Source organism: Lactuca sativa, chromosome 4, assembly GCF_002870075.4.
Source record: "Lactuca sativa cultivar Salinas chromosome 4, Lsat_Salinas_v11, whole genome shotgun sequence".
Lineage (NCBI taxonomy): Eukaryota > Viridiplantae > Streptophyta > Magnoliopsida > Asterales > Asteraceae > Lactuca > Lactuca sativa.
In genome coordinates this window covers 92,832,201-92,904,289 of record NC_056626.2, presented here as the reverse complement: position 1 = coordinate 92,904,289, position 72,089 = coordinate 92,832,201, and positions in this window count along the sequence as shown.

Here is a 72,089-nt window from a genome sequence, read left to right as displayed (position 1 = left end):
ATTTTGGACAAATATAGCGTGATCAACTATATTTGCCCGAGATTGGACCAACGTATATTGAGGAATGATCGTAGTAAGCAACAAGTCAAAACTTACCAAACCGTTACTAGAATCAAACACAAGAATTTAAATACTATAGGAGTATTTGCTACCTAAACTAGTCTAACTTAAATGTTTTGCAAGTTTCAACTTTATTCAACTCTTTTAACCCTATTTCTCGTACAGTCAAATGGATGGATTTCACCACCCCGACGACCCCTACTTTCCCAACCTAGGCAACGGAGGATGGGTCGAAGATGATCCCGAAGAGGACGAGGAACCCATAGAAGTGGATGATGACTCCGGTACCGACTCAAAACCGGAAGTGATCGATCCACCACCCGTTCAACCTCCCGTCTTCGTATGGAACTTTCAAGGACCGACTCCCGTCTGGGGAAGTCACCTCCATCATTGGAGCCAACAACAGAACTTACGCCCTCCCTACGGCATGTGCCGGGACTTCTATGATGTCCGCGGCGGAGGTTCGGCTAATCGGGCACTCCCGGTAATGGTGGGTAAGCTAGCCAATCAGTCCTATCAGTCCGGAGTTCAAGCTAGCCGACTCCGGGATGTCAACGTGGAAGTGCAGGTTCACACTTCTGACATCCGTAGGCTGGACAAGATACAAGACAATGCTCAACTCCAAACCGAAGCATTCCAAGCACAAATGATTGCAGCCCTCGCTGAACTGAGGGAACAACAAGCCACTTTTGATAGGCGTCTAATGGAGTCGAAGCAATCAGATGCAGAGTCAAGCTCCAAGCGCGACCTACGTCGCAAGTAGTGCTTGTCAAAGACTCAAATTTTGTTATAGCTTAGGACCTCGGCTAAAAGTCTTTAAATTTCTCGAACTTTGTAATCGGAGACCCTTATAGGGGTCAAATTTTCATGATCTTTGTATCAACTTTTATATTAATATAAGTGACACTATTATTACTACGTTGAGTATTTCGTTCAACCTTGAAAAGTCTTTGAGAAACCAAATACTTGTTTCATACTTTCAGTCTTACAAATAACTTTCATTCTTCTATTTTAAGACTCATACTAGCATCTGTTGTTGAACTATAGCAATTTAGTTCATGAGACACATTAATTTTCTATTCTATGGAATTCTTATCTTTACCTTTTCAACCTATAGTTGAAGGATGCCTCCGCGTAGGAATCCAAGGCGAAGCAACGGTGGGGAAGCACCTGTACCACCACCACCTCCACCACCTCAATTTGATGCTGTTATGTTCCAAGCAGCAGTCACCGCAGCGGTAGCAGCTGCCATGTCACAGATCAATAACTCGAGTACTAATGGCTCGGGATCTGGCACACACCCATCCAACCATGGCGAGAGTCATGGACCACCCCGAGAATGCACCTATAAGGACTTTACTAATGCCAAGCCCCGGATGTTTTATGGATCTGGTGGTGTGATAGCCCTGAGACAGTGGATTGAAAGGACAGAGTCAGTCTTTGAAATCTGCTCCTGTCCCGAGCACAACAAAGTCAAATTTGCAACTTTCACCCTTATTGATAGAGCTTTAACTTGGTGGAATGGCCACGTTAAAGTACTTACCCTGATAGTGGCAAACTCAATAAGCTGGGAGAGCCTAAAAGCCATGATGATGAGAGAATATTGCCCACGGGGAGAGATTCAAAAGCTCGAACACGAACTATGGACTCTCGGAATGCTTGGTACCGACATCGCAACTTATACCAACAGATTCTGCGATCTGGCAATCCTTTGCCCAGATATGATTGCTCCCGAGAGCAAGAAAATAGAAAGGTACATCTGGGGACTGACGCCCCAAATACGATCAAGCGTGTTAGCTTCCAAACCTGACACCTTTGAAAGTGCTAAGGAACTGGCACAATCTTTGATTGACTGCGGAGGTCATCAGAACTCAATCGTTTCTGCACCAGAACCACAGAAAGGAAACAACAACACAACAACAACAACAACAACAACAACAGGAAGAGAGTATGGAATAAAGGGAAGGGTGGGTCTTCCCAAGAATCCACAAAGAAACAACTGGTTTCAGTGAATGCTGCCACTGTACCTACTACAGTCCCTACAAATCCCTACCCCACAAAGCCTTATGTAGGTAACCTTCCAAAGTGCACCAAATGCACTTACCACCACCATGGACCTTGTCGGGAAATGCAGTGCGCCAACTGCAACAGAAAGGGACACACAACCCGTTTCTGCAAGGACCCTGCAAAACCGATCACTCAAGTTCCCAGTGCGGGTGGAGGCCAGACTTGCTACGGTTGTGGCGAGGTGGGCCACTACAAGAGGAACTGCCCTATGGCAGCAGGCACCGGCGGTGTGGGACGAGTTTTGGCGATAGGCCACGACGAAGTTGTAGCTGACCCAACTGTAGTTGCTGGTACGTTCCTTCTCGATAATTCATATGCATGCATATTATTCGATAGTGGAGCGGTGAGAAGCTTCGTGAGTCAAAACTTTATTCATTCACTTAAACCTAAACCTAGCAAGTTAGAAAAATCATTCACTGTAGAGATGGCTAATGGAAAAACCGAAAACACTAACTGCATATACATGGGCTGTACGTTAACTTTAGACGGCCATTCTTTTCCAATCAATCTCATGCCGGTCCAAATTAAAAGTTTCGACGTCATAGTCGGCATGGATTGGTTGAGTCTTCTTCGCGCCGACATCATGTGCTTTGAGAAAGCAGTCCGTCTAAATCTCCCTAACAACGAAACATTAGTTATCTACGGCGACAAATCAAGTACAAACCTTCGCATCATTTCGTGCATCCAAGCTCGAAAGTGCTTGCGGAAGGATTGTCGAGCATTCCCAGCGCACATCGTTGATACAAGTCAAGAACTGAAGGACATCAAGAACATTTCAGTAGTACGCGACTTTCCCAATATATTTCCAGAAGAACTACCAGGATTACCACCACAACGCCAAGTCGAATTCAGAATCGACTTAGTTCCAGGGGCTACCCCAGTAGCGAAGTCGCCTTATCGTCTCGCACCAGCAGAGATGCAGGAACTTTCCAGTCAACTTAATGAACTCCTTCAAAAAGGATTCATAAGACCAAGTTTCTCACCATGGGGAGCACCGGTCCTGTTTGTAAAGAAGAAAGACGGATCGTTCCGTATGTGCATCGACTACAGAGAGCTGAACAAACTTACTGTCAAGAACCGTTATCCTCTACCCCGTATTGACGACCTATTCGATCAACTTCAAGGAGAAAACTACTTCTCAAAGATAGATCTACGATCCGGATATCACCAATTACGAGTTCTAGAGGGGGATATTCCAAAGACAGCTTTCCGAACTCGTTATGGACACTAAGAATTTGTAGTGATGCCGTTCGGATTAACCAATGCACCGGCAGTATTTATGGACCTAATGAATAGGGTATGCCATCCTTACTTGGATCAGTTCGTCATCGTCTTTATCGATGATATACTTGTCTACTCCCGAAGTGAGGAAGAGCATAGTCAGCACCTATGAAAAGTCCTAGAAACACTGCGAATAGAGAAACTCTATGCGAAGTTCTCTAAATGCGAATTTTGGATTCGAAGAGTCGAATTTTTAGGCCACGTTGTTAGCGAGAAAGGGATACACGTGGACCCCTCCAAAATTAAGGCCATCGAGAACTGGTCGGCACCAAAGACACCTACAGAAATTCGTCAATTTCTAGGTCTCGCTGGCTACTATCGCAGATTCATAAAGAACTTCTCTAGCATTGCGAAACCTCTTACTACATTAACCCAGAAAGGCGTGGCCTTTGGCTGGGAAGCGAAACAAGAAAAGGCATTCCAGACGCTAAAACAGGCCTTGTGCATTGCACCGATACTATCCCTCCCCGAAGGGATAGAAGACTTCGTAGTGTATTGGGATGCGTCAAATCAAGGACTTGGTTGTGTTCTTATGCAGCGAGGGAAGGTTATTGCTTATGCCTCCCGACAGCTTAAGACACACGAAGTGAACTATACGACACACGACCTTGAGTTAGGAGCAGTGGTATTTGCTCTGAAGATCTGGAGACACTACTTATACGGAACAAAGAGTACTATTTTCACCGATCACAAGAGCCTTCAACACATTTTCGATCAGAAGGAACTCAACATGCGGCAACGACGATGGGTTGAGTTACTAAATGACTACGAATGCGAAATTCGTTATCATCCTGGCAAGGCCAACGTGGTAGCTGACGCCCTCAGTCGAAAGGAATACACTGGTCGGAGGGTCAAATCTCTGACTATGACTATCCATTCCCACTTATCCACACAAATTAAGGAGGCACAAATGGAAGCTTTGCAACCTGAAAATGTGGCGGGTGAATCCCTGCGAGGAATGGAAAAGAATCTAGAAGTCAAGGGTGGCGGAGCCTACTATCTCATGGACCGAATCTGGACCCCGAAACATGGTGGTTTCAGAAACGTAGTCATGACTGAAGCACACAACTCAAGATATTCCGTTCACCCAGGTTCAGATAAAATGTATCTGGATCTTAAGAAACTGTACTGGTGGCCTAACATGAAAGCAGAAATTGCTACCTTCGTATGTAAATGCCTTACTTGCGCTAAGGTTAAGGTCGAGTATCAGAAACCGTCAGGATTACTACAACAACCGGAGATACCAGAATGGAAATGGGAGCGGATTACTATGGACTTCATAACCAAGTTACCCAAGACGACGAGTGGACTCGATACCATATGGGTCATCGTCGACAGATTAACCAAATCCGCACATTTCCTACCCATCAAGGAGACTGACAAAATGGAAAAGCTTACAAGAACTTACTTAAGGGAAGTAGTGCGACTGCATGGTGTTCCGATATCCATTATCTCTGATAGAGATAGTAGATTCACTTCAAGATTTTGGCAGTCACTACAAAGTTCCCTGGGGACTAGGCTAGACATGAGTACAACCTACCACCCACAAACAGACGGGCAAAGTGAGAGAACGATACAAACTTTAGAAGATATGCTAAGAGCCTGTGTGATTGACTTTGGAAAGGCATGGGATATCCATTTACCCCTTGTCGAATTTTCATACAACAATAGTTATCATACAAGCATAAAGGCTGCTCCGTTTGAAGCCGTCTATGGTTGAAAGTGTAGATCCCCTCTGTGCTGGACTGAAGTTGGCGATACCTAGTTAGCTAGAGAAAGAGTTCTTGAAATCACTCTCACCGGTCCGGAAATCATATGAGAAACGACAGAGAAGATCATTCAGATTCGTGAACGATTGAAAGCCTATAGAGACCGACAGAAAAGCTACGCTGACCAAAGGAGGAAACCTTTGGAATTCCAGGTAGGAGACCACGTTTTATTAAAGGTCTCACCGTGGAAGGGTTTAATACGCTTTGGAAAGCGTGGGAAGCTAAATCCAAGATACATAGGGCCTTTCGAGATTCTTGCCAGAATCGGCCCTGTGGCTTACAAGCTTAACCTACCGCGTGAACTTAGTAACATACATCCAACCTTTCACGTCTCGAACTTGAAAAAGTGTCTGTCCGATGAGACTCTTGTTATTCCACTCGACGAGATCGAGATCAACGAGAGCCTCAACTTTGTGGAAGAACCGGAAGAAATCATGGACCGAGAGGTCAAACAAACAAAAGAAAGTCGCATACCCATCGCGAAGGTTCGCTGGAACGCCAAGCGGGGACCTGAATTCACATGGGAACGCGAAGATCAGATGAAACAAAAGTACCCTCATCTCTTTCATGTTCACTAGTATCTTTACTACTTTAAATTTCGGGACGAAATTCCCTCTAACGGGGGGATGATGTGACAACCCGATATTTCAACTCTTTGTAATGGCCTAATAAGTCAAGTATTGTAACCACTTTTGAGTTAAAGAAATTAACTTTGATAATATAATGTCCAAAAAGTTCTATTTAACTGCCTACTATGTTTAATATCATTAAACCGGGATCGTACGTAAAAAGAATGCCCAAATCCGGCTTCGTATATTGAAGTTAAGATTTTTCCAAGTTCGGCTTAGCAGCAGACAGCTAAAAACTCGAATCGGAGATCGAGCGACTTTTGGCCGGAATGACCTAAACGAGAATCGAAGGTCTCGACAATGGTATTTCGGCGGTGAAAAGTCTGGCAAAAACCGACGTCAGATAAAGAAGTTATGAATTTTTAAAGAAATTCCTTAATCACGTCATTTTATAAATAAATAATAAAAATAATTTCGGAATTTTCCAACGGAGTCTAAACGAAAGTTGTAGAGCGTAGTCTCACCTACGCGTGGATATAAAGACCATCGAAAACGGAGTTCGTATGAAGAAGATATGATTTTTTGAAGTTTATTAAATAAATTATATATAAATTTAATTCAAAATCCGGTAATATCCGAAAGAGGAGTCAGCGTCCTCATCCGAGTTACGCGCCGCGTAACCTCGTACGCCCCGCATACGTGATGGCCTTGGTCTCGGTCCGTCCACGTCGCCCCTATGCGAAGCTACTCCCTTTCCGTCCCATCCGAAGCCGAGGCAGTCGAGGACTCGGTCATGCATGACGTACGAGTACGCGCTGCGTACGAGCGTACGCCCCGCGTACCGAGGCAGTTCAGCCCTCTATAAATAGAAATGCGAGGGTTCCCGGAAATTTTGCTCATTCTCTCTCTATTTTCTTGCGTTTTGCCTCGTTTTCCGTGCCCGCACTACCCCGAAGCTCTGGTCTTTTTGCTCAAGTCCCGAGGGTCGATTTTACTCCCGAAATTCCTGAGAATCCCGAGAAAAATCCGTTTCCCGAGACGAAACTCTGCCCGGTTTTCCATCTCGCTATCTTCAAACTTTCAAGTGAGTTCATACCCCTTAATTAACCTTTTTTAAATATTCTAAATGCTTTTATATGCTTTCTAAGGGGGGGGGGGGGGGGGGATTACAAGTAAAACACACGACTACTATCGGGTGTTATATATAAAGATTTTTATACACTTTTATTAAGTAGAATCATATGTGATTTATAAACTTTATAGGGAACTCTCGTATACAAAATATATTACAATAGAATCCTATCTTTATAAATATAAATTGTTGTAATGCATGTATAAACTAAACATTTTCTTAGATTATATGTATACTTGCCTACCTTAGGCTCTGCAAAAATCTATACAGTTATAAAATGTGATTCCTTTTCTAGGCATTTTTCTAAACAAACAAGTCACACTTTTAGAAAACTATAATAGGTATAGTTTTACGAGGATATTGCTAACTTTTACATACTAGAAACATGATTTTCAAGAAGTCACTTTCATGTACAAGAACAAACGAACATTTTAACACGTAAATCTGTTTTTATACCACGGTTTTGTGAGACATAAACTTCACGTACGTTCGAGTACACATTTCATGTCCTATATTATATACCAGAATCCCTTGGAGGGGGAGCATGGTGTTTGTGTATAGATTTATACGGGCTTGACAACCCGCGCCCTGACTGTTAGCTACAGTCCACCATTTGGGGTGACAAACGTCATAACATTCCAACGCCTGAATAACGTTGTGTATAGGCATTCCGAGTCAATAGTATGGTTATAAAACTCACATGGGGTATTAAAAATGCATTGATTTACAAGGTTTTCAAACACATTGGTTATTTTACACTTACATACATTTTAGAAACAAACATGGGTCTTGAGAGAAGGCTACTTTTATGCTAGTAGAAAATATAGGATTTTCTAAACACAACACAACCAAGGACAAAACATTTTATTTCATACAAACATTGTCATTTAAATACTTATGAAATTCACCAGCTTAAATGCTGATCTACTCTTTCAAAATTACTTGTATGTCCCAGGAAATCAGTAATTTCAGGTATCATTATGCTTTTGATGAAGGGATGCTGCGGTGCCAGTTTAATCTCATATTTTGACATCATATTGTAATTGGTTTTGAACATGTAACTCTGGACAAATGTAAACTTTCAATTATATATATGATGGTTGTATTGCTTTCTTTACTATGTATTCAATTGTTACGCTACCACATGAAGTCATCCGCCTCCAAACGTTTCCGTCGTTCAGGTTTGGGGGTGTGACAGATTGGTATCAGAGCAATGTTTATAGTGAACTAAGTATATCGAACCACATAAGATATACAAACTATAAATGCTTAAGGGACTAACACTCTCTGACAAAACATTTTTTTTTCTTTTTACGCTTAAGCAACGTTACGTTTAACTTAAATTGATAGTTCATTTAAGTACAATTACATGCATACAACAAATTATTTTCATGATATCTAACTATACAACAAGTATTTAGACAAGTTGACACTACGATTAAGCCTCGATATATGTAATCAGATTTTGGACAAATATAGCGTGATCAACTATATTTGCCCGAGATTGGACCAACGTATATCGAGGAATGATCGTAGCAAGCAACAAGTCAAAACTTACCAAACCGTTACTAGAATCAAACACAAGAATTTAAATACTATAGGAGTATTTGCTACCTAAACTAGTCTAACTTACATGTTTTGCAAGTTTCAACTTTATTCAACTCTTTTAACCCTATTTCATCTGCCGATTGATTAAGGGAAGTGTTCTTTTATACAACACATAAATTTTGCATAGTAGCGACCAAGCGAAACCATGTCGGATGATGATGTCGGAACTTCTTGAAGAATTAGTTATTATGCTGATTGGAAGAAAAAATGATTACTACGAACCCCATTTTACCAAAATTACCAAATACAACTAAACGAGAGTTCTGATAATTTGAAATAAGGAACAGGAAGTGAGGCGAAATGAATCACTCAACGTCTACAAATCTTATTTATAAATGAACCTAACTCATACAGTAAGCCATCATGGCTTTACCTGTTAGGGTTCCGAGTTTTATACGAGTGCTGTGATTTGGTTCGAACGAGAGAGTAATTATAATTATAATTAATTAATGGGGTTTGGAAGCGTACCAAAATTATAGCAGGGTTCTTTGATGCTTTCCCATACTCTGGGGTTAAACTCCTCCTGCTCCCTTGCCATTCTTCTCTTTTGGACAGTCCCTCTTGAAATGTCCTATTTCACCACAAAGGTGACATATTGGACTGGTTCCAACATTGGTGGTTGAAGTGATGTGCTGGATCGGAATTCAGCAGAAACATTTAGTGTGCCCGTTCTTGTTGCAGTTCATGCAATGTATCACTCGGCAGACTCCCAAGTGATGGAAGCTGCACTCTCTGCACTTGGGTAGATTTCCTGCATACTACCTTGCTGGGATAGGGGAAACGGAGATACCAGTAGAAATGGTAGTAGGAGCAACAAACGTCGTGGCCGCAGAGGCTGCCACTGGTTGTTGTCTCTTGGCTAACTTTTGAGGTGATTTGCCTTTCTTTTTATCCCAGAACATCCGTTTTTGGTCCTTAGATTTGAGGTTCGGAGTGTCTTTACGAGTAGACACTTGTTGTTGTACTTGGTTATCACCTTGATTAGGATAGCCGATAACAATTCCACTACTATTTGCATTGTTAGCGTTAAGGTGAGTCATCACAGCTGTTACGATAGCTATGACCGCAGCTTGAAAAGTAGCCGTATCCATATGAAGGATTGGTGTTTTGCTGCTAGCGGGTTGGTTTCGTTTCCTTGGAGGCATGATTCTGTTATATGATAAGAAAATGAGTTCGTGAGCGTTTATGGTTGGCTCTAGATGTATTCTAGTCATTTATGTGAATGAACTTTTTCATTTTGTTATACTGTTTTCGATGATTCGACCTACATCCCTATGATGCAGTCCTGGTAAGGAGTAGAAGTAAGTTTCTAGAATGGTCATAAGGTGGGTGTCATCCAGACTAGGTTATCTTTGGTTGGAGGATATCATGTTCCAACTTTTGAAAAGATTTGAAAGTAGTTCATAATAGAGTCTACATAAAATAGACTTATGAATTTAGGAAATAATCACTCTCAATTGAGATTTCGTGATCCGATTTATTGTTGTTAGCCATGACAGAAAAAGACGATAAGCTTAAAACCTAATGCGAGTAATGTATTCACTAACACTCTAGGTTGCATTAGTTTATTAGTTATTACTATGACGAAAAGGCACTCATACACTTCGTATGGACATGCATGTTTTTCCTCTGTTCTTTGTTCTAATCTGGGCGGTAATGGTTTGTTCTCTCCCGATATTTACATGGTGTCTTTCATACACTGTCTGGCGTGTTCGGAGCTCTATGACTTCAGCTCGAGTTGCAGCTAGCTCTTGCTGCAGAGTCTCATTATCTCTCATAGGTCTCCCATGAGTAAATTCAAGATTTCGAATACGATCCGTATTGGCGTTTGTGTCCGCATCGAGCTCCACGGTTTGTTGAATGGATGTCATTCCTAGTTCAACATTGTGAGCCACTCGACGAACCAATATGGGAAGAATTCTGTCTGCAGATCCTCCCTCACTTAGGTTGTAGAAGCTTCGGTCTCCGTTGTAGGGTAAGGGTTGACCCTGCTCACGACTCCACCTACATAAGTTCTCAGCCCACAAAGGCGTCGGGCCTTGAAAAGCTGGACGAGAGTTAGGATTTGGGTTTGGAGCCACTAGGGGTAGATCATTGACTTCTGGCTCGGAGTCAGAATCCTCTGGGAAATTTTCTACAAAATCATCATCTAAGGGAATTTCATGATTCTCTTTTGGCTCTGCATCGAGCCATCCACCATTTCCTTGGTCGGGAAAGTATGGGTGGCCGGGGAGATGGAATCCAGCCATGTTATCTATGCGAGAATAGGGGTAAAAGAGATAGTTAATAGACGTACTACTTAAGATAATTATAGGATGATCCTTACCAGTTACTTCAACACTTGCGTAGTGCATACCAGTCATATGTAATCAAAACATAATAGACCTTCGAATAAGTGACCCTAACTCTATGTCCACAACCAAACAAGGAACAGGAAGTAAAGCAAAGATCACAGATTCTAGGTGCATGACACCTTATTCACATATAACCTTAGTGTATCCATTCAACAACCATTGACCTACTAATAAAGACCTTTTAGTTTTCAAATAAGTAATTATAGTAACACAAAATACTCTTATAGTATTTTTAAGTTTATGTTATGTTCTAAAGTTTTCATTGTAGTAGTGTTTATAAGTTTTTAGACTTGTTGCAACACCACAACCATCCCTAGGCATATGCTAATCACTTCTCGGAAAGATATAGTTGATCAGGCTATATCACTCCCAGATCTGATCATGTGTCCCCAAGCTTACTTGTGCTGTCCAACAATCACAATACTTTTGTTCTGTTCTAGTATGACATTGATCCTAGTATGAAGTCATGTATGTATAATTTAGTTAAATATTTTATTATTTAAAAAGTATAAACTCTTGGTCAGAGTATTTTAATCCCGATGTGTTTATAGTTGTATATATTTAATGGGTTGATATACTCAATTCACTATAAACAAAGCTCTGATACCAATATGTCACACCCCCAAACCAGAATGGCGGAAACGTTCGGGGGCGGAGGACGTCATGTTCAGTATCATAACAATGCACAATAGTAAAAGAAGTAACAACATCATCCATTGCATTAATAACATAGTTAATTCAAGTGTGTTCTGTGTAAAGCTGTAAGACACCAAAAATATATAATCAAAATAAAGACGAGTCTTGAAAGTGCTTCGTCTTCTCAAAACCTGGCCATCTGTAGCTGTCTACTGGTGACATGAGAATACAAGTTATTTTGAAAGCGTAGATCAGAATTTAAGCTGGATAGTTCATAAGTATTTTAGTGTCAAAAGTTTGCATAAGTTTGATGAAAATGTTTGTAAGTGTGTGATGTAAAGGTTTGTAAGTGTGTGATATAATTGTTTGTTTACTTCCTAGAAAATCCTATATTTTCTACTAAAATGGAGATCAGTCTTCTACCAAGACCCGACTGTCCTATATGTTTGTTCTTTTGTAAAAGTGAGTGTTCTCCCAAGTATATGACTATTATTACCAGAAAATAGTTTACATTACCTTTTATGTGAGAAGATCACTATATGAATGTAATGAGAAATTGACAATGTACAGTAATGTTGTAATAAGTAACTACTGAAGGACTAACTACCTTAAAACCAATTTGTTTAATTAAGGTTAAAATGTGATGTGGTTATAACTATACCGATTGACGAGTATTTAACACGACGACCTACTGGTGTCGAAACCGAATATGTGACATTTGTCACCCCTTGGCTTGCCTACCGGACTGTAGCTAACAGTGGGGATGTGTGATTGCCAATCTCTTATAGATCTATACACATAATGCCCGCTCTCCCTCCAGGAGACTCTGGTTACAAAACATGACATAACAAGTATATTGCTATGCCGTGAAGTAGTATCTCACATTATTGTTATCTGTCTTTGTAAAAGGATGTATGTTCCATTATGTTCTTTTTATTATATCTTCCTTTCTGTTCTTGTTATTTTATGTTCATTTCTGTTCTTGTTATTGTATGTTCCTTTCTGTCCTAGTTATTGTATGTTCCTTTATGTCCTAGTTATTGTATGTTTGAACTGACTCATGTATGAACTGACTCATGTGAGAACTAACTCATGTAAGTACTGATTCATGTAAGTTTCATTGTTCTAGAAATATTAAGTAGTAACCTCCTATACTACACCTATTATAGTTTACCAGTAAGCTTTGTAATTGAATGATTGCTCATGTTTGTACACCTTTTGGTCGATCTGGGGATTTTGAGGCGAGAACGGCTTTATGCTAAGTTCTCGAAGTGCGAGTTTTGGTTGCGAGAGGTTCAGTTCCTTGGACACCTCGTTAACCAAGATAGGATTTTGGTCGATCTGGCCAAAATCGAGGCGGTGATGCAATGGGAGATTCCAAAATCTCCCTCGGATATCAGGAGCTTTCTGGGTCTGGTAGGGTACTACCGAAGATTTATTTAGGATTTCTCCAAGATTGCAGTACCCCTCACTCGTGTGACGAGGAAGGGGGTGGATTTCCGGTAGGGCATTGAGCAACAGTAAGCATTTGAGACCCTTCGACAGAGACTTTGCGAGGCCCCAATCTTGACCCTTCCATAGGGAATTGAGGATTTTGTAGTTTTCTATGATGCATCCGTCACTGGCTTGGGAGCAGTCCTCATGCAGATAGGACGTGTGATAGCTTATGCTTCATGGCAGTTGAAGCCGCATGAGACGAGATACCGCACACATGATCTTGAGTTGGGAGCGGTGGTTTTCGCTCTCAAGATTTGGAGGCATTATCTTTAAGGGGTTCGTTGTACTATCTACACGGATCACAAGAGTTTGAGACATATTATGGATTAGCCGAACCTGAACATGAGGCAGCGCATGTGGCTGGATGTGGTCAAGGTTTATGATTGTGAAATCCTTTACCATCCGGGTATAGCGAACGTGGTGGCAGATGCCCTGAGCCGCAAGTCGGCTGGACCTTCTGTTGAGGTGGCATGTATGCGGATATCTATGGATTCTCCACTTGTGGGTTTGATTAGGGATGTGCAGTATGAGGGTGTTCGAGAGGAGAATTAGAAGATTGAGAGGATCAGGGCGAGATTACCAGATTTGTGCCGGACAGTCGTGGTTTGTTGACCCGTTGTGGTCGGGTATGGGTTCCTGTGTCTGGTAGGGTCAAACAGATTATATTGGAGGAGGCTCATAAGCCTTATTTTTCTATTCATCCCGGGGCGACCAAGTGTTGGATTAGGTGTCTAAGCCCATAATTATAATTGGTATGTACTTGACACGAGAGTAGCATGGTCCATTTTGGGTTGCATATCACCAGGACAATTTGATAGGATGGATATTTGAGTAAGAGGTTATCTATGATTTATTAATATATTACAAGTATAATATATTAATATGAAATCAGATTATTATTAGTATTGATCAAGAATTAATTTGGAATTAATTTAGTGATCAAAAGAGACTAATTAAATCAACGGGGACTGATTATATAAAACAGTGATATATATATATATATATATATATATATATATATATATATATATATATATATATATATATATATATTGTTTGGGCTATTGATCCATGATGGGCTAAGTTTATGTAAGTATCCATGAATAGTTAGCCAACACGAGATATGGATCATAACCTAAGTGTATGGATTAGGGTTTACCCAAGACTCTTGGATTCCTACACTATATATATGACACCCATTAGCCTAAAATTGGTGAGTAGTGTTCTTAGAGTTCATATAGCCGATTTTTGTGCTTAGTAACCTCTCTCTCTCAAGTTCACCTTTGTTCATGGTGTTTTGTGAACCATTTGAGGAATCACACTTGGGGTGCTAAGTTATTAAAGGCCAAATACATCAAGCTACAACAAAGAGGTAATCATCTAATCTATTTTTATGATTCAAGTATCAAATTGTATGCTAGTTGTAGGCTTCATGCTTTGGATATTATATTGCATGTATAACTAGAGAAAACTTAGATCCAAAGCATTTAGGGTTCATGTGCACCATAGGATGTTGTAGTACATAAAACCCAATAGTGGTATTAGAGCCATGAGTATTTTTCTGTTATATTGATGCTTGGTTAATTGTTCAAAGCAAGATTTTTTTTGGAATCTGCATGATCACCACGACGTGGTCACAGTTACCACGACGTGGTGACTGTTCAGATTAGAATCACTACCACACACTATTTTGCCTCATAAAATCTGTTTTTTTTTTTTTTTTTTTTTTTTTTTTTTTTTTCTGATATGGTAGTGATTATACTCATCCGTTCAAAAGATAATTGTCAAAATTTTAAGATAATTGTTGGTTTTTATGACGAACAAAATTACTTGTAAATTGTTGATTTGATATTATATTGTTTTATGAGTTTGGTTAGATCAATCATAGATTATATGAAAATTTTATTTGTTAAATTGATCTAAATGTTTTTAATGACTTCCATACCTTGTCCTCAAGTTATGGAACATGAAAAGTCTCATCCATTAAAATTACATTAAATTCATAAGTTATGGAAATGAAAAGTTGTCTAGAGTTACAAAACTTGCCCTCAAGTTTTGGTATTTGAAAAGTCTCAAATTATGAAACATTAATTTCTAAAACTCTTGTAATTCAAAGATGCAACTCTTGGGTTCATAACCTAAAAGTTAATTAAATAATTTTTTAATTTTGAATTTTTATATTTAGAACCTTGATGTTTGTTTGAATAGTTCAATTACACATTGTGGACTTTATTAAATTAATTAAAGTGTTTAATTAAAAGAGATTAATAAATCCATAATAATAACATGGTTTGAGATTAATTAAATTAAGAGTATAATTTATTAATAGATTAAACCACCAAGTATTTTAAAAGTTTAAAATACACCCTTATACTATATAAAATTAAAAATTTAATATATTATATATGTATAAGTAAAAGGTCAGTCTTACCGTTAGTAAGCCTCATTTACGAAGGCGATCTATAAGGGGGTATAAGGTTACTGCCTATAAAATGGTGGTTTGATGGGTGTCCACTCTCACCCATTGCTTCCTTGAATGGTGGAGGGTTGTTAGCCAAACGGGTAGGATAGGACACTAAATCCTCATTAAAAGTATAATGAATTATAAAGTAACTAAATATTTTATAAATTCCCATCTTAGTTACTTTAGGAAAAATGTGAATTTGATGCCAACCCATGAAATTGCACTTTACACCTTGCCAACTCGTTAATAGAGCGCGTGTGGTTAGCCGACACACTAACTTGGACTAGTAAAGGTGGCAAAGGGTAGATCGTAGTTTGTCATAGCTCAATTAAGCGTGTGTGGTTAACCGACACATTGATTAGGTGATAAAAGACTTCGAGAGTACCAAGCTAATTTGCATGATTATTCACACATTGTTTGTGATCCTCGGTATCCCAGTCACAAACTTGAAGGGCATAATCGAGATTAAACATGACATGGAAAAGTTCAATGAATCTCAAAGCATCTAGGAATTTCAATTCATTTAAAACCTAAAATTCATTTTCGTTTTTCATGGTGGCAATTAGTAAATCGTCATTTACCTACCTTCAAATAGTTTACAATTGGACTACGACATCCCTCTTCCGAATTGTAAATTATTGTGTTGGATCCTAGCCTTAATATTTCATTTTGGGTGTTATATTAACGACTTAAATCAACTTAATTTGAATTTCTCCCTTGTAGATGTCTAGTTCTGACAACTATGGTCTTCCCGAATCTTATGGAAAAAGCTCTCCTCATGAAGAGGATGTCCCATGATTGGATCGTGGAGATGGAAATCATGCTTCACTTTCTCCACCTCCTCCAATAATTCTCCCTCACCCACAATTTCGAAGACTTGCAAAGTTTAAGGTCACTTAAACCCTATTAGTTAGCAAACACCAAGATGGAAGGTCTATGTGTGCACATGTATTGGAGATGAAGTCACACATTGACAGGCTGGGAATGTTAGGAGTCGTTGTGTCAAGGAAGTTGGATGTTGAGTTTCCCGAGTCGTATAGTGTGACATCCCTAATTTCACGGCCGGAAAAGACCGATCTGTTTATGCTTTGTTTTTAAAATCAGAGTAATCGTTTAAAGAAAACTATTACGGAATTTGTTCCCAAAACAAAATATGATAAGAATTTATCAAGCCTATTTATTAAAGAAAATGTATTTTCATTAACTAATAAAACCTCAGGATGTCATGTTTCGATACTGACCAAAAGCATAAACAATATAAAATAGACCTTACAATAGTTATTTACAACTACTGATCTATAATCCAAAATCTCTCGTCAAGTCCACCAACTTATACCCTTGTGCCATTACCTGTAATGAAATGTAAACTGAGTGGGTCAGGCTTGGGAGCCTGGTGAGCATATAGGGTTTTCAACCCACAATAATATAAATATTATATTTAATCAGCAAACAATCAACCCAATTACCCATCCCCACTATGTTCTTAAGGTTTTACCCTAAGAACCAACTATCCTTCATTCATTTATTCCTAAGGGTTTAACTAAGGAATTGGCACGAAGTCCATTACTGCCAAAGTTTATTTATCAGGTACTAAATCTATAGCTATCAGGTGCTAACTCCATAGTCACTAAGGTTCACTTAAGAAGTGCTAACTCCATAGTCGACATGGTTTACTTGACAAGCGCTAACTCCATAGTCGCCAAGGTTTACTCAACGTGCGCTAACTCCATAGTCGCCAAGGTTTATACAATAGGCGCTAACTCCATAGTCACCACGGTTTATACAATAGGCTCTAACTCGATAGTCACCAAGGTTTATACAATAGGCGCTAACTCCATAGTCACCAACTATCCCATCTACCAATGTTCTACCCAACATTTTTGTAGATATAATAGTTATATAGTTGAAATCATTTAGCACTTGTATAAAACATCAATTCCACGCCCGTCTCAAATAGACAAATAATATATAAACACATAGCACGTATTTCATAGCAAATACTTCATATTTATGTGTTAGAAGAAAGTAACTACACACTCACACATATAAACAACAATATATATACACATAGCACGTATTTTATAAAATACTTCATATCTATGTGTAAGATGAAAGTGACTATACACTCACACATATAAACAACAACATATATACACATAACACGTATTTTATAAAATACTTCATATCTATGTGTAAGATGAAAGTGACTATACACTCACACATATAAACAACAATATATATACACATAGCACGTATTTTATAAAATACTTCATATCTATGTGTAAGACGAAAGTGACTATACACTCACTTGATTAGACGATGCTCGGACAACACTACGACTTGTAGAAGTAATATTCTTCGGTAGATCTGGAAGATATTCACAAAAACCGGGCTCCTCGCGGGCAGGGCTTCGGCTCGGGAATAACGCTCCTCGGGATCCTCGGGACTTCAGAACTTGGTTCGGGGCTCGGGAATGATATCGGGGCTTCGGGATAGTTCTTGCACGCAAAACGAGGAGAATATGGGAGAGAAAGAAGGATTTTGAGCAACAAACTCGGCAGCCCTTGAGTTCTATTTATAGGGTGCTGATACTGGGATTACGCTGGGCGTAATTTTGGAGTACGCTGGGCGTACTCTTCGGATAAGCTTTGGTATGCGTGCCATGATCTTCAAAAAATCATAACTTTCTCATACGAGCTCCGATCTCGACGTTCTTTATATCCACGTGAATGTGAGATTATGCTCTACAACTTTCATTTAGACTCTGTCGGCTAATTTTGACTTTATTTTTATTATATTATTTTTAGTTGGCCGGGACAGGAAAACTTCGTTATAAAATCATAACTTCTTCATCCGACGTCCGTTTTCATCTGTCTTTTTACCGTTGCACTACTAATGACGAGATCTTCGATTCTTGTTTAGATTGTTTTGGCTAAAAACTGCTCGATCTCAAATCGAGTATTCGGGCTGCATACCGCTAAGTCGAAACTTAGAAAAATCATAACTTCCTTATACAAAGTAAGATTTGGACGTTCTTTTTATGCATGCTCACGGTTTAACGAACTCTACAACTTTCGTTTAGATCACTAAGGCTAAATACCGCTATAACGTAAATTCACTTTCTACGTCATTCAGCGTCGTGCTGGTTCTGTCGCGAAACTTCGACAGGTCATAACTTCTTCGTTATAACTCGGATTTCGGCGTTCTTTATATGTACGGAATCTTTGTAACATATACTATAAATTAGTTAAGACTATTTATTATAAATAACCTTTTGTTGAAAAGTCATTTTTGACCCCTATTATCTCTAAATTGAGTAGCCCGAATCTACGGGCGTTACAATTATCACCCCCTTAGGATGATTACGTCCCGAAATCATCAACAAAATAGGGCTTGTAAAATGATTCCAATCTTCTGATTTAAATCAGATGTTACATCGAACTTGGTTCTCCGAACCACGTAACAAACTCATCGTAGTCGGACTCAATTTAATATGACCACTAGGGTCGGAATAACAATCATCCTACTATCCATTACCAAACAAGGGTAATGACATACTTGAATAAAAACAAACTCAATTACAAGCTTCTTGGTAACCTTGTGACTTTCCCTGATCCAAGTGCGAGTCCTGTGCTTCCGGTAGTATACGCCTCTACTACCATTCACACTTACTCATACTCGTCCCAAGTATTGTCTCGCAGTCCCAAGTCCTAAAATCATAAAACAATTTAACACATACGAATGTGTCCACATAATCATAAACAATCTCCCTAGACTCTACTAGGACTTCTTCATTGCGTATCTTTAATCATCAATCCTACTTCAACTTGGTTGGTGGTGGAAAGTTCATCCGATGGGACAACTTCATGAATAATACCAATATTCCATCATCCCGCCAATCGAAGGTGTACTTCGGACGTACCGTACTCTTCTAAACGCATTGCTTGACATATACTAACGAAAAGACACCACTCTTACGATATCTTCTGACAGGTGTCATTCACTATCATAAGCCTTTTTCATTTCCTCCATTTACTCAATTCTCTATGAGTTTTCACCATGACGTTATTTTCACAGAAGCATGCATTCCTTGCATCAAGACGAAAATCTAGCTAGAGAAGATTTAGACGCGTAATCGTCCTTATTACTCTTAAAAGTTATATGCTAGTTCTAATATCGTAATTAAACGTTTAGAAACCTGGGCGAATAAAATTTCCAGATCCGGTCGGCAACAGACCATAGATCCGAACAAATAATATCACATATGGAAATCATATAACATTTAGCACATAAAAGCATTTTAGGCATCTTTCCTAAAATATACGAGTGCTCGTGTCTAAAATATGGTAGACACTCATCTCACGATCATCACTTAGCATTCTAAGTTTTAGTCTAGAAATTTACTATAAAATTCCTAGTTCGCTTAAACTAATGCTCTGATACCAACTGTGACATCCCCAATTTCACGGCCAGAAAAGACCGATCTGTTTATGCTTATTTTTTAAAACCAGAGTAATCGTTTAAAGAAAACTGTTGCGGAATTTGTTCCCAAAACAAAATATGATAAGAATTTATCAAGCGTATTTATTAAAGAAAATGTATTTTCATTAAATAATAAAACCTCGGGATGTCATGTTCCGATACAGACCAAAAGCATAAACAATATAAAATAGACCTTACAATAGTTATTTACAACTACTGATCTATAATCCAAAATCTCTCGTCAAGTCCACCAACTTATACCCTTGTGCCATTACCTGTAATCGAGGTTCTAAATAGCGTGAGGTGTGGCGTGGCGGCAAAGTCAAGCCTCAAGCTTAACGAGCCATGACGAGCCATGGCGTGTTTCAAGGCGTGATGTAAGGCGGTGATTTTGTATTAATTTAAAAATATATTACCACATAAATATAAATTTATATTAAATATAACCACTTTTTAGAAGTGTTAGATCAATAGCTAGTAACAAAAATTTAACGAAAACCACAATACCTGTATCTCAGATTAGAAAAGACATAACAAAGAGCAAAAAACTGTGTCTCAAACGAAAAAACACGCGCCATAACATGCCATAACGCGCCATGGCGCGTCATATCACGCCTTGCCACGCGCCACGCCTAACATCAACGTTATGAGGCTTTTCGTAACGGCGGAGCCACATCTCACGCCATGGCGCGCCTTTTAGAACACTGCCTGTAATGAAAAGTAAACTGAGTGGGTCAGGCTTGGGAGCCTGGTGAGCATATAGGGTTTTCAACCCACAATAATATAATTATTATATTTAATCACCAAACAATTAACCCAATTACCCATCCCCATTATCTTCTTAAGGTTTTACCCTAAGAACCAACTATCCTTCATTCATTTATTCCTAAGGGTTTACCTAAGGAATTGGCACGAAGTCCATTACTGCCAAAGTTTATTTATCAGGTACTAAATCCATAGCTATCAGGTGCTAACTCCATAGTCACTAAGGTTCACTTAACAAGCGCTAACTCCATAGTCGCCATGGTTTACTTGACAAGCGCTAACTCCATAGTCGCCAAGGTTTACTCAACGTGCGCTAACTCCATAGTCGCCAAGGTTTATACAATAGGCGCTAACTCCATAGTCACCACGGTTTATACAATATGCGCTAACTCGATAGTCACCAAGGTTTATACAATAGGCGCTAACTCCATAGTCACCAACTATCCCATCTACCCATGTTCTACCCAACATTTTTGTAGATATAATACTTATATAGTTGAAATCATTTAAAACCTGTATAAAACATCAATTCCACGCCCGTCTCAAATAGACAAATAATATATAAACACATAGCACGTATTTCATAGCAAATACTTCATATTTATGTGTTAGAAGAAAGTAACTACACACTCACACATATAAAAAACAATATATATACACATAACACGTATTTTATAAAATACTTCATATCTATGTGTAAGATAAAAGTGACTATACAGTACTCACACATATAAACAACAATATATATATACACATAGCACATATTTTATAAAATACTTCATATCTATGTGTAAGATAAAGTGACTATACACTCACACATATAAACAACAATATATATACACAAAGCACGTATTTTATAAAATACTTCATATCTATGTGTAAGACGAAAGTGACTATACACTCACTTGATTAGACGATGCTCGGACAGCACTACGGCTGGTAGAAGTAGTATTCTTCGGTAGATCTGAAAGATATTCACAAAAACCAGGATCCTCGCGGACAGGGCTTCAGCTCGGGAATAACGCTCCTCGGGATCCTCGGGACTTCAGAACTTGCTTCGGGGCTCGAGAATGATATCGGGGCTTCGGGATAGTTCTTGCACGCAAAACGAGGAGAATATGGGAGAGAAAGAAGGATTTTGAGCAACAAACTCGGAAGCCCTTGAGTTCTATTTATAGGGTGCTGATACTGGGATTACACTGGGCGTAATTTTGGAGTACGCTGGGCGTAATCAGTATGCTGGGCGTACTCTTCGGATAAGCTTTGGTATGCGTGCCATGATCTTAAAAAATTCATAACTTTCTCATACGAGCTCCGATATCGACGTACTTTATATCCACGTGAATGTGAGATTATGCTCTACAACTTTCATTTAGACTCTGTCGGCTAATTTTGACTTCATTTTTATTATATTATTTTTAGTTGGCCGGGACAGGAAAACTTCGTTATAAAATCATAACTTCTTCATCCGACGTCCGTTTTCGTCTGTCTTTTTACCGTTGCACTACTAATGACGAGATCTTCGATTCTTGTTTAGATTGTTTTGGCTAAAAACTGCTCGATCTCAAATCGAGTATTCGGGCTGCATACCGCTAAGTCGAAACTTAGAAAAATTATAACTTCCTTATACAAAGTATGATTTTGACGTTCTTTTTATGCACGCTCACGGTTTAACGAACTCTACAACTTTCATTTAGACCACTAAGGCTAAATACCGCTCTAACGTAAATTCACTTTTTACGTCATTCAGCGTCGTGCCGGTTCTGTCGTGAAACTTCGACATGTCATAACTTCTTCGTTATAACTCGGATTTCGGCGTTCTTTATATGTACGAAATCCTTGTAAGATATACTATAACTTAGTTAAGATTATTTATTCTAAATAACCTTTTGTTGAAAAGTCATTTTCGACCCCTATTATCTCTAAATTGACTAGCCCGAATCTACGGGCGTTACATATAGTCAGTTTGTTAAAGACTACTATGTGACAGACCGCGATGTGACCCTTATTGATCTCACATATTTGCTAATTGCTGCTGAATCAACAATGATTTGGCACACTGGTAATGCAAATTTGGTTGGAAGATCTTCTTCCCAAACCTCCATGGACATTGACATTGGCAACATTGGAAGTCCAGAAAAGCTTTCTCTTCCTAATGGAAAGGGATAAACCATGGTCAAGTCAATTGACCAAATGGTAAAGAGAAAGGCTAAGTCGGAGATTGTCCCTTGTGCCATTCCAAAAGAGTCTGTTTGTTTCTATTGCCAAGAGAAGGGGCATTGGTTGCGAAGCTGCCGAATCTACCTGAAGGATCATAAGGATGGCAAAGCTAGAGTGTATGACTCTGCTTCAGGTAAGTCCACTATCTAACTTAATTAAGTTCCTATTTGGAGATTTTTAATACATGATGTAATGTAATTACATTTTGATGTTTTGTAGAATCAAAGGAAGCTTATTGGAAGAGTATGCTGAGTCTGATCGCGAAGAGTAGGATTTCGATCGCATGGTTCAATGATCAGATTTTTGAGCTACTGCTTAAGAGTTATGATAGATTGCTTAGAAATATTTTGAGAATAGTTTTTTTTTGTAATTGAATTGTAAGGAAAAGTTTTTCCGCATTATATAAAAAAATAAAAATTTGATTTTATCTCATCTTATATTTCCTTGCAATGGCATTTGTAAAAATTGATGTTTGTATTGTTACCAATGTTGAAAATGGATTTGATTCTTTCGTTTGTGGTAGTGTTTAAATTTACCAAATAAGGAAAGATTCTCATCATCCAAGTTTCAATTGGATAGAAACTTGAAATCATGCAACTTGTATTGTGCGATGAATGAGAACATTCGTCTTTAAGAAATTAAGACTAATTCCTTGTTCACATGTATACGTGAGTCAAGTGAAGGACTAAGGGATCGGGTACACTTGGTTGCACACTGGTCAGGTCCACTACAAAAAACAATAAGACTATTCATCATATTTACTATAAGCTTAGTGAATATGATTATACTTACACGATTAATTATAATTCTGAATCATTGGAAAAGTTTCAATGTATAGCAAAACGGATAAGAAGAATCCAATTAGGCAGAAAGATAAAAGTTTCTCCAATATAAAAAGAAGGGAGAGTACTTGAGTATCATGTTTTATGATCATCTTAGTGATTATGGAACCATATCATAATTGATCCTCTAAGTGCACTTGTTTGGCTAAGAAGAGGAATCAGGAATTGTTGAAGTGGTTAACTCAAATGGTGAATCATACTTCGTTCCAAAATCAAGTCTTAGAGTCACACTCCAAGATTGTAACTTGAATGACATAATCTTAAGAAAGGTTTATAAGACTTATCAAATGTAGAGTAAAATGTATCCGGTCTCAAGAATCAGTTGGACCCTCTGGTCTTATCTCAATAAAAGCACATAATAATATATAGCATAAATCACAAAGACGGATTGTACAAGCACATATGACCCTCTGCATAGTAACACAAATAAGTCCCTCCGGTAGCACAATAATTACCACTCAGGTAAGTATAGTGAGAAGACTCACCTGGTAAGTAAAGCAAGTATGTCTCGTACTCAAACTATCGGTCTAAAATCCGCCTACATATATCACAATCATCACATGTTAACAATTTGCATTAACAACTCCAAAGATGTTAAGATAACTCCCCTACTAAATCTCCGAAAGAGTGAAAGACAATTTTATCCCTCCATGGTCTCCAAAGTCCACAACTTAACCAAACCCTAAAAGTCAAAGGAAGTCAACACTCAAGTCAACAATCCATGTTGACTCAACTTGTCGAGTGCATCTATGCATCTCGTCGAGTTCCTTCTGTTCTCAAAAAATCGAAAAGATTCGATTCAACTAGCCGAGTTGTCTCACCAACTCGTCGAGTTTGTATTGTGTCAAGAATATCGGGGGAAAACCCTAAGCAACTCGTCAAGTGGGCTCACCAACTCGTCAAGTTAGCTCACCAACTCATTGAGATCCTTTAAACCTTTCTCTCATTCAGATGATTTTAAGCAAGGGTAAGGCCCCAAGCTCTAGATCTAGCCTTCTAGGGAGAGATACCACGTAAAGTCGCAAGCTTTACGTCCATGCATGTCATTTAGTGGATAACTTTTCCAAAACAAGGTTCAATAAGGGGTTTAAGGCATGAGGATTGGCCAAAGCTTGATAAAGCTTGAGTCTTTAGGCCTAAAGGGCCTAATAGTGTCTAGATCTGAAGTCTTAGTTTCAAAGCATGCTCAAAACCAATAATGACTCAAGAAGAAGCTAGAAATGGCCATAAACTATCTAATGAAGAGATCTAAAAAATAAGTGATCAAGGTAATAGCTTTTTATATTCAAGTGACTGCTACAATTGAATGGATGCCAGATCTAAGGACTCCTTCGTGTTCCAAGCCCTTTACTCTTCAAGTTTCTTCAATGAATGCACCAAAAACACACACTTTTAGCCTTACGCACTCTCAAAATGGAGGACAACTTGATTAGGGCTTGTCTTTGGGAGATAAGGTGATAAGGGAGGTGGGGTAAAGGACTTAAGATCCTTTAAATAGGGTGCAAACCCTAAAAGTTAGGGTTCTCACACTCAGCTCCAACTCGTCGAGTTTGATCCACCAACTCGTCGAGTTGGCTCTAAAATTAGGCGGCCAATCTCAGTCTCTACTCGACGAGTTGGAGCCTCCAACTCGTCGAGTTGCCCTATCAATATGAATATAATAAACATTTAAATTTATACCTGGGAGTTAGGATGTTACAAATAAACATTGATCACATAGTTTTTGTCTATTTGATCATATCATACATGGATATACCCGTTATTATTACCAGTTATGGATAATGTTAGATTACACCAATATATAACAGAAACATAGAGCAAAACCCCACATGTATCTCGTTTTGAAGAACAAAAGATATTATCCATGAACTAATCTCTAAGTGTGGGTGGGTCAAATACTTAAATCTCCATTAAGTACTCATGAGTGTCACAATCACTATGTTATGCCCAATCACCATGGTCAATCCGCCAATACTAATGACAGTCTTGAATCACTACTTACTTCCAAGAGTATGATAGACTGTGGAAGTTTGAGCAAATTAATACTCAGGAAATGGGTTCTAAACATGCAAAAGTGAAATTGTTGGGTCACCCAATTGTATAGATTTGATGATGCAAAATATATACACTATAGTTATAATTAGAAGATATGCTGATGGAAATTCACATGTCGAAGATCGAAGAGCATCCCCTGACGACTGAAAGACCCTGAGGACTCTATCAGCACGAAAGACATGAAGAAACCATCTACTGAACACTGATCAGTGTGTCCAAACACTGATGGTTATACACAAACGACACACTGATTCGATAATACGCTGATGATACTCACTGATGATCATTCACTATTTGTTGAATCTGAAGCTGATCAGCTTGACCCTGACGTTGATGACTGTAGCTGAAGTTGATCTCCAGACGTTGAAGTTGATGCTCTGATCAGCTTCTGATGTGTTGGTGTTGATATCCGAATCTGTTGAAGATATGATCTGATCCATTCCTTATTTACATGTTCAGTTTATATATAGGTCCACTACAAAAAACTATAAGACTATTCATCATGATTTACTATAAGCTTAGTGAATATGATTATACTTACACGATTAATTATAATTCTGAATCATTGGAAAAGTTTCAATGTATAGCAGAACGAATAAGAAGAATCAAATTAGGCAGAAAGATAAAAGTTTCTCCAATATAAAAAGAAGGGAGAGTACTTGAGTATCATGTTTTATGATCATCTTAGTGATTATGGAACCATATCACAATTAATCCTCTAAGTGCACTTGTTTGGCTAAGAAGAGGAATCAGGAATTGTTGAAGTGGTTAAATCAAAAGGTGAATCATACTTTGTTCCAAAATCAAGTCTTAGAGTCACACTCCAAGATTGTAACTTGAATGACATAATCTTAAGAAAGGTTTATAAGACTTATCAAATGTAGAGTAAAATGTATCCGGTCTCAAGAATCAGTTGGACCCTCTGGTCTTATCTCAATAAAAGCACATAATAATATATAGCATAAATCACAAAGACGGAATGTACAAGCACATATGACCCTCTGCTTAGTAACACAAATACGTCCCTCCGGTAGCACAATAATTACCACTCAGGTAAGTATAGTGAGAAGACTCACCTGGTAAGTAAAGCAAGTATGTCTCGTACTCAAACTATCGGTCTAAAATCCGCCTACATATATCACAATCATCACATGTTAACAATTTGCATTAACAACTCCAAAGATGTTAAGATAACTCCCCTACTAAATCTCCGAAAGAGTGAAAGACAATTTTATCCCTCCATGGTCTCCAAAGTCCACAACTTGACCAAACCCTAAAAGTCAAAGGAAGTCAACACTCAAGTCAACAGTCCATGTTGACTCAACTTGTCGAGTGCATCTATGCATCTCGTCGAGTTCCTTCTGTTCTCAGAAAATCGAAAAGATTCGATTCAACTCGCCGAGTTGTCTCACCAACTCGTCGAGTTTGTATTGTGTCCAGAATATCGGGGGAAAACCCTAAGCAACTCGTCAAGTTGGCTCACCAACTCGTCAAGTTAGCTCACCAACTCATTGAGATCCTTTAAACATTTCTCTCATTCAGATGCTTTTAAGCAAGGTTAAGCCCCAAGCTCTAGATCTAGCCTTCTAGGGCGAGATACCACGTAAAGCCGCAAGCTTTACGTCCATGCATGTCATTTAGTGGCTAACTTTGCCAAAACAAGGTTCAATAAGGGGTTTAAGGCATGAGGATTGGCCAAAGCTTGATAAAGCTTGAGTCTTTAGGCCTAAAGGGCCTAATAGTGTCCAGATCTGAAGTCTTAGTTTCAAAGCATGCTCAAAACCAATAATGACTCAAGAAGAAGCTAGAAATGGCCATAAACTGTCTAATGAAGAGATCTAAAAAATAAGTGATCAAGGTAATAGCTTTTTACCTTCAAGTGACTTCTACAATTGAATGGATGCCAGATCTAAGGACTCCTTCGTGTTCCAAGCCCTTTACTCTTCAAGTTTCTTCAATGAATGCACCAAAAACACACACTTTTAGCCTTACGCACTCTCAAAATGGAGGACAGCTTAAGTAGGGCTTGTCTTTGGGAGACGAGGTGATAAGGGAGGTGGGGTAAAGGACTTAAGATCCTTTAAATAGGGTGCAAACCCTAAAAGTTAGGGTTCTCACACTCAGCTCCAACTCGTCGAGTTTGATCCACCAACTCGTCGAGTTGGCTCTAAAATTAGGCGGCCAATCTCAGTCTCTACTCGACGAGTTGGAGCCTCCAACTCGTCGAGTTGCCCTATCAATATGAATATAATAAACATTTAAATTTATACCTGGGAGTCAGGACGTTACAAATAAACATTGATCATATAGTTTTTGTCTATTTGATCATATCATACATGGATATACCCGTTATTATTACCAGTTATGGATAATGTTAGATTACACCAATATATAACAGAAACATAGAGCAAAACCCCACATGTATCTCGTTTTGAAGAACAAAAGATATTATCCAAGAACTAATCTCTAAGTGTGGGTGGGTCAAATACTTAAATCTCCATTAAGTACTCATGAGTGTCACAATCACTATGTTATGCCCAATCACCATGGTCAATCCGCCAATACTAATGACAGTCTTGAATCACTACTTACTTCCAAGAGTATGATAGACTGTGGAAGTTTGAGCAAATTAATACTCAGGAAATGGGTTCTAAACATGCAAAAGTGAAACTGTTGGGTCACCCAATTGTATAGATTTGATGATGCAAAATATATACACTATAGTTATAATTAGAAGATATGCTGATGGAAATTCACATGTCGAAGATCGAAGAGCATCCCCTGACGACTGAAAGACCCTGAGGACTCTATCAGCACGAAAGACATGAAGACACCATCTACTGAACACTGATCAGTGTGTCCAAACACTGATGGTTATACACAAACGACACACTGATTAGATAATACGCTGATGATACTCACTGATGATCATTCACTATTTGTTGAATCTGAAGCTGATCAGCTTGACCCTGACGTTAATGACTCTAGCTGAAGCTGATCTCCAGACGTTGAAGTTGATGCTATGATCAGCTTCTGATGTGTTGGTGTTGATATCCGAATCTGGAGAAGATATGATCTGATCCATTCCTTATTTACATGTTCAGTTTATATTTAGGTCCACTACAAAAAACTATAAGACTATTCATCATGATTTACTATAAGCTTAGTGAATATGATTATACTTACACGATTAATTATAATTCTGAATCATTGGAAAAGTTTCAATTTATAGCAGAACGAATAAGAAGAATCAAATTAGGCAGAAAGATAAAAGTTTCTCCAATATAAAAAGAAGGGAGAGTACTTGAGTATCGTGTTTTATGATCATCTTAGTGATTATGGAACCATATCACAATTAATCCTCTAAGTGCACTTGTTTGGCTAAGAAGAGGAATCAGGAATTGTTGAAGTGGTTAAATCAAAAGGTGAATCATACTTTGTTCCAAAATCAAGTCTTAGAGTCACACTCCAAGATTGTAACTTGAATGACATAATCTTAAGAAAGGTTTATAAGACTTATCAAATGTAGAGTAAAATGTATCCGGTCTCAAGAATCAGTTGGACCCTCTGGTCTTATCTCAATAAAAGCACATAATAATATATAGCATAAATCACAAAGACGGAATGTACAAGCACATATGACCCTCTGCTTAGTAACACAAATAAGTCCCTCCGGTAGCACAATAATTACCACTCAGGTAAGTATAGTGAGAAGACTCACCTCGTAAGTAAAGCAAGTATGTGTCGTACTCAAACTATCGGTCTAAAATCCGCCTACATGTTAACAATCATCACATGTTAACAATTTGCATTAACAACTCCAAAGATGTTAAGATAACTCCCCTACTAAATCTCCGAAAGAGTGAAAGACAATTTTATCCCTCCATGGTCTCCAAAGTCCACAACTTGACCAAACCCTAAAAGTCAAAGGAAGTCAACACTCAAGTCAACAGTCCATGTTGACTCAAGTTGTCGAGTGCATCTATGCATCTCGTCGAGTTCCTTCTGTTCTCAGAAAATCGAAAAGATTCGATTCAACTCGCCGAGTTGTCTCACCAACTCGTCGAGTTTGTATTGTGTCCAGAATATCGGGGGAAAACCCTAAGCAACTCGTCAAGTTGGCTCACCAACTCGTCAAGTTAGCTCACCAACTCATTGAGATCCTTTAAACCTTTCTCTCATTCAGATGCTTTTAAGCAAGGGTAAGGCCCCAAGCTCTAGATCTAGCCTTCTAGGGCAAGATACCACGTAAAGCCGCAAGCTTTACGTCCATGCATGTCATTTAGTGGCTAACTTTGCCAAAACAAGGTTCAATAAGGGGTTTAAGGCATGTGGATTGGCCAAAGCTTGATAAAGCTTGAGTCTTTAGGCCTAAAGGGCCTAATAGTGTCCAAATCTGAAGTCTTAGTTTCAAAGCATGCTCAAAACCAATAATGACTCAAGAAGAAGCTAGAAATGGCCATAAACTATCTAATGAAGAGATCTAAAAAATAAGTGATCAAGGTAATAGCTTTTTACCTTTAAGTGACTTCTACAATTGAATGGATGCCAGATCTAAGGACTCCTTCGTGTTCCAAGCCCTTTACTCTTCAAGTTTCTTCAATGAATGCACCAAAAACACACACTTTTAGCCTTACGCACTCTCAAAATGGAGGACAGCTTGATTAGGGCTTGTCTTTGGGAGATGAGGTGATAAGGGAGGTGGGGTAAAGGACTTAAGATCCTTTAAATAGGGTGCAAACCCTAAAAGTTAGGGTTCTCACACTCAGCTCCAACTCGTCGAGTTTGATCCACCAACTCGTCGAGTTGGCTCTAAAATTAGGCGGCCAATCTCAGTCTCTACTCGACGAGTTGGAGCCTCCAACTCGTCGAGTTGCCCTATCATTATGAATATAATAAACATTTAAATTTATATCTGGGAGTCAGGATGTTACAAATAAACATTGATCACATAGTTTTTGTCTATTTGATCATATCATACATGGATATACCCGTTATTATTACCAGTTATGGATAATGTTAGATTACACCAATATATAACAGAAACATAGAGCAAAACCCCACATGTATCTCGTTTTGAAGAACAAAAGATATTATCCATGAACTAATCTCTAAGTGTGGGTGGGTCAAATACTTAAATCTCCATTAAGTAGTCATGAGTGTCACAATCACTATGTTATGCCCAATCACCATGGTCAATCCGCCAATACTAATGACAGTCTTGAATCACTACTTACTTCCAAGAGTATGATAGACTGTGGAAGTTTGAGCAAATTAATACTCAGGAAATGGGTTCTAAACATGCAAAAGTGAAACTGTTGGGTCACCCAATTGTATAGATTTGATGATGCAAAATATATACACTATAGTTATAATTAGAAGATATGCTGATGGAAATTCACATGTCGAAGATCGAAGAGCATCCCCTGACGACTGAAAGACCCTGAGGACTCTATCAGCACGAAAGACATGAAGACACCATCTACTGAACACTGATCAGTGTGTCCAAACACTGATGGTTATACAAAAACGACACACTGATTAGATAATACGCTGATGATACTCACTGATGATCATTCACTATTTGTTGAATCTGAAGCTGATCAGCTTGACCCTGACATTGATGACTGTAGCTGAAGCTGATCTCCAGACGTTGAAGTTGATGCTATGATCAGCTTCTGATGTGTTGGTGTTGATATCCGAATCTGGAGAAGATATGATCTGATCCATTCCTTATTTACATGTTCAGTTTATATTTAGGTCCACTACAAAAAACTATAAGACTATTCATCATGATTTACTATAAGCTTAGTGAATATGATTATACTTACACGATTAATTATAATTCTGAATCATTGGAAAAGTTTCAATGTATAGCAGAACGAATAAGAAGAATCAAATTAGGCAGAAAGATAAAAGTTTCTCCAATATAAAAAGAAGGGAGAGTACTTGAGTATCGTGTTTTATGATCATCTTAGTGATTATGGAACCATATCACAATTAATCCTCTAAGTGCACTTGTTTGGCTAAGAAGAGGAATCAGGAATTGTTGAAGTGGTTAAATCAAAAGGTGAATCATACTTTGTTCCAAAATCAAGTCTTAGAGTCACACTCCAAGATTGTAACTTGAATGACATAATCTTAAGAAAGGTTTATAAGACTTATCAAATGTAGAGTAAAATGTATCCGGTCTCAAGAATCAGTTGGACCCTCTGGTCTTATCTCAATAAAAGCACATAATAATATATAGCATAAATCACAAAGACGGAATGTACAAGCACATATGACCCTCTGCTTAGTAACACAAATAAGTCCCTCCGGTAGCACAATAATTACCACTCAGGTAAGTATAGTGAGAAGACTTACCTCGTAAGTAAAGCAAGTATGTGTCGTACTCAAACTATCGGTCTAAAATCCGCCTACATATATCACAATCATCACATGTTAACAATTTGCATTAACAACTCCAAAGATGTTAAGATAACTCCCCTACTAAATCTCCGAAAGAGTGAAAGACAATTTTATCCCTCCATGGTCTCCAAAGTCCACAACTTGACCAAACCCTAAAAGTCAAAGGAAGTCAACACTCAAGTCAACAGTCCATGTTGACTCAACTTGTCGAGTGCATCTATGCATCTCGTCGAGTTCCTTCTGTTCTCAGAAAATCGAAAAGATTCGATTCAACTCGCCGAGTTGTCTCACCAACTCGTCGAGTTTGTATTGTGTCCAGAATATCGGGGGAAAACCCTAAGCAACTCGTCAAGTTGGCTCACCAACTCGTCAAGTTAGCTCACCAACTCATTGAGATCCTTTAAACCTTTCTCTCATTCAGATGCTTTTAAGCAAGGGTAAGGCCCCAAGCTCTAGATCTAGCCTTCTAGGGCGAGATACCACGTAAAGCCGCAAGCTTTACGTCCATGCATGTCATTTAGTGGCTAACTTTGCCAAAACAAGGTTCAATAAGGGGTTTAAGGCATGTGGATTGGCCAAAGCTTGATAAAGCTTGAGTCTTTAGGCCTAAAGGGCCTAATTGTGTCCAGATCTGAAGTCTTAGTTTCAAAGCATGCTCAAAACCAATAATGACTCAAGAAGAAGCTAGAAATGGCCATAAACTATCTAATGAAGAGATCTAAAAAATAAGTGATCAAGGTAATAGCTTTTTACCTTTAAGTGACTTCTACAATTGAATGGATGCCAGATCTAAGGACTCCTTCGTGTTCCAAGCCCTTTACTCTTCAAGTTTCTTCAATGAATGCACCAAAAACACACACTTTTAGCCTTACGCACTGTCAAAATGGAGGACAACTTGATTAGGGCTTGTCTTTGGGAGATGAGGTGATAAGGGAGGTGGGGTAAAGGACTTAAGATCCTTTAAATAGGGTGCAAACCCTAAAAGTTAGGGTTCTCACACTCAGCTCCAACTCGTCGAGTTTGATCCACCAACTCGTCGAGTTGGCTCTAAAATTAGGCGGCCAATCTCAGTCTCTACTCGACGAGTTGGAGCCTCCAACTCGTCGAGTTGCCCTATCAATATGAATATAATAAACATTTAAATTTATACCTGGGAGTCAGGATGTTACAAATAAACATTGATCACATAGTTTTTGTCTATTTGATCATATCATACATGGATATACCCGTTATTATTACCAGTTATGGATAATGTTAGATTACACCAATATATAACAGAAACATAGAGCAAAACCCCACATGTATCTCGTTTTGAAGAACAAAAGATATTATCCATGAACTAATCTCTAAGTGTGGGTGGGTCAAATACTTAAATCTCCATTAAGTAGTCATGAGTGTCACAATCACTATGTTATGCCCAATCACCATGGTCAATCCGCCAATACTAATGACAGTCTTGAATCACTACTTACTTCCAAGAGTATGATAGACTGTGGAAGTTTGAGCAAATTAATACTCAGGAAATGGGTTCTAAACATGTAAAAGTGAAACTGTTGGGTCACCCAATTGTATAGATTTGATGATGCAAAATATATACACTATAGTTATAATTAGAAGATATGCTGATGGAAATTCACATGTCGAAGATCGAAGAACATCCCCTGACGACTGAAAGACCCTGAGGACTCTATCAGCACGAAAGACATGAAGACACCATCTACTGAACACTGATCAGTGTGTCCAAACACTGATGGTTATACAAAAACGACACACTGATTAGATAATACGCTGATGATACTCACTGATGATCAGTCACTATTTGTTGAATCTGAAGCTGATCAGCTTGACCCTGACATTGATGACTATAGCTGAAGCTGATCTCCAGACGTTGAAGTTGATGCTATGATCAGCTTCTGATGTGTTGGTGTTGATATCCGAATCTGGAGAAGATATGATCTGATCCATTCCTTATTTACATGTTCAGTTTATATTTAGGTCCACTACAAAAAACTATAAGACTATTCATCATGATTTACTATAAGCTTAGTGAATATGATTATACTTACACGATTAATTATAATTCTGAATCATTGGAAAAGTTTCAATGTATAGCAGAACGAATAAGAAGAATCAAATTAGGCAGAAAGATAAAAGTTTCTCCAATATAAAAAGAAGGGAGAGTACTTGAGTATCGTGTTTTATGATCATCTTAGTGATTATGGAACCATATCACAATTAATCCTCTAAGTGCACTTGTTTGGCTAAGAAGAGGAATCAGGAATTGTTGAAGTGGTTAAATTAAAAGGTGAATCATACTTTGTTCCAAAATCAAGTCTTAGAGTCACACTCCAAGATTGTAACTTGAATGACATAATCTTAAGAAAGGTTTATAAGACTTATCAAATGTAGAGTAAAATGTATCCGGTCTCAAGAATCAGTTGGACCCTCTGGTCTTATCTCAATAAAAGCACATAATAATATATAGCATAAATCACAAAGACGGAATGTACAAGCACATATGACCCTCTGCTTAGTAACACAAATACGTCCCTCCGGTAGCACAATAATTACCACTCAGGTAAGTATAGTGAGAAGACTCACCTGGTAAGTAAAGCAAGTATGTCTCGTACTCAAACTATCGGTCTAAAATCCGCCTACATATATCACAATCATCACATGTTAACAATTTGCATTAACATCTCCAAAGATGTTAAGATAACTCCCCTACTAAATCTCCGAAAGAGTGAAAGACAATTTTATCCCTCCATGGTCTCCAAAGTCCACAACTTGACCAAACCCTAAAAGTCAAAGGAAGTCAACACTCAAGTCAACAGTCCATGTTGACTCAACTTGTCGAGTGCATCTATGCATCTCGTCGAGTTCCTTCTGTTCTCAGAAAATCGAAAAGATTCGATTCCACTCGCCGAGTTGTCTCACCAACTCGTCGAGTTTGTATTGTGTCCAGAATATCGGGGGAAAACCCTAAGCAACTCGTCAAGTTGGCTCACCAACTCGTCAAGTTAGCTCACCAACTCATTGAGATCCTTTAAACCTTTCTCTCATTCAGATTCTTTTAAGCAAGGGTAAGGCCCCAAGCTCTAGATCTAGCCTTCTAGGGCGAGATACCACGTAAAGCCGCAAGCTTTACGTCCATGCATGTCATTTAGTGGCTAACTTTGCCAAAACAAGGTTCAATAAGGGGTTTAAGGCATGTGGATTGGCCAAAGCTTGATAAAGCTTGAGTCTTTAGGCCTAAAGGGCCTAATAGTGTCCAGATCTGAAGTCTTAGTTTCAAAGCATGCTCAAAACCAATAATGACTCATGAAGAAGCTAGAAATGGCCATAAACTGTCTAATGAAGAGATCTAAAAAATAAGTGATCAAGGTAATAGCTTTTTACCTTCAAGTGACTTCTACAATTGAATGGATGCCAGATCTAAGGACTCCTTCGTGTTCCAAGCCCTTTACTCTTCAAGTTTCTTCAATGAATGCACCAAAAACACACACTTTTAGCCTTACGGACTCTCAAAATGGAGGACAGCTTAGGTAGGGCTTGTCTTTAGGAGACGAGGTGATAAGGGAGGTGGGGTAAAGGACTTAAGATCCTTTAAATAGGGTGCAAACCCTAAAAGTTAGGGTTCTCACACTCAGCTCCAACTCGTCGAGTTTGATCCACCAACTCGTCGAGTTGGCTCTAAAATTAGGCGGCCAATCTCAGTCTCTACTCGACGAGTTGGAGCCTCCAACTCGTCGAGTTGCCCTATCAATATGAATATAATAAACATTTAAATTTATACCTGGGAGTCAGGATGTTACAAATAAACATTGATCACATAGTTTTTGTCTATTTGATCATATCATACATGGATATACCCGTTATTATTACCAGTTATGGATAATGTTAGATTACACCAATATATAACAGAAACATAGAGCAAAACCCCACATGTATCTCGTTTTGAAGAACAAAAGATATTATCCATGAACTAATCTCTAAGTGTGGGTGGGTCAAATACTTAAATCTCCATTAAGTACTCATGAGTGTCACAATCACTATGTTATGCCCAATCACCATGGTCAATCCGCCAATACTAATGACAGTCTTGAATCACTACTTACTTCCAAGAGTATGATAGAATGTGGAAGTTTGAGAAATTAATACTCAGGAAATGGGTTCTAAACATGCAAAAGTGAAACTGTTGGGTCACCCAATTGTATAGATTTGATGATGCAAAATATATACTCTATAGTTATAATTAGAAGATATACTGATGGAAATTCACATGTCGAAGATCGAAGAGCATCCCCTGACGACTGAAAGACCTTGAGGACTCTATCAGCACGAAAGACATGAAGACACCATCTACTGAACACTGATCAGTGTGTCCAAACACTGATGGTTATACACAAACGACACACTGATTAGATAATACGCTGATGATACTCAATGATGATCATTCACTATTTGTTGAATCTGAAGCTGATCAGCTTGACCCTGGCGTTGATGACTGTAGCTGAAGCTGATCTCCAGACGTTGAAGTTGATGCTATGATCAGCTTCTGATGTGTTGGTGTTGATATCCGAATCTGGAGAAGATATGATCTGATCCATTCCTTATTTACATGTTCAGTTTATATATAGGTCCACTACAAAAAACTATAAGACTATTCATCATGATTTACTATAAGCTTAGTGAATATGATTATACTTACACGATTAATTATAATTCTGAATCATTGGAAAAGTTTCAATGTATAGCAGAACGAATAAGAAGAATCAAATTAGGCAGAAAGATAAAAGTTTCTCAAATATAAAAAGAAGGGAGAGTACTTGAGTATCGTGTTTTATGATCATCTTAGTGATTATGGAACCATATCACAATTAATCCTCTAAGTGCACTTGTTTGGCTAAGAAGAGGAATCAGGAATTGTTGAAGTGGTTAAATTAAAAGGTGAATCATACTTTGTTCCAAAATCAAGTCTTAGAGTCACACTCCAAGATTGTAACTTGAATGACATAATCTTAAGAAAGGTTTATAAGACTTATCAAATGTAGAGTAAAATGTATCCGGTCTCAAGAATCAGTTGGACCCTCTGGTCTTATCTCAATAAAAGCACATAATAATATATAGCATAAATCACAAAGACGGAATGTACAAGCACATATGACCCTCTGCTTAGTAACACAAATACGTCCCTCCGGTAGCACAATAATTACCACTCAGGTAAGTATAGTGAGAAGACTCACCTGGTAAGTAAAGCAAGTATGTCTCGTACTCAAACTATCGGTCTAAAATCCGCCTACATATATCACAATCATCACATGTTAACAATTTGCATTAACAACTCCAAAGATGTTAAGATAACTCCCCTACTAAATCTCCGAAAGAGTGAAAGACAATTTTATCCCTCCATGGTCTCCAAAGTCCACAACTTGACCAAACCCTAAAAGTCAAAGGAAGTCAACACTCAAGTCAACAGTCCATGTTGACTCAACTTGTCGAGTGCATCTATGCATCTCGTCGAGTTCCTTCTGTTCTCAGAAAATCGAAAAGATTCGATTCAACTTGCCGAGTTGTCTCACCAACTCGTCGAGTTTGTATTGTGTCCAGAATATCGGGGGAAAACCCTAAGCAACTCGTCAAGTTGGCTCACCAACTCGTCAAGTTAGCTCACCAACTCATTGAGATCCTTTAAACCTTTCTCTCATTCAGATGCTTTTAAGCAAGGGTAAGGCCCCAAGCTCTAGATCTAGCCTTCTAGGGCGAGATACCACGTAAAGCCGCAAGCTTTACGTCCATGCATGTCATTTAGTGGCTAACTTTGCCAAAACAAGGTTCAATAAGGGGTTTAAGGCATGAGGATTGGCCAAAGCTTGATAAAGCTTGAGTCTTTAGGCCTAAAGGGCCTAATAGTGTCCAGATCTGAAGTCTTAGTTTCAAAGCATGCTCAAAACCAATAATGACTCAAGAAGAAGCTAGAAATGGCCATAAACTGTCTAATGAAGAGATCTAAAAAATAAGTGATCAAGGTAATAGCTTTTTACCTTCAAGTGACTTCTACAATTGAATGGATGCCAGATCTAAGGACTCCTTCGTGTTCCAAGCCCTTTACTCTTCAAGTTTCTTCAATGAATGCACCAAAAACACACACTTTTAGCCTTACGGACTCTCAAAATGGAGGACAGCTTAAGTAGGGCTTGTCTTTGGGAGACGAGGTGATAAGGGAGGTGGGGTAAAGGACTTAAGATCCTTTAAATAGGGTGCAAACCCTAAAAGTTAGGGTTCTCACACTCAGCTCCAACTCGTCGAGTTTGATCCACCAACTCGTCGAGTTGGCTCTAAAATTAGGCGGCCAATCTCAGTCTCTACTCGACGAGTTGGAGCCTCCAACTCGTCGAGTTGCCCTATCAATATGAATATAATAAACATTTTAATTTATACCTGGGAGTCAGGACGTTACAAATAAACATTGATCATATAGTTTTTGTCTATTTGATCATATCATACATGGATATACCCGTTATTATTACCAGTTATGGATAATGTTAGATTACACCAATATATAACAGAAACATAGAGCAAAACCCCACATGTATCTCGTTTTGAAGAACAAAAGATATTATCCATGAACTAATCTCTAAGTGTGGGTGGGTCAAATACTTAAATCTCCATTAAGTACTCATGAGTGTCACAATCACTATGTTATGCCCAATCACCATGGTCAATCCGCCAATACTAATGACAGTCTTGAATCACTACTTACTTCCAAGAGTATGATAGAATGTGGAAGTTTGAGCAAATTAATACTCAGGAAATGGGTTCTAAACATGCAAAAGTGAAACTGTTGGGTCACCCAATTGTATAGATTTGATGATGCAAAATATATACTCTATAGTTATAATTAGAAGATATACTGATGGAAATTCACATGTCGAAGATCGAAGAGCATCCCCTGACGACTGAAAGACCTTGAGGACTCTATCAGCACGAAAGACATTAAGACACCATCTACTGAACACTGATCAGTATGTCCAAACACTGATGGTTATACACAAACGACACACTGATTAGATAATACGCTGATGATACTCACTGATGATCATTCACTATTTATTGAATCTGAAGCTGATCAGCTTGACCCTGGCGTTGATGACTGTAGCTGAAGCTGATCTCCAGACGTTGAAGTTGATGCTATGATCAGCTTCTGATGTGTTGGTGTTGATATCCGAATCTGGAGAAGATATGATCTGATCCATTCCTTATTTACATGTTCAGTTTATATATAGGTCCACTACAAAAAACTATAAGACTATTCATCATGATTTACTATAAGCTTAGTGAATATGATTATACTTACACGATTAATTATAATTCTGAATCATTGGAAAAGTTTCAATGTATAGCAGAACGAATAAGAAGAATCAAATTAGGCAGAAAGATAAAAGTTTCTCCAATATAAAAAGAAGGGAGAGTACTTGAGTATCGTGTTTTATGATCATCTTAGTGATTATGGAACCATATCACAATTAATCCTCTAAGTGCACTTGTTTGGCTAAGAAGAGGAATCAGGAATTGTTGAAGTGGTTAAATTAAAAGGTGAATCATACTTTGTTCCAAAATCAAGTCTTAGAGTCACACTCCAAGATTGTAACTTGAATGACATAATCTTAAGAAAGGTTTATAAGACTTATCAAATGTAGAGTAAAATGTATCCGGTCTCAAGAATCAGTTGGACCCTCTGGTCTTATCTCAATAAAAGCACATAATAATATATAGCATAAATCACAAAGACGGAATGTACAAGCACATATGACCCTCTGCTTAGTAACACAAATACGTCCCTCCGGTAGCACAATAATTACCACTCAGGTAAGTATAGTGAGAAGACTCACCTGGTAAGTAAAGCAAGTATGTCTCGTACTCAAACTATCGGTCTAAAATCCGCCTACATATATCACAATCATCACATGTTAACAATTTGCATTAACAACTCCAAAGATGTTAAGATAACTCCCCTACTAAATCTCCGAAAGAGTGAAAGACAATTTTATCCCTCCATGGTCTCCAAAGTCCACAACTTGACCAAACCCTAAAAGTCAAAGGAAGTCAACACTCAAGTCAACAGTCCATGTTGACTCAACTTGTCGAGTGCATCTATGCATCTCGTCGAGTTCCTTCTGTTCTCAGAAAATCGAAAAGATTCGATTCAACTCGCCGAGTTGTCTCACCAACTCGTCGAGTTTGTATTGTGTCCAGAATATCGGGGGAAAACCCTAAGCAACTCGTCAAGTTGGCTCACCAACTCGTCAAGTTAGCTCACCAACTCATTGAGATCCTTTAAACCTTTCTCTCATTCAGATGCTTTTAAGCAAGGGTAAGGCCCCAAGCTCTAGATCTAGCCTTCTAGGGCGAGATACCACATAAAGCCGCAAGCTTTACGTCCATGCATGTCCTTTAGTGGCTAACTTTGCCAAAACAAGGTTCAATAAGGGGTTTAAGGCATGAGGATTGGCCAAAGCTTGATAAAGCTTGAGTCTTTAGGCCTAAAGGGCCTAATAGTGTCCAGATCTGAAGTCTTAGTTTCAAAGCATGCTCAAAACCAATAATGACTCAAGAAGAAGCTAGAAATGGCCATAAACTATCTAATGAAGAGATCTAAAAAATAAGTGATCAAGGTAATAGCTTTTTATATTCAAGTGACTGCTACAATTGAATGGATGCCAGATCTAAGGACTCCTTCGTGTTCCAAGCCCTTTACTCTTCAAGTTTCTTCAATGAATGCACCAAAAACACACACTTTTAGCCTTACGCACTCTCAAAATGGAGGACAGCTTGATTAGGGCTTGTCTTTGGGAGATAAGGTGATAAGGGAGGTGGGGTAAAGGACTTAAGATCCTTTAAATAGGGTGCAAACCCTAAAAGTTAGGGTTCTCACACTCAGCTCCAACTCGTCGAGTTTGATCCACCAACTCGTCGAGTTGGCTCTAAAATTAGGCGGCCAATCTCAGTCTCTACTCGACGAGTTGGAGCCTCCAACTCGTCGAGTTGCCCTATCAATATGAATATAATAAACATTTAAATTTATACCTGGGAGTTAGGATGTTACAAATAAACATTGATCACATAGTTTTTGTCTATTTGATCATATCATACATGGATATACCCGTTATTATTACCAGTTATGGATAATGTTAGATTACACCAATATATAACAGAAACATAGAGCAAAACCCCACATGTATCTCGTTTTGAAGAACAAAAGATATTATCCATGAACTAATCTTTAAGTGTGGGTGGGTCAAATACTTAAATCTCCATTAAGTACTCATGAGTGTCACAATCACTATCTTATGCCCAATCACCATGGTCAATCCGCCAATACTAATGACAGTCTTGAATCACTACTTACTTCCAAGAGTATGATAGACTGTGGAAGTTTGAGCAAATTAATACTCAGGAAATGGGTTCTAAACATGCAAAAGTGAAACTGTTGGGTCACCCAATTGTATAGATTTGATGATGCAAAATATATACACTATAGTTATAATTAGAAGACATGCTGATGGAAATTCAAATGTCGAAGATCGAAGAGCATCCCCTGACGACTGAAAGACCCTGAGGACTCTATCAGCACGAAAGACATGAAGAAACCATCTACTGAACACTGATCAGTGTGTCCAAACACTGATGGTTATACACAAACGACACACTGATTAGATAATACGCTGATGATACTCACTGATGATCATTCACTATTTGTTGAATCTGAAGCTGATCAGCTTGACCCTGACGTTGATGACTCTAGCTGAAGCTGATCTCCAGACGTTGAAGTTGATGCTATGATCAGCTTCTGATGTGTTGGTGTTGATATCCGAATCTGGAGAAGATATGATCTGATCCATTCCTTATTTACATGTTCAGTTTATATTTAGGTCCACTACAAAAAACTATAAGACTATTCATCATGATTTACTATAAGCTTAGTGAATATGATTATACTTACACGATTAATTATAATTCTGAATCATTGGAAAAGTTTCAGTGTATAGCAGAACGAATAAGAAGAATCAAATTAGGCAGAAAGATAAAAGTTTCTCCAATATAAAAAGAAGGGAGAGTACTTGAGTATCATGTTTTATGATCATCTTAGTGATTATGGAACCATATCACAATTAATCCTCTAAGTGCACTTGTTTGGCTAAGAAGAGGAATCAGGAATTGTTGAAGTGGTTAAATCAAAAGGTGAATCATACTTTGTTCCAAAATCAAGTCTTAGAGTCACACTCCAAGATTGTAACTTGAATGACATAATCTTAAGAAAGGTTTATAAGACTTATCAAATGTAGAGTAAAATGTATCCGGTCTCAAGAATCAGTTGGACCCTCTGGTTTTATCTCAATAAAAGCACATAATAATATATAGCATAAATCACAAAGACGAAATGTACAAGCACATATGACCCTCTGCTTAGTAACACAAATAAGTCCCTCCGGTAGCACAATAATTACCACTCAGGTAAGTATAGTGAGAAGACTCACCTGGTAAGTAAAGCAAGTGTGTCTCGTACTCAAACTATCGTTCTAAAATCCGCCTACATATATCACAATCATCACATGTTAACAATTTGCATTAACAACTCCAAAGATGTTAAGATAACTCCCCTACTAAATCTCTGAAAGAGTGAAAGACAATTTTATCCCTCCATGGTCTCCAAAGTCCACAACTTGACCAAACCCTAAAAGTCAAAGGAAGTCAACACTCAAGTCAACAGTCCATGTTGACTCAACTTGTCGAGTGCATCTATGCATCTCGTCGAGTTCCTTCTGTTCTCAGAAAATCGAAAAGATTCGATTCAACTCGCCGAGTTGTCTCACCAACTCGTCGAGTTTGTATTGTGTCCAGAATATCGGGGGAAAACCCTAAGCAACTCGTCAAGTTGGCTCACCAACTCGTCAAGTTAGCTCACCAACTCATTGAGATCCTTTAAACCTTTCTCTCATTCAGATGCTTTTAAGCAAGGGTAAGGCCCCAAGCTCTAGATCTAGCCTTCTAGGGCGAGATACCACGTAAAGCCGCAAGCTTTACGTCCATGCATGTCATTTAGTGGCTAACTTTGCCAAAACAAGGTTCAATAAGGGGTTTAAGGCATGAGGATTGGCCAAAGCTTGATAAAGCTTGAGTCTTTAGGCCTAAAGGGCCTAATAGTGTCCAGATCTGAAGTCTTAGTTTCAAAGCATGCTCAAAACCAATAATGACTCAAGAAGAAGCTAGAAATGGCCATAAACTGTCTAATGAAGAGATCTAAAAAATAAGTGATCAAGGTAATAGCTTTTTACCTTCAAGTGACTTCTACAATTGAATGGATGCCAGATCTAAGGACTCCTTCGTGTTCCAAGCCCTTTACTCTTCAAGTTTCTTCAATGAATGCACCAAAAACACACACTTTTAGCCTTACGCACTCTCAAAATGGAGGACAGCTTGATTAGGGCTTGTCTTTGGGAGATGAGGTGATAAGGGAGGTGGGGTAAAGGACTTAAGATCCTTTAAATAGGGTGCAAACCCTAAAAGTTAGGGTTCTCACACTCAGCTCCAACTCGTCGAGTTTGATCCACCAACTCGTCGAGTTGGCTCTAAAATTAGGCGGCCAATCTCAGTCTCTACTCGACGAGTTGGAGCCTCCAACTCGTCGAGTTGCCCTATCAATATGAATATAATAAACATTTAAATTTATACCTGGGAGTCAGGATGTTACAAATAAACATTGATCACATAGTTTTTGTCTATTTGATCATATCATACATGGATATACCCGTTATTATTACCAGTTATGGATAATGTTAGATTACACCAATATATAACAGAAACATAGAGCAAAACCCCACATGTATCTCGTTTTGAATAACAAAAGATACTATCCATGAACTAATCTCTAAGTGTGGGTGGGTCAAATACTTAAATCTCCATTAAGTACTCATGAGTGTCACAATCACTATGTTATGCCCAATCACCATGGTCAATCCGCCAATACTAATGACAGTCTTGAATCACTACTTACTTCCAAGAGTATGATAGACTGTGGAAGTTTGAGCAAATTAATACTCAAGAAATGGGTTCTAAACATGCAAAAGTGAAACTGTTGGGTCACCCAATTGTATAGATTTGATGATGCAAAATATATACACTATAGTTATAATTAGAAGATATGCTGATGGAAATTCACATGTCGAAGATCGAACAGCATCCCCTGACGACTGAAAGACCCTGAGGACTCTATTAGCACGAAAGACATGAAGACACCATCTACTGAACACTGATCAGTGTGTCCAAACACTGATGGTTATACACAAACGACACACTGATTAGATAATACGCTGATGATACTCACTTATGATCATTCACTATTTGTTGAATCTGAAGCTGATCAGCTTGACCCTGACGTTGATGACTGTAGCTGAAGCTGATCTCCAGACGTTGAAGTTGATGCTATGATCAGCTTCTGATGTGTTGGTGTTGATATCCGAATCTGGAGAAGATATGATCTGATCCATTCCTTATTTACATGTTCAGTTTATATTTAGGTCCACTACAAAAAACTATAAGACTATTCATCATGATTTACTATAAGCTTAGTGAATATGATTATACTTACACGATTAATTATAATTCTGAATCATTGGAAAAGTTTCAATGTATAGCATAACGAATAAGAAGAATCAAATTAGGCAGAAAGATAAAAGTTTCTCCAATATAAAAAGAAGGGAGAGTACTTGAGTATCGTGTTTTATGATCATCTTAGTGATTATGGAACCATATCACAATTAATCCTCTAAGTGCACTTGTTTGGCTAAGAAGAGGAATCAGGAATTGTTGAAGTGGTTAAATCAAAAGGTGAATCATACTTTGTTCCAAAATCAAGTCTTAGAGTCACACTCCAAGATTGTAACTTGAATGACATAATCTTAAGAAAGTTTTATAAGACTTATCAAATGTAGAGTAAAATGTATCCGGTCTCAAGAATCAGTTGGACCCTCTGGTCTTATCTCAATAAAAGCACATAATAATATATAGCATAAATCACAAAGACGGAATGTACAAGCACGTATGACCCTCTGCTTAGTAACACAAATAAGTCCCTCCGGTAGCACAATAATTACCACTCATGTAAGTATAGTGAGAAGACTCACCTGGTAAGTAAAGCAAGTATGTCTCGTACTCAAACTATCGGTCTAAAATCCGCCTACATATATCACAATCATCACATGTTAACAATTTGCATTAACAACTCCAAAGATGTTAAGATAACTCCCCTACTAAATCTCCGAAAGAGTGAAAGACAATTTTATCCCTCCATGGTCTCCAAAGTCCACAACTTGACCAAACCCTAAAAGTCAAAGGAAGTCAACACTCAAGTCAACAGTCCATGTTGACTCAACTTGTCGAGTGCATCTATGCATCTCGTCGAGTTCCTTCTGTTATCAGAAAATTGAAAAGATTCGATTCAACTCGCCGAGTTGTCTCACCAACTCGTCGAGTTTGTATTGTGTCCAGAATATCGGGGGAAAACCCTAAGCAACTCGTCAAGTTGGCTCACCAACTCGTCAAGTTAGCTCACCAACTCATTGAGATCCTTTAAACCTTTCTCTCATTCAGATTCTTTTAAGCAAGGGTAAGGCCCCAAGCTCTAGATCTAGCCTTCTAGGGCGAGATACCACGTAAAGCCGCAAGCTTTACGTCCATGCATGTCATTTAGTGGCTAACTTTGCCAAAACAAGGTTCAATAAGGGGTTTAAGGCATGTGGATTGGCCAAAGCTTGATAAAGCTTGAGTCTTTAGGCCTAAAGGGCCTAATAGTGTCCAGATCTGAAGTCTTAGTTTCAAAGCATGCTCAAAACCAATAATGACTCATGAAGAAGCTAGAAATGGCCATAAACTGTCTAATGAAGAGATCTAAAAAATAAGTGATCAAGGTAATAGCTTTTTACCTTCAAGTGACTTCTACAATTGAATGGATGCCAGATCTAAGGACTCCTTCGTGTTCCAAGCCCTTTACTCTTCAAGTTTCTTCAATGAATGCACCAAAAACACACACTTTTAGCCTTACGGACTCTCAAAATGGAGGACAGCTTAAGTAGGGTTTGTCTTTGGGAGACGAGGTGATAAGGGAGGTGGGGTAAAGGACTTAAGATCCTTTAAATAGGGTGCAAACCCTAAAAGTTAGGGTTCTCACACTCAGCTCCAACTCGTCGAGTTTGATCCACCAACTCGTCGAGTTGGCTCTAAAATTAGGCGGCCAATCTCAGTCTCTACTCGACGAGTTGGAGCCTCCAACTCGTCGAGTTGCCCTATCAATATGAATATAATAAACATTTAAATTTATACCTGGGAGTCAGGATGTTACAAATAAACATTGATCACATAGTTTTTGTCTATTTGATCATATCATACATGGATATACCCGTTATTATTACCAGTTATGGATAATGTTAGATTACACCAATATATAACAGAAACATAGAGCAAAACCCCACATGTATCTCGTTTTGAAGAACAAAAGATATTATCCATGAACTAATCTCTAAGTGTGGGTGGGTCAAATACTTAAATCTCCATTAAGTACTCATGAGTGTCACAATCACTATGTTATGCCCAATCACCATGGTCAATCCGCCAATACTAATGACAGTCTTGAATCACTACTTACTTCCAAGAGTATGATAGAATGTGGAAGTTTGAGCAAATTAATACTCAGGAAATGGGTTCTAAACATGCAAAAGTGAAACTGTTGGGTCACCCAATTGTATAGATTTGATGATGCAAAATATATACTCTATAGTTATAATTAGAAGATATACTGATGGAAATTCACATGTCGAAGATCGAAGAGCATCCCCTGACGACTGAAAGACCTTGAGGACTCTATCAGCACGAAAGACATTAAGACACCATCTACTGAACACTGATCAGTGTGTCCAAACACGGATGGTTATACACAAATGACACACTGATTAGATAATACGCTGATGACACTCACTGATGATCATTCACTATTTGTTGAATCTGAAGCTGATCAGCTTGACCCTGGCGTTAATGACTGTAGCTGAAGCTGATCTCCAGACGTTGAAGTTGATGCTATGATCAGCTTCTGATGTGTTGGTGTTGATATCCGAATCTGGAGAAGATATGATCTGATCCATTCCTTATTACATGTTCAGTTTATATATAGGTCCACTACAAAAAACTATAAGACTATTCATCATGATTTACTATAAGCTTAGTGAATATGATTATACTTACACGATTAATTATAATTCTGAATCATTGGAAAAGTTTCAATGTATAGCAGAACGAATAAGAAGAATCAAATTAGGCAGAAAGATAAAAGTTTCTCCAATATAAAAAGAAGGGAGAGTACTTGAGTATCGTGTTTTATGATCATCTTAGTGATTATGGAACCATATCACAATTAATCCTCTAAGTGCACTTGTTTGGCTAAGAAGAGGAATCAGGAATTGTTGAAGTGGTTAAATTAAAAGGTGAATCATACTTTGTTCCAAAATCAAGTCTTAGAGTCACACTCCAAGATTGTAACTTGAATGACATAATCTTAAGAAAGGTTTATAAGACTTATCAAATGTAGAGTAAAATGTATCCGGTCTCAAGAATCAGTTGGACCCTCTGGTCTTATCTCAATAAAAGCACATAATAATATATAGCATAAATCACAAAGACGGAATGTACAAGCACATATGACCCTCTGCTTAGTAACACAAATACGTCCCTCCGGTAGCACAATAATTACCACTCAGGTAAGTATAGTGAGAAGACTCACCTGGTAAGTAAAGCAAGTATGTCTCGTACTCAAACTATCGGTCTAAAATCCGCCTACATATATCACAATCATCACATGTTAACAATTTGCATTAACAACTCCAAAGATGTTAAGATAACTCCCCTACTAAATCTCCGAAAGAGTGAAAGACAATTTTATCCCTCCATGGTCTCCAAAGTCCACAACTTGACCAAACCCTAAAAGTCAAAGGAAGTCAACACTCAAGTCAACAGTCCATGTTGACTCAACTTGTCGAGTGCATCTATGCATCTCGTCGAGTTCCTTCTGTTCTCAGAAAATCGAAAAGATTCGATTCAACTCGCCGAGTTGTCTCACCAACTCGTCGAGTTTGTATTGTGTCCAGAATATCGGGGGAAAACCCTAAGCAACTCGTCAAGTTGGCTCACCAACTCGTCAAGTTAGCTCACCAACTCATTGAGATCCTTTAAACCTTTCTCTCATTCAGATGCTTTTAAGCAAGGGTAAGTCCCCAAGCTCTAGATCTAGCCTTCTAGGGCGAGATACCACGTAAAGCCGCAAGCTTTACGTCCATGCATGTCATTTAGTGGCTAACTTTGCCAAAACAAGGTTCAATAAGGGGTTTAAGGCATGAGGATTGGCCAAAGCTTGATAAAGCTTGAGTCTTTAGGCCTAAAGGGCCTAATAGTGTCCAGATCTGAAGTCTTAGTTTCAAAGCATGCTCAAAACCAATAATGACTCAAGAAGAAGCTAGAAATGGCCATAAACTGTCTAATGAAGAGATCTGAAAAATAAGTGATCAAGGTAATAGCTTTTTACCTTCAAGTGACTTCTACAATTGAATGGATGCCAGATCTAAGGACTCCTTCGTGTTCCAAGCCCTTTACTCTTCAAGTTTCTTCAATGAATGCACCAAAAACACACACTTTTAGCCTTACGGACTCTCAAAATGGAGGACAGCTTAAGTAGGGCTTGTCTTTGGGATACGAGGCGATAAGGGAGGTGGGGTAAAGGACTTAAGATCCTTTAAATAGGGTGCAAACCCTAAAAGTTAGGGTTCTCACACTCAGCTCCAACTCGTCGAGTTTGATCCACCAACTCGTCGAGTTGGCTCTAAAATTAGGCGGCCAATCTCAGTCTCTACTCGACGAGTTGGAGCCTCCAACTCGTCGAGTTGCCCTATCAATATGAATATAATAAACATTTAAATTTATACCTGGGAGTCAGGATGTTACAAATAAACATTGATCATATAGTTTTTGTCTATTTGATCATATCATACATGGATATACCCGTTATTATTACCAGTTATGGATAATGTTAGATTACACCAATATATAACAGAAACATAGAGCAAAACCCCACATGTATCTCGTTTTGAAGAACAAAAGATATTATCCATGAACTAATCTCTAAGTGTGGGTGGGTCAAATACTTAAATCTCCATTAAGTACTCATGAGTGTCACAATCACTATGTTATGCCCAATCACCATGGTCAATCCGCCAATACTAATGACAGTCTTGAATCACTACTTACTTCCAAGAGTATGATAGAATGTGGAAGTTTGAGCAAATTAATACTCAGGAAATGGGTTCTAAACATGCAAAAGTGAAACTGTTGGGTCACCCAATTGTATAGATTTGATGATGCAAAATATATACTCTATAGTTATAATTAGAAGATATACTGATGGAAATTCACATGTCGAAGATCGAAGAGCATCCCCTGACGACTGAAAGACCTTGAGGACTCTATCAGCACGAAAGACATGAAGACACCATCTACTGAACACTGATCAGTGTGTCCAAACACTGATGGTTATACACAAACGACACACTGATTAGATAATACGCTGATGATACTCAATGATGATCATTCACTATTTGTTGAATCTGAAGCTGATCAGCTTGACCCTGGCGTTGATGACTGTAGCTGAAGCTGATCTCCAGACGTTGAAGTTGATGCTATGATCAGCTTCTGATGTGTTGGTGTTGATATCCGAATCTGGAGAAGATATGATCTGATCCATTCCTTATTTACATGTTCAGTTTATATATAGGTCCACTACAAAAAACTATAAGACTATTCATCATGATTTACTATAAGCTTAGTGAATATGATTATACTTACACGATTAATTATAATTCTGAATCATTGGAAAAGTTTCAATGTATAGCAGAACGAATAAGAAGAATCAAATTAGGCAGAAAGATAAAAGTTTCTCCAATATAAAAAGAAGGGAGAGTACTTGAGTATCGTGTTTTATGATCATCTTAGTGATTATGGAACCATATCACAATTAATCCTCTAAGTGCACTTGTTTGGCTAAGAAGAGGAATCAGGAATTGTTGAAGTGGTTAAATCAAAAGGTGAATCATACTTTGTTCCAAAATCAAGTCTTAGAGTCACACTCCAAGATTGTAACTTGAATGACATAATCTTAAGAAAGGTTTATAAGACTTATCAAATGTAGAGTAAAATGTATCCGGTCTCAAGAATCAGTTGGACCCTCTGGTCTTATCTCAATAAAAGCACATAATAATATATAGCATAAATCACAAAGACGGAATGTACAAACACATATGACCCTCTGCTTAGTAACACAAATACGTCCCTCCGGTAGCACAATAATTACCACTCAGGTAAGTATAGTGAGAAGACTCACCTGGTAAGTAAAGCAAGTATGTCTCGTACTCAAACTATCGGTCTAAAATCCGCCTACATATATCACAATCATCACATGTTAACAATTTGCATTAACAACTCCAAAGATGTTAAGATAACTCCCCTACTAAATCTCTGAAAGAGTGAAAGACAATTTTATCCCTCCATGGTCTCCAAAGTCCACAACTTGACCAAACCCTAAAAGTCAAAGGAAGTCAACACTCAAGTCAACAGTCCATGTTGACTCAACTTGTCGAGTGCATCTATGCATCTCGTCGAGTTCCTTCTGTTCTCAGAAAATCGAAAAGATTCGATTCAACTCGCCGAGTTGTCTCACCAACTCGTCGAGTTTGTATTGTGTCCAGAATATCGGGGGAAAACCCTAAGCAACTCGTCAAGTTGGCTCACCAACTCGTCAAGTTAGCTCACCAACTCATTGAGATCCTTTAAACCTTTCTCTCATTCAGATGCTTTTAAGCAAGGGTAAGGCCCCAAGCTCTAGATCTAGCCTTCTAGGGCGAGATACCACGTAAAGCCGCAAGCTTTACGTCCATGCATGTCATTTAGTGGCTAACTTTGCCAAAACAAGGTTCAATAAGGGGTTTAAGGCATGAGGATTGGCCAAAGCTTGATAAAGCTTGAGTCTTTAGGCCTAAAGGGCCTAATAGTGTCCAGATCTGAAGTCTTAGTTTCAAAGCATGCTCAAAACCAATAATGACTCAAGAAGAAGCTAGAAATGGCCATAAACTGTCTAATGAAGAGATCTAAAAAATAAGTGATCAAGGTAATAGCTTTTTACCTTCAAGTGACTTCTACAATTGAATGGATGCCAGATCTAAGGACTCCTTCGTGTTCCAAGCCCTTTACTCTTCAAGTTTCTTCAATGAATGCACCAAAAACACACACTTTTAGCCTTACGCACTCTCAAAATGGAGGACAGCTTGATTAGGGCTTGTCTTTGGGAGATGAGGGGATAAGGGAGGTGGGGTAAAGGACTTAAGATCCTTTAAATAGGGTGCAAACCCTAAAAGTTAGGGTTCTCACACTCAGCTCCAACTCGTCGAGTTTGATCCACCAACTCGTCGAGTTGGCTCTAAAATTAGGCGGCCAATCTCAGTCTCTACTCGACGAGTTGGAGCCTCCAACTCGTCGAGTTGCCCTATCAATATGAATATAATAAACATTTAAATTTATACCTGGGAGTCAGGATGTTACAAATAAACATTGATCACATAGTTTTTGTCTATTTGATCATATCATACATGGATATACCCGTTATTATTACAAGTTATGGATAATGTTAGATTACACCAATATATAACAGAAACATAGAGCAAAACCCCACATGTATCTCGTTTTGAAGAACAAAAGATATTATCCATGAACTAATCTCTAAGTGTGGGTGGGTCAAATACTTAAATCTCCATTAAGTACTCATGAGTGTCACAATCACTATGTTATGCCCAATCACCATGGTCAATCCGCCAATACTAATGACAGTCTTGAATCACTACTTACTTCCAAGAGTATGATAGACTGTGGAAGTTTGAGCAAATTAATACTCAGGAAATGGGTTCTAAACATGCAAAAGTGAAATTGTTGGGTCACCCAATTGTATAGATTTGATGATGCAAAATATATACACTATAGTTATAATTAGAAGATATGCTGATGGAAATTCACATGTCGAAGATCGAAGAGCATCCCCTGACGACTGAAAGACCCTGAGGACTCTATCAGCACGAAAGACATGAAGAAACCATCTACTGAACACTGATCAGTGTGTCCAAACACTGATGGTTATACACAAACGACACACTGATTAGATAATACGCTGATGATACTCACTGATGATCATTCACTATTTGTTGAATCTGAAGCTGATCAGCTTGACCCTGACGTTGATGACTGTAGCTGAAGTTGATCTCCAGACGTTGAAGTTGATGCTCTGATCAGCTTCTGATGTGTTGGTGTTGATATCCGAATCTGTTGAAGATATGATCTGATCCATTCCTTATTTACATGTTCAGTTTATATATAGGTCCACTACAAAAAACTATAAGACTATTCATCATGATTTACTATAAGCTTAGTGAATATGATTATACTTACACGATTAATTATAATTCTGAATCATTGGAAAAGTTTCAATGTATAGCAGAACGAATAAGAAGAATCAAATTAGGCAGAAAGATAAAAGTTTCTCCAATATAAAAAGAAGGGAGAGTACTTGAGTATCATGTTTTATGATCATCTTAGTGATTATGGAACCATATCACAATTAATCCTCTAAGTGCACTTGTTTGGCTAAGAAGAGGAATCAGGAATTGTTGAAGTGGTTAAATCAAAAGGTGAATCATACTTTGTTCCAAAATCAAGTCTTAGAGTCACACTCCAAGATTGTAACTTGAATGACATAATCTTAAGAAAGGTTTATAAGACTTATCAAATGTAGAGTAAAATGTATCCGGTCTCAAGAATCAGTTGGACCCTCTGGTCTTATCTCAATAAAAGCACATAATAATATATAGCATAAATCACAAAGACGGAATGTACAAGCACATATGACCCTCTGCTTAGTAACACAAATACGTCCCTCCGGTAGCACAATAATTACCACTCAGGTAAGTATAGTGAGAAGACTCACCTGGTAAGTAAAGCAAGTATGTCTCGTACTCAAACTATCGGTCTAAAATCCGCCTACATATATCACAATCATCACATGTTAACAATTTGCATTAACAACTCCAAAGATGTTAAGATAACTCCCCTACTAAATCTCCGAAAGAGTGAAAGACAATTTTATCCCTCCATGGTCTCCAAAGTCCACAACTTGACCAAACCCTAAAAGTCAAAGGAAGTCAACACTCAAGTCAACAGTCCATGTTGACTCAACTTGTCGAGTGCATCTATGCATCTCGTCGAGTTCCTTCTGTTCTCAGAAAATCGAAAAGATTCGATTCAACTCGCCGAGTTGTCTCACCAACTCGTCGAGTTTGTATTGTGTCCAGAATATCGGGGGAAAACCCTAAGCAACTCGTCAAGTTGGCTCACCAACTCGTCAAGTTAGCTCACCAACTCATTGAGATCCTTTAAACCTTTCTCTCATTCAGATGCTTTTAAGCAAGGGTAAGGCCCCAAGCTCTAGATCTAGCCTTCTAGGGCGAGATACCACGTAAAGCCGCAAGCTTTACGTCCATGCATGTCATTTAGTGGCTAACTTTGCCAAAACAAGGTTCAATAAGGGGTTTAAGGCATGAGGATTGGCCAAAGCTTGATAAAGCTTGAGTCTTTAGGCCTAAAGGGCCTAATAGTGTCCAGATCTGAAGTCTTAGTTTCAAAGCATGCTCAAAACCAATAATGACTCAAGAAGAAGCTAGAAATGGCCATAAACTGTCTAATGAAGAGATCTAAAAAATAAGTGATCAAGGTAATAGCTTTTTACCTTCAAGTGACTTCTACAATTGAATGGATGCCAGATCTAAGGACTCCTTCGTGTTCCAAGCCCTTTACTCTTCAAGTTTCTTCAATGAATGCACCAAAAACACACACTTTTAGCCTTACGCACTCTCAAAATGGAGGACAGCTTGATTAGGGCTTGTCTTTGGGAGATGAGGTGATAAGGGAGGTGGGGTAAAGGACTTAAGATCCTTTAAATAGGGTGCAAACCCTAAAAGTTAGGGTTCTCACACTCAGCTCCAACTCGTCGAGTTTGATCCACCAACTCGTCGAGTTGGCTCTAAAATTAGGCGGCCAATCTCAGTCTCTACTCGACGAGTTGGAGCCTCCAACTCGTCGAGTTGCCCTATCAATATGAATATAATAAACATTTAAATTTATACCTGGGAGTCAGGATGTTACAAATAAACATTGATCACATAGTTTTTGTCTATTTGATCATATCATACATGGATATACCCGTTATTATTACAAGTTATGGATAATGTTAGATTACACCAATATATAACAGAAACATAGAGCAAAACCCCACATGTATCTCGTTTTGAAGAACAAAAGATATTATCCATGAACTAATCTCTAAGTGTGGGTGGGTCAAATACTTAAATCTCCATTAAGTACTCATGAGTGTCACAATCACTATGTTATGCCCAATCACCATGGTCAATCCGCCAATACTAATGACAGTCTTGAATCACTACTTACTTCCAAGAGTATGATAGACTGTGGAAGTTTGAGCAAATTAATACTCAGGAAATGGGTTCTAAACATGCAAAAGTGAAATTGTTGGGTCACCCAATTGTATAGATTTGATGATGCAAAATATATACACTATAGTTATAATTAGAAGGTATGCTGATGGAAATTCACATGTCGAAGATCGAAGAGCATCCCCTGACGACTGAAAGACCCTGAGGACTCTATCAGCACGAAAGACATGAAGAAACCATCTACTGAACACTGATCAGTGTGTCCAAACACTGATGGTTATACACAAACGACACACTGATTAGATAATACGCTGATGATACTCACTGATGATCATTCACTATTTGTTGAATCTGAAGCTGATCAGCTTGACCCTGACGTTGATGACTGTAGCTGAAGTTGATCTCCAGACGTTGAAGTTGATGCTCTGATCAGCTTCTGATGTGTTGGTGTTGATATCCGAATCTGTTGAAGATATGATTTGATCCATTCCTTATTTACATGTTCAGTTTATATATAGGTCCACTACAAAAAACTATAAGACTATTCATCATGATTTACTATAAGCTTAGTGAATATGATTATACTTACACGATTAATTATAATTCTGAATCATTGGAAAAGTTTCAATGTATAGCATAACGAATAAGAAGAATCAAATTAGGCAGAAAGATAAAAGTTTCTCCAATATAAAAAGAAGGGAGAGTACTTGAGTATCATGTTTTATGATCATCTTAGTGATTATGGAACCATATCACAATTAATCCTCTAAGTGCACTTGTTTGGCTAAGAAGAGGAATCAGGAATTGTTGAAGTGGTTAAATCAAAAGGTGAATCATACTTTGTTCCAAAATCAAGTCTTAGAGTCACACTCCAAGATTGTAACTTGAATGACATAATCTTAAGAAAGGTTTATAAGACTTATCAAATGTAGAGTAAAATGTATCCGGTCTCAAGAATCAGTTGGACCCTCTGGTCTTATCTCAATAAAAGCACATAATAATATATAGCATAAATCACAAAGACGGAATGTACAAGCACATATGACCCTCTGCTTAGTAACACAAATACGTCCCTCCGGTAGCACAATAATTACCACTCAGGTAAGTATAGTGAGAAGACTCACCTGGTAAGTAAAGCAAGTATGTCTCGTACTCAAACTATCGGTCTAAAATCCGCCTACATATATCACAATCATCACATGTTAACAATTTGCATTAACAACTCCAAAGATGTTAAGATAACTCCCCTACTAAATCTCCGAAAGAGTGAAAGACAATTTTATCCCTCCATGGTCTCCAAAGTCCACAACTTGACCAAACCCTAAAAGTCAAAGGAAGTCAACACTCAAGTCAACAGTCCATGTTGACTCAACTTGTCGAGTGCATCTATGCATCTCGTCGAGTTCCTTCTGTTCTCAGAAAATCGAAAAGATTCGATTCAACTCGCCGAGTTGTCTCACCAACTCGTCGAGTTTGTATTGTGTCCAGAATATCGGGGGAAAACCCTAAGCAACTCGTCAAGTTGGCTCACCAACTCGTCAAGTTAGCTCACCAACTCATTGAGATCCTTTAAACCTTTCTCTCATTCAGATGCTTTTAAGCAAGGGTAAGGCCCCAAGCTCTAGATCTAGCCTTCTAGGGCGAGATACCACGTAAAGCCGCAAGCTTTACGTCCATGCATGTCATTTAGTGGCTAACTTTGCCAAAACAAGGTTCAATAAGGGGTTTAAGGCATGAGGATTGGCCAAAGCTTGATAAAGCTTGAGTCTTTAGGCCTAAAGGGCCTAATAGTGTCCAGATCTGAAGTCTTAGTTTCAAAGCATGCTCAAAACCAATAATGACTCAAGAAGAAGCTAGAAATGGCCATAAACTGTCTAATGAAGAGATCTAAAAAATAAGTGATCAAGGTAATAGTTTTTTACCTTCAAGTGACTTCTACAATTGAATGGATGCCAGATCTAAGGACTCCTTCGTGTTCCAAGCCCTTTACTCTTCAAGTTTCTTCAATGAATGCACCAAAAACACACACTTTTAGCCTTACGCACTCTCAAAATGGAGGACAGCTTGATTAGGGCTTGTCTTTGGGAGATGAGGTGATAAGGGAGGTGGGGTAAAGGACTTAAGATCCTTTAAATAGGGTGCAAACCCTAAAAGTTAGGGTTCTCACACTCAGCTCCAACTCGTCGAGTTTGATCCACCAACTCGTCGAGTTGGCTCTAAAATTAGGCGGCCAATCTCAGTCTCTACTCGACGAGTTGGAGCCTCCAACTCGTCGAGTTGCCCTATCAATATGAATATAATAAACATTTAAATTTATACCTGGGAGTCAGGATGTTACAAATAAACATTGATCACATAGTTTTTGTCTATGTGATCATATCATACATGGATATACCCGTTATTATTACAAGTTATGGATAATGTTAGATTACACCAATATATAACAGAAACATAGAGCAAAACCCCACATGTATCTCGTTTTGAAGAACAAAAGATATTATCCATGAACTAATCTCTAAGTGTGGGTGGGTCAAATACTTAAATCTCCATTAAGTACTCATGAGTGTCACAATCACTATGTTATGCCCAATCACCATGGTCAATCCGCCAATACTAATGACAGTCTTGAATCACTACTTACTTCCAAGAGTATGATAGACTGTGGAAGTTTGAGCAAATTAATACTCAGGAAATGGGTTCTAAACATGCAAAAGTGAAATTGTTGGGTCACCCAATTGTATAGATTTGATGATGCAAAATATATACACTATAGTTATAATTAGAAGGTATGCTGATGGAAATTCACATGTCGAAGATCGAAGAGCATCCCCTGACGACTGAAAGACCCTGAGGACTCTATCAGCACGAAAGACATGAAGAAACCATCTACTGAACACTGATCAGTGTGTCCAAACACTGATGGTTATACACAAACGACACACTGATTAGATAATACGCTGATGATACTCACTGATGATCATTCACTATTTGTTGAATCTGAAGCTGATCAGCTTGACCCTGACGTTGATGACTGTAGCTGAAGTTGATCTCCAGACGTTGAAGTTGATGCTCTGATCAGCTTCTGATGTGTTGGTGTTGATATCCGAATCTGTTGAAGATATGATCTGATCCATTCCTTATTTACATGTTCAGTTTATATATAGGTCCACTACAAAAAACTATAAGACTATTCATCATGATTTACTATAAGCTTAGTGAATATGATTATACTTACACGATTAATTATAATTCTGAATCATTGGAAAAGTTTCAATGTATAGCATAACGAATAAGAAGAATCAAATTAGGCAGAAAGATAAAAGTTTCTCCAATATAAAAAGAAGGGAGAGTACTTGAGTATCATGTTTTATGATCATCTTAGTGATTATGGAACCATATCACAATTAATCCTCTAAGTGCACTTGTTTGGCTAAGAAGAGGAATCAGGAATTGTTGAAGTGGTTAAATCAAAAGGTGAATCATACTTTGTTCCAAAATCAAGTCTTAGAGTCACACTCCAAGATTGTAACTTGAATGACATAATCTTAAGAAAGGTTTATAAGACTTATCAAATGTAGAGTAAAATGTATCCGGTCTCAAGAATCAGTTGGACCCTCTGGTCTTATCTCAATAAAAGCACATAATAATATATAGCATAAATCACAAAGACGGAATGTACAAGCACATATGACCCTCTGCTTAGTAACACAAATACGTCCCTCCGGTAGCACAATAATTACCACTCAGGTAAGTATAGTGAGAAGACTCACCTGGTAAGTAAAGCAAGTATGTCTCGTACTCAAACTATCGGTCTAAAATCCGCCTACATATATCACAATCATCACATGTTAACAATTTGCATTAACAACTCCAAAGATGTTAAGATAACTCCCCTACTAAATCTCCGAAAGAGTGAAAGACAATTTTATCCCTCCATGGTCTCCAAAGTCCACAACTTGACCAAACCCTAAAAGTCAAAGGAAGTCAACACTCAAGTCAACAGTCCATGTTGACTCAACTTGTCGAGTGCATCTATGCATCTCGTCGAGTTCCTTCTGTTCTCAGAAAATCGAAAAGATTCGATTCAACTCGCCGAGTTGTCTCACCAACTCGTCGAGTTTGTATTGTGTCCAGAATATCGGGGGAAAACCCTAAGCAACTCGTCAAGTTGGCTCACCAACTCGTCAAGTTAGCTCACCAACTCATTGAGATCCTTTAAACATTTCTCTCATTCAGATGCTTTTAAGCAAGGTTAAGGCCCCAAGCTCTAGATCTAGCCTTCTAGGGCGAGATACCACGTAAAGCCGCAAGCTTTACGTCCATGCATGTCATTTAGTGGCTAACTTTGCCAAAACAAGGTTCAATAAGGGGTTTAAGGCATGAGGATTGGCCAAAGCTTGATAAAGCTTGAGTCTTTAGGCCTAAAGGGCCTAATAGTGTCCAGATCTGAAGTCTTAGTTTCAAAGCATGCTCAAAACCAATAATGACTCAAGAAGAAGCTAGAAATGGCCATAAACTGTCTAATGAAGAGATCTAAAAAATAAGTGATCAAGGTAATAGCTTTTTACCTTCAAGTGACTTCTACAATTGAATGGATGCCAGATCTAAGGACTCCTTCGTGTTCCAAGCCCTTTACTCTTCAAGTTTCTTCAATGAATGCACCAAAAACACACACTTTTAGCCTTACGCACTCTCAAAATGGAGGACAGCTTGATTAGGGCTTGTCTTTGGGAGATGAGGTGATAAGGGAGGTGGGGTAAAGGACTTAAGATCCTTTAAATAGGGTGCAAACCCTAAAAGTTAGGGTTCTCACACTCAGCTCCAACTCGTCGAGTTTGATCCACCAACTCGTCGAGTTGGCTCTAAAATTAGGCGGCCAATCTCAGTCTCTACTCGACGAGTTGGAGCCTCCAACTCGTCGAGTTGCCCTATCAATATGAATATAATAAACATTTAAATTTATACCTGGGAGTCAGGATGTTACAAATAAACATTGATCACATAGTTTTTGTCTATTTGATCATATCATACATGGATATACCCGTTATTATTACAAGTTATGGATAATGTTAGATTACACCAATATATAACAGAAACATAGAGCAAAACCCCACATGTATCTCGTTTTGAAGAACAAAAGATATTATCCATGAACTAATCTCTAAGTGTGGGTGGGTCAAATACTTAAATCTCCATTAAGTACTCATGAGTGTCACAATCACTATGTTATGCCCAATCACCATGGTCAATCCGCCAATACTAATGACAGTCTTGAATCACTACTTACTTCCAAGAGTATGATAGACTGTGGAAGTTTGAGCAAATTAATACTCAGGAAATGGGTTCTAAACATGCAAAAGTGAAATTGTTGGGTCACCCAATTGTATAGATTTGATGATGCAAAATATATACACTATAGTTATAATTAGAAGATATGCTGATGGAAATTCACATGTCGAAGATCGAAGAGCATCCCCTGACGACTGAAAGACCCTGAGGACTCTATCAGCACGAAAGACATGAAGAAACCATCTACTGAACACTGATCAGTGTGTCCAAACACTGATGGTTATACACAAACGACACACTGATTAGATAATACGCTGATGATACTCACTGATGATCATTCACTATTTGTTGAATCTGAAGCTGATCAGCTTGACCCTGACGTTGATGACTGTAGCTGAAGTTGATCTCCAGACGTTGAAGTTGATGCTCTGATCAGCTTCTGATGTGTTGGTGTTGATATCCGAATCTGTTGAAGATATGATCTGATCCATTCCTTATTTACATGTTCAGTTTATATATAGGTCCACTACAAAAAACTATAAGACTATTCATCATGATTTACTATAAGCTTAGTGAATATGATTATACTTACACGATTAATTATAATTCTGAATCATTGGAAAAGTTTCAATGTATAGCAGAACGAATAAGAAGAATCAAATTAGGCAGAAAGATAAAAGTTTCTCCAATATAAAAAGAAGGGAGAGTACTTGAGTATCATGTTTTATGATCATCTTAGTGATTATGGAACCATATCACAATTAATCCTCTAAGTGCACTTGTTTGGCTAAGAAGAGGAATCAGGAATTGTTGAAGTGGTTAAATCAAAAGGTGAATCATACTTTGTTCCAAAATCAAGTCTTAGAGTCACACTCCAAGATTGTAACTTGAATGACATAATCTTAAGAAAGGTTTATAAGACTTATCAAATGTAGAGTAAAATGTATCCGGTCTCAAGAATCAGTTGGACCCTCTGGTCTTATCTCAATAAAAGCACATAATAATATATAGCATAAATCACAAAGACGGAATGTACAAGCACATATGACCCTCTGCTTAGTAACACAAATACGTCCCTCCGGTAGCACAATAATTACCACTCAGGTAAGTATAGTGAGAAGACTCACCTGGTAAGTAAAGCAAGTATGTCTCGTACTCAAACTATCGGTCTAAAATCCGCCTACATATATCACAATCATCACATGTTAACAATTTGCATTAACAACTCCAAAGATGTTAAGATAACTCCCCTACTAAATCTCCGAAAGAGTGAAAGACAATTTTATCCCTCCATGGTCTCCAAAGTCCACAACTTGACCAAACCCTAAAAGTCAAAGGAAGTCAACACTCAAGTCAACAGTCCATGTTGACTCAACTTGTCGAGTGCATCTATGCATCTCGTCGAGTTCCTTCTGTTCTCAGAAAATCGAAAAGATTCGATTCAACTCGCCGAGTTGTCTCACCAACTCGTCGAGTTTGTATTGTGTCCAGAATATCGGGGGAAAACCCTAAGCAACTCGTCAAGTTGGCTCACCAACTCGTCAAGTTAGCTCACCAACTCATTGAGATCCTTTAAACATTTCTCTCATTCAGATGCTTTTAAGCAAGGGTAAGGCCCCAAGCTCTAGATCTAGCCTTCTAGGGCGAGATACCACGTAAAGCCGCAAGCTTTACGTCCATGCATGTCATTTAGTGGCTAACTTTGCCAAAACAAGGTTCAATAAGGGGTTTAAGGCATGAGGATTGGCCAAAGCTTGATAAAGCTTGAGTCTTTAGGCCTAAAGGGCCTAATAGTGTCCAGATCTGAAGTCTTAGTTTCAAAGCATGCTCAAAACCAATAATGACTCAAGAAGAAGCTAGAAATGGCCATAAACTGTCTAATGAAGAGATCTAAAAAATAAGTGATCAAGGTAATAACTTTTTACCCTCAAGTGACTTCTACAATTGAATGGATGCCAGATCTAAGGACTCCTTCGTGTTCCAAGCCCTTTACTCTTCAAGTTTCTTCAATGAATGCACCAAAAACACACACTTTTAGCCTTACGCACTCTCAAAATGGAGGACAGCTTGATTAGGGCTTGTCTTTGGGAGATGAGGTGATAAGGGAGGTGGGGTAAAGGACTTAAGAACCTTTAAATAGGGTGCAAACCCTAAAAGTTAGGGTTCTCACACTCAGCTCCAACTCGTCGAGTTTGATCCACCAACTCGTCGAGTTGGCTCTAAAATTAGGCGGCCAATCTCAGTCTCTACTCGACGAGTTGGAGCCTCCAACTCGTCGAGTTGCCCTATCAATATGAATATAATAAACATTTAAATTTATACCTGGGAGTCAGGATGTTACAAATAAACATTGATCACATAGTTTTTGTCTATTTGATCATATCATACATGGATATACCCGTTATTATTACAAGTTATGGATAATGTTAGATTACACCAATATATAACAGAAACATAGAGCAAAACCCCACATGTATCTCGTTTTGAATAACAAAAGATACTATCCATGAACTAATCTCTAAGTGTGGGTGGGTCAAATACTTAAATCTCCATTAAGTACTCATGAGTGTCACAATCACTATGTTATGCCCAATCACCATGGTCAATCCGCCAATACTAATGACAGTCTTGAATCACTACTTACTTCCAAGAGTATGATAGACTGTGGAAGTTTGAGCAAATTAATACTCAGGAAATGGGTTCTAAACATGCAAAAGTGAAATTGTTGGGTCACCCAATTGTATAGATTTGATGATGCAAAATATATACACTATAGTTATAATTAGAAGATATGCTGATGGAAATTCACATGTCGAAGATCGAAGAGCATCCCCTGACGACTGAAAGACCCTGAGGACTCTATCAGCACGAAAGACATGAAGAAACCATCTACTGAACACTGATCAGTGTGTCCAAACACTGATGGTTATACACAAACAACACACTGATTAGATAATACGCTGATGATACTCACTGATGATCATTCACTATTTGTCGAATCTGAAGCTGATCAGCTTGACCCTGACGTTGATGACTGTAGTTGAAGTTGATCTCCAGACGTTGAAGTTGATGCTCTGATCAGCTTCTGATGTGTTGGTGTTGATATCCGAATCTGTTGAAGATATGATCTGATCCATTCCTTATTTACATGTTCAGTTTATATATAGGTCCACTACAAAAAACTATAAGACTATTCATCATGATTTACTATAAGCTTAGTGAATATGATTATACTTACACGATTAATTATAATTCTGAATCATTGGAAAAGTTTCAATGTATAGCAGAACGAATAAGAAGAATCAAATTAGGCAGAAAGATAAAAGTTTCTCCAATATAAAAAGAAGGGAGAGTACTTGAGTATCGTGTTTTATGATCATCTTAGTGATTATGGAACCATATCACAATTAATCCTCTAAGTGCACTTATTTGGCTAAGAAGAGGAATCAGGAATTGTTGAAGTGGTTAAATCAAAAGGTGAATCATACTTTGTTCCAAAATCAAGTCTTAGAGTCACACTCCAAGATTGTAACTTGAATGACATAATCTTAAGAAAGGTTTATAAGACTTATCAAATGTAGAGTAAAATGTATCCGGTCTCAAGAATCAGTTGGACCCTCTGGTCTTATCTCAATAAAAGCACATAATAATATATAGCATAAATCACAAAGACGAAATGTACAAGCACATATGACCCTCTGCTTAGTAACACAAATAAGTCCCTCCGGTAGCACAATAATTACCACTCAGGTAAGTATAGTGAGAAGACTCACCTGGTAAGTAAAGCAAGTATGTCTCGTACTCAAACTATCGGTCTAAAATCCGCCTACATATATCACAATCATCACATGTTAACAATTTGCATTAACAACTCCAAAGATGTTAAGATAACTCCCCTACTAAATCTCCGAAAGAGTGAAAGACAATTTTATCCCTCCATGGTCTCCAAAGTCCACAACTTGACCAAACCCTAAAAGTCAAAGGAAGTCAACACTCAAGTCAACAGTCCATGTTGACTCAACTTGTCGAGTGCATCTATGCATCTCGTCGAGTTCCTTCTGTTCTCAGAAAATCGAAAAGATTCGATTCAACTCGCCGAGTTGTCTCACCAACTCGTCGAGTTTGTATTGTGTCCAGAATATCGGGGGAAAACCCTAAGCAACTCGTCAAGTTGGCTCACCAACTCGTCAAGTTAGCTCACCAACTCATTGAGATCCTTTAAACCTTTCTCTCATTCAGATGCTTTTAAGCAAGGGTAAGGCCCCAAGCTCTAGATCTAGCCTTCTAGGGCGAGATACCACGTAAAGCCGCAAGCTTTACGTCCATGCATGTCATTTAGTGGCTAACTTTGCCAAAACAAGGTTCAATAAGGGGTTTAAGGCATGAGGATTGGCCAAAGCTTGATAAAGCTTGAGTCTTTAGGCCTAAAGGGCCTAATAGTGTCCAGATCTGAAGTCTTAGTTTCAAAGCATGCTCAAAACCAATAATGACTCAAGAAGAAGCTAGAAATGGCCATAAACTGTCTAATGAAGAGATCTAAAAAATAAGTGATCAAGGTAATAGCTTTTTACCTTCAAGTGACTTCTACAATTGAATGGATGCCAGATCTAAGGACTCCTTCGTGTTCCAAGCCCTTTACTCTTCAAGTTTCTTCAATGAATGCACCAAAAACACACACTTTTAGCCTTACGCACTCTCAAAATGGAGGACAGCTTGATTAGGGCTTGTCTTTGGGAGATGAGGTGATAAGGGAGGTGGGGTAAAGGACTTAAGATCCTTTAAATAGGGTGCAAACCCTAAAAGTTAGGGTTCTCACACTCAGCTCCAACTCGTCGAGTTTGATCCACCAACTCGTCGAGTTGGCTCTAAAATTAGGCGGCCAATCTCAGTCTCTACTCGACGAGTTGGAGCCTCCAACTCGTCGAGTTGCCCTATCAATATGAATATAATAAACATTTAAATTTATACCTGGGAGTCAGGATGTTACAAATAAACATTGATCACATAGTTTTTGTCTATTTGATCATATCATACATGGATATACCCGTTATTATTACCAGTTATGGATAATGTTAGATTACACCAATATATAACAGAAACATAGAGCAAAACCCCACATGTATCTCGTTTTGAAGAACAAAAGATATTATCCATGAACTAATCTCTAAGTGTGGGTGGGTCAAATACTTAAATCTCCATTAAGTACTCATGAGTGTCACAATCACTATGTTATGCCCAATCACCATGGTCAATCCGCCAATACTAATGACAGTCTTGAATCACTACTTACTTCCAAGAGTATGATAGACTGTGGAAGTTTGAGCAAATTAATACTCAGGAAATGGGTTCTAAACATGCAAAAGTGAAATTGTTGGGTCACCCAATTGTATAGATTTGATGATGCAAAATATATACACTATAGTTATAATTAGAAGATATGCTGATGGAAATTCACATGTCGAAGATCGAAGAGCATCCCCTGACGACTGAAAGACCCTGAGGACTCTATCAGCACGAAAGACATGAAGAAACCATCTACTGAACACTGATCAGTGTGTCCAAACACTGATGGTTATACACAAACGACACACTGATTAGATAATACGCTGATGATACTCACTGATGATCATTCACTATTTGTTGAATCTGAAGCTGATCAGCTTGACCCTGACGTTGATGACTGTAGCTGAAGTTGATCTCCAGACGTTGAAGTTGATGCTCTGATCAGCTTCTGATGTGTTGGTGTTGATATCCGAATCTGTTGAAGATATGATCTGATCCATTCCTTATTTACATGTTCAGTTTATATATAGGTCCACTACAAAAAACTATAAGACTATTCATCATGATTTACTATAAGCTTAGTGAATATGATTATACTTACACGATTAATTATAATTCTGAATCATTGGAAAAGTTTCAATGTATAGCAGAACGAATAAGAAGAATCAAATTAGGCAGAAAGATAAAAGTTTCTCCAATATAAAAAGAAGGGAGAGTACTTGAGTATCATGTTTTATGATCATCTTAGTGATTATGGAACCATATCACAATTAATCCTCTAAGTGCACTTGTTTGGCTAAGAAGAGGAATCAGGAATTGTTGAAGTGGTTAAATCAAAAGGTGAATCATACTTTGTTCCAAAATCAAGTCTTAGAGTCACACTCCAAGATTGTAACTTGAATGACATAATCTTAAGAAAGGTTTATAAGACTTATCAAATGTAGAGTAAAATGTATCCGGTCTCAAGAATCAGTTGGACCCTCTGGTCTTATCTCAATAAAAGCACATAATAATATATAGCATAAATCACAAAGACGGAATGTACAAGCACATATGACCCTCTGCTTAGTAACACAAATACGTCCCTCCGGTAGCACAATAATTACCACTCAGGTAAGTATAGTGAGAAGACTCACCTGGTAAGTAAAGCAAGTATGTCTCGTACTCAAACTATCGGTCTAAAATCCGCCTACATATATCACAATCATCACATGTTAACAATTTGCATTAACAACTCCAAAGATGTTAAGATAACTCCCCTACTAAATCTCCGAAAGAGTGAAAGACAATTTTATCCCTCCATGGTCTCCAAAGTCCACAACTTGACCAAACCCTAAAAGTCAAAGGAAGTCAACACTCAAGTCAACAGTCCATGTTGACTCAACTTGTCGAGTGCATCTATGCATCTCGTCGAGTTCCTTCTGTTCTCAGAAAATCGAAAAGATTCGATTCAACTCGCCGAGTTGTCTCACCAACTCGTCGAGTTTGTATTGTGTCCAGAATATCGGGGGAAAACCCTAAGCAACTCGTCAAGTTGGCTCACCAACTCGTCAAGTTAGCTCACCAACTCATTGAGATCCTTTAAACATTTCTCTCATTCAGATGCTTTTAAGCAAGGTTAAGGCCCCAAGCTCTAGATCTAGCCTTCTAGGGCGAGATACCACGTAAAGCCGCAAGCTTTACGTCCATGCATGTCATTTAGTGGCTAACTTTGCCAAAACAAGGTTCAATAAGGGGTTTAAGGCATGAGGATTGGCCAAAGCTTGATAAAGCTTGAGTCTTTAGGCCTAAAGGGCCTAATAGTGTCCAGATCTGAAGTCTTAGTTTCAAAGCATGCTCAAAACCAATAATGACTCAAGAAGAAGCTAGAAATGGCCATAAACTGTCTAATGAAGAGATCTAAAAAATAAGTGATCAAGGTAATAGCTTTTTACCTTCAAGTGACTTCTACAATTGAATGGATGCCAGATCTAAGGACTCCTTCGTGTTCCAAGCCCTTTACTCTTCAAGTTTCTTCAATGAATGCACCAAAAACACACACTTTTAGCCTTACGCACTCTCAAAATGGAGGACAACTTGATTAGGGCTTGTCTTTGGGAGATGAGGTGATAAGGGAGGTGGGGTAAAGGACTTAAGATCCTTTAAATAGGGTGCAAACCCTAAAAGTTAGGGTTCTCACACTCAGCTCCAACTCGTCGAGTTTGATCCACCAACTCGTCGAGTTGGCTCTAAAATTAGGCGGCCAATCTCAGTCTCTACTCGACGAGTTGGAGCCTCCAACTCGTCGAGTTGCCCTATCAATATGAATATAATAAACATTTAAATTTATACCTGGGAGTCAGGATGTTACAAATAAACATTGATCACATAGTTTTTGTCTATTTGATCATATCATACATGGATATACCCGTTATTATTACAAGTTATGGATAATGTTAGATTACACCAATATATAACAGAAACATAGAGCAAAACCCCACATGTATCTCGTTTTGAAGAACAAAAGATATTATCCATGAACTAATCTCTAAGTGTGGGTGGGTCAAATACTTAAATCTCCATTAAGTACTCATGAGTGTCACAATCACTATGTTATGCCCAATCACCATGGTCAATCCGCCAATACTAATGACAGTCTTGAATCACTACTTACTTCCAAGAGTATGATAGACTGTGGAAGTTTGAGCAAATTAATACTCAGGAAATGGGTTCTAAACATGCAAAAGTGAAATTGTTGGGTCACCCAATTGTATAGATTTGATGATGCAAAATATATACACTATAGTTATAATTAGAAGATATGCTGATGGAAATTCACATGTCGAAGATCGAAGAGCATCCCCTGACGACTGAAAGACCCTGAGGACTCTATCAGCACGAAAGACATGAAGAAACCATCTACTGAACACTGATCAGTGTGTCCAAACACTGATGGTTATACACAAACGACACACTGATTAGATAATACGCTGATGATACTCACTGATGATCATTCACTATTTGTTGAATCTGAAGCTGATCAGCTTGACCCTGACGTTGATGACTGTAGCTGAAGTTGATCTCCAGACGTTGAAGTTGATGCTCTGATCAGCTTCTGATGTGTTGGTGTTGATATCCGAATCTGTTGAAGATATGATCTGATCCATTCCTTATTTACATGTTCAGTTTATATATAGGTCCACTACAAAAAACTATAAGACTATTCATCATGATTTACTATAAGCTTAGTGAATATGATTATACTTACACGATTAATTATAATTCTGAATCATTGGAAAAGTTTCAATGTATAGCAGAACGAATAAGAAGAATCAAATTAGGCAGAAAGATAAAAGTTTCTCCAATATAAAAAGAAGGGAGAGTACTTGAGTATCATGTTTTATGATCATCTTAGTGATTATGGAACCATATCACAATTAATCCTCTAAGTGCACTTGTTTGGCTAAGAAGAGGAATCAGGAATTGTTGAAGTGGTTAAATCAAAAGGTGAATCATACTTTGTTCCAAAATCAAGTCTTAGAGTCACACTCCAAGATTGTAACTTGAATGACATAATCTTAAGAAAGGTTTATAAGACTTATCAAATGTAGAGTAAAATGTATCCGGTCTCAAGAATCAGTTGGACCCTCTGGTCTTATCTCAATAAAAGCACATAATAATATATAGCATAAATCACAAAGACGGAATGTACAAGCACATATGACCCTCTGCTTAGTAACACAAATACGTCCCTCCGGTAGCACAATAATTACCACTCAGGTAAGTATAGTGAGAAGACTCACCTGGTAAGTAAAGCAAGTATGTCTCGTACTCAAACTATCGGTCTAAAATCCGCCTACATATATCACAATCATCACATGTTAACAATTTGCATTAACAACTCCAAAAATGTTAAGATAACTCCCCTACTAAATCTCCGAAAGAGTGAAAGACAATTTTATCCCTCCATGGTCTCCAAAGTCCACAACTTGACCAAACCCTAAAAGTCAAAGGAAGTCAACACTCAAGTCAACAGTCCATGTTGACTCAACTTGTCGAGTGCATCTATGCATCTCGTCGAGTTCCTTCTGTTCTCAGAAAATCGAAAAGATTCGATTCAACTCGCCGAGTTGTCTCACCAACTCGTCGAGTTTGTATTGTGTCCAGAATATCGGGGGAAAACCCTAAGCAACTCGTCAAGTTGGCTCACCAACTCGTCAAGTTAGCTCACCAACTCATTGAGATCCTTTAAACATTTCTCTCATTCAGATGCTTTTAAGCAAGGGTAAGGCCCCAAGCTCTAGATCTAGCCTTCTAGGGCGAGATACCACGTAAAGCCGCAAGCTTTACGTCCATGCATGTCATTTAGTGGCTAACTTTGCCAAAACAAGGTTCAATAAGGGGTTTAAGGCATGAGGATTGGCCAAAGCTTGATAAAGCTTGAGTCTTTAGGCCTAAAGGGCCTAATAGTGTCCAGATCTGAAGTCTTAGTTTCAAAGCATGCTCAAAACCAATAATGACTCAAGAAGAAGCTAGAAATGGCCATAAACTGTCTAATGAAGAGATCTAAAAAATAAGTGATCAAGGTAATAGCTTTTTACCTTCAAGTGACTTCTACAATTGAATGGATGCCAGATCTAAGGACTCCTTCGTGTTCCAAGCCCTTTACTCTTCAAGTTTCTTCAATGAATGCACCAAAAACACACACTTTTAGCCTTACGCACTCTCAAAATGGAGGACAACTTGATTAGGGCTTGTCTTTGGGAAATGAGGTGATAAGGGAGGTGGGGTAAAGGACTTAAGATCCTTTAAATAGGGTGCAAACCCTAAAAGTTAGGGTTCTCACACTCAGCTCCAACTCGTCGAGTTTGATCCACCAACTCGTCGAGTTGGCTCTAAAATTAGGCGGCCAATCTCAGTCTCTACTCGACGAGTTGGAGCCTCCAACTCGTCGAGTTGCCCTATCAATATGAATATAATAAACATTTAAATTTATACCTGGGAGTCAGGATGTTACAAATAAACATTGATCACATAGTTTTTGTCTATTTGATCATATCATACATGGATATACCCGTTATTATTACAAGTTATGGATAATGTTAGATTACACCAATATATAACAGAAACATAGAGCAAAACCCCACATGTATCTCGTTTTGAAGAACAAAAGATATTATCCATGAACTAATCTCTAAGTGTGGGTGGGTCAAATACTTAAATCTCCATTAAGTACTCATGAGTGTCACAATCACTATGTTATGCCCAATCACCATGGTCAATCCGCCAATACTAATGACAGTCTTGAATCACTACTTACTTCCAAGAGTATGATAGACTGTGGAAGTTTGAGCAAATTAATACTCAGGAAATGGGTTCTAAACATGCAAAAGTGAAATTGTTGGGTCACCCAATTGTATAGATTTGATGATGCAAAATATATACACTATAGTTATAATTAGAAGATATGCTGATGGAAATTCACATGTCGAAGATCGAAGAGCATCCCCTGACGACTGAAAGACCCTGAGGACTCTATCAGCACGAAAGACATGAAGAAACCATCTACTGAACACTGATCAGTGTGTCCAAACACTGATGGTTATACACAAACGACACACTGATTAGATAATACGCTGATGATACTCACTGATGATCATTCACTATTTGTTGAATCTGAAGCTGATCAGCTTGACCCTGACGTTGATGACTGTAGCTGAAGTTGATCTCCAGACGTTGAAGTTGATGCTCTGATCAGCTTCTGATGTGTTGGTGTTGATATCCGAATCTGTTGAAGATATGATCTGATCCATTCCTTATTTACATGTTCAGTTTATATATAGGTCCACTACAAAAAACTATAAGACTATTCATCATGATTTACTATAAGCTTAGTGAATATGATTATACTTACACGATTAATTATAATTCTGAATCATTGGAAAAGTTTCAATGTATAGCATAACGAATAAGAAGAATCAAATTAGGCAGAAAGATAAAAGTTTCTCCAATATAAAAAGAAGGGAGAGTACTTGAGTATCGTGTTTTATGATCATCTTAGTGATTATGGAACCATATCACAATTAATCCTCTAAGTGCACTTGTTTGGCTAAGAAGAGGAATCAGGAATTGTTGAAGTGGTTAAATCAAAAGGTGAATCATACTTTGTTCCAAAATCAAGTCTTAGAGTCACACTCCAAGATTGTAACTTGAATGACATAATCTTAAGAAAGGTTTATAAGACTTATCAAATGTAGAGTAAAATGTATCCGGTCTCAAGAATCAGTTGGACCCTCTGGTCTTATCTCAATAAAAGCACATAATAATATATAGCATAAATCACAAAGACGGAATGTACAAGCACATATGACCCTCTGCTTAGTAACACAAATACGTCCCTCCGGTAGCACAATAATTACCACTCAGGTAAGTATAGTGAGAAGACTCACCTGGTAAGTAAAGCAAGTATGTCTCGTACTCAAACTATCGGTCTAAAATACGCCTACATATATCACAATCATCACATGTTAACAATTTGCATTAACAACTCCAAAGATGTTAAGATAACTCCCCTACTAAATCTCCGAAAGAGTGAAAGACAATTTTATCCCTCCATGGTCTCCAAAGTGCACAACTTGACCAAACCCTAAAAGTCAAAGGAAGTCAACACTCAAGTCAACAGT